This window comes from Gymnoscopelus microlampas (genome assembly GCF_963454915.1).
Source record: "Gymnoscopelus microlampas genome assembly, chromosome: 3".
NCBI classification, from domain to species: Eukaryota; Metazoa; Chordata; class Actinopteri; order Myctophiformes; family Myctophidae; genus Gymnoscopelus; species Gymnoscopelus microlampas.
Genome location: NC_139940.1, coordinates 51,426,125 through 51,498,213, shown reverse-complemented (window position 1 = coordinate 51,498,213; position 72,089 = coordinate 51,426,125).

Genomic DNA, 72,089 nt, shown 5'->3' with positions numbered 1-72,089 from the left:
TGTTAGGGTCCATTTGGTTCCATTTGTATACTGTCAGAGTTAGACTTATAAGGGTCAATTTAGAACCTCCAAAAGGAACCCAGAGAGTCCATGAATCCACTTTGAGAACCATTGGTCTAGTTAATAAAACCTTTTAGTAAAAATGTGTGATTATCAGTAGGCTACCCATAACGAGGGGATTACAAGGCTAAGTAATTATTTAACCGCTTTCAACCTGCAAGTCAGCTGTTCTGAGCATGTCATCATAGTCGGAAATTGTAATAAAATAACACAAAAAAACAACCTGTCAAGCAAAGCTAAAGCAGCAGATCTACAAGCTCACAAAATATCGGAATTGCACTGGACTTAAGTGGTTAGTTAAAAGTTGTATACAGTATTTCAACCATTGTTCTAATGTCATGTCTGAGGGATGCAAATAGAGCTTATTATCATATTACACTGCTACTGTTTTTTTTTATTAGCCATTATCACTTTATCTATTTATGTTTACTGTACTTGTACAGACATTTTGCAACATATTTGTGTGTGTATGAAGTTCATTTCATTTCTCTGTGTGTCAAACATGTTTTATGAATCCAGTTTAGAGTTAGATTTAAAGCGTTAACCACTTAAACCCCGGCATCCTTATTGTGGGGAAAACTTTCGCAGAAGATAGCAGATCGACATGCTCACAATTAGTGAGCTTGTCGATCTGCTATTTTCTGCAAAAGCTTTCCCCGCAATGACAGAACACAGAAAAGACACTGGTATAGAGCCCTGAGTGACTCCGGTCAAGTGGTTAAGTGGTTAAGCTTAGGGTTTGGGTTAAAACCCACTGACACACTACAATCATCCTAGCTATTATACAATTACTACTACTAATACTGATAATACTAATACGAATACTACTACTACTACTACTGCTACTACTAATAATAATAATACAAATAAATATAGTAATAATAATAATAATAAATCATTATTATAATAATAATAACTTGTTGCTTGCTTTTTACCTGCAGCCAGGTTAAATATCCAAAGACAACAGAGAACCAGGGGAGAGAGGCTCACAGATTCCATGTTAGCCCTGCTCGCTCGCCCATACACTCACTGGGATGTATGGGAACACACAGAGATGAGGAGAGAGTGAATGAGAGAGTGAGTGAGAGAGTGAGTGAGAGAGGGGGAGAGAGAGACACACAGAGAAAGAGAGGGAGACTATGAGAGAAACTAGACGAGTGAGAGAGAGAGAGAGAGAGAGAGAGAGAGAGAGAGAGAGAGAGAGAGAGAGAGAGAGAGAGTCACAAAGTATGACAGAGAGAGAGAGAGAGAGAGAGAGAGAGAGAGAGAGAGAGAGAGAGAGAGAGAGAGAGAGAGAGAGAAGGGGGGGATAACAAAGGGAGAGAGAGAGGGGGAATTCAAAAAGGGACAAATGAGTGGGAATGTGTCCAGCAGTGGTGACTGAACAGAGAGGGGGTGACACAACAGAGGGAGGGTAGAAAAAACAGAGGGAGAGAGAGACAGAATGGGGATATGAAGCAGAGAGAATGGCAGAAATATACTGAATGAATGGAGAGAGAGAGAGAGAGAGAGAGAGAGAGAGAGAGAGAGAGAGAGAGAGAGAGAGAGAGAGAGAGAGAGAGAGAGAGAGAGAGAGAAGATTCTGGCCAGTTGGTGAAAACATAACTTGAGTCGAAGCATACAGTAGATACTCCTATGGTCAAATATTACTCAACTACAAGTGAAAGTTGTTCAGTGAAATGTGTTGGAATACTTCTTTTAAAAAAAACGACTTGATATGGAAGTACATATTATTCAATTCAAATCAAATGACTGAGTACATTTTCTTTTTAATATCAATGCATTGCTGTATTGAAATGTAGGAATACAAAAAAAAGAAGGAAAAAAAAGTATCCTATATTAAAATTGCCTAATGGGTCAACGGTGGGTGGATCTCACAAACATAATATCAGTACTTGCAAGGCGCTCCGTTGCTCTGATCTGCGCTAAACTTGCCACAAACACTGTTCGGGGGTCTGCCCTGAGAATAGTCACATCAGGGGCCACGTGTGGGCCCCCAAGGGCCACATGCACAACGTTGCTCCAATCCACACCAAACTTGCCACAAACACATTGTGGTAGAGGTTCTGGGGGTATAGCATGGGAAACAAAACTAAATTACACATACTGTATATATAGGGCACTGTAGCCCTGTTACAACCAGCTTGGTGCCCTTGTGGTTAGAGCAGGGGCCTTCAACGTTTTCAGGCCAAGGACCCCCTAGCTGAGAGAGCGATGAAGCAGGGAGGGACCCCCTCTATATCGTGTGTTTCAGATTCAACATTTTTTGTTTCACGTGGTCTGCTCTTTTTTCCCTCTACACCTACGCCTCTTTGCTAAAAATAGCCGATCTACAAGCTCACAACGCCTCGCAGCGCGAGGCGTTGTGAGCTTGTAGATCTGCTATTTTTGGCTAAAGTTCTCCTCAGGAAAGGGATGCTAGGGTTCAAGTTTAAGGTAAAATTAAAAAAATCCTATCACACAAAGATTTAGCGGACCCCCTGCAGTAACTCTGGGTAAAAATGGGACCCGATGCCTCCCTGCTTGGAACTCAGCATCAAGGGTTGGATTAGGGTTACGCGTAAGTCCCTGCGACATACTACCGTCATGTTCAGGGGGTGTACACCTCTTCATCATGGCTGAGGCATGTATATGTACATCAAGCCGCCTCACGCGTCATTGCTCTGATCAGCACATTATAGGACTAGAAGTGAAAATAGCCTATTTACAGGCTCACAATGACGTATTGAGAGCTTGTAGATCGGCTTCATAATGTTTTTTTTTTTTTTTTTAAGTTTGGATCTTGGGGATATCTTCTTGGGGAAAGGAAACAAAATATTTAAGTATAGTGTAGTAAATTAAAGTACTTTGTTACTGCCCACAGCCGTTAAACTGTTATACGTTATTGTATTGTAACAGTTAAGTGCCATTTAAAATGTCATTGCTACAGAACTGCTCTTTAAGGGAGACCTTAATTTAGAATGACTATCTCCCAGGTTGGGTAAGTTCAAAAATATTTGCACTGACTTGTATTAATAACAATGAATAACAAATCTTGTAAATGTCCAAATGTAAATTAACTTTTTTCATCAAAAACACATGCTCCATTAAAACAATTCAGAGTAAAGTCAAGGTCTAAGCTCTGGTAGGTAGCAATCAATGTCATCCATCAGAGAAACCAAGCCTGGATCACTGTCACACACACACACACACACTGACGCTGACACCTAGTGGCAGCTCTGTAGACAGCCGAGGAATAATGCTCTGACTTACAGTAGTTAGAAAGACTTATGTATGTGCCTATTATCTAAACACTAATAGTGGTGACAGTGTGGTATGTATTGTAGCATAACAATAATAAATCATAAATATGTAGTCAGTAACGCAGGGGACAGGATGCTGTTGTTAAAAGTACATCTCCCCATCACTTCCTTTCATCTGTTCTATTGCCAACAGAAAAACAGCTGTGCCATCTGTATCATTAAATATAAGATGTGTATTTGTAAAATGGTCACACAGAGTCACTGTAGCCTAATGTCTCTTCTTGCCCAAGAGACATCTGTGATATCTTGACATATCACCTTAACCACTTAAACCCCAGCATCCAGCAACCCCAGAAAATAGCCGATCGACAAGCTCACAATTTGTCACATTGTGACACGTTGTGAGCTTGTCAAGCTGCTATTTTCTGCAAAAGCTTTACCCACAATAACAGAAAGTGAATTAGTATAGAGCCCTGAGGGACTCTGGTGAACCATATAGGGTTTAAGTTGTTAATAATAACATGCTGCAAACTGGAGTTATGGCTGTTTAAACCCCAACCAATATGAATGAAGAGGGGGCGGGACAGACGATAATCGAATACCGTTTGAACCATAAAAAAGTCCAAAGTTTTCTGCGTTGTTTAAATTTTAATTCATGTGTCTATGAAAACGTATGCCAGAGTAATGCGTCTCCAAAGTGAGGTGGGTTTGATGTTTTTCTGGATTAGATTTACATTAATTGTCTATAGGATAAAAATGGAGGGATAAAGTTAAATATTTCATATATATGAACAATTTAGTTACATAAACATTAAATCAACATGAAAAATCTCAAGATGGCCAAACATCTGGAAGTTTGAATTAAGTTTCTAGATGAAGAAGATTTCTATGAAGGAGTTATAGGGCACAAAATAAGTGCTTCAGAAAAATTGGTTATTTTTCCCAAAGTCTCCCATTACAATGAATTGAAAAAAACAAACACATTTTTAAATATATATATATTTCAAAAAGTTGAATACAAGCACACCATTCTGTGTATAGCTGAACATGTTAAAGTTTGAACAGAATTTCTAGCTCAAACTAGGTGGAAGTAGCTAGACGCCGAAAAAAAGTGTACGGAATAAAGCAAGAATATAAAGGGGACAGAACATTAGTGTGCTTGCTCTGCATTGAGCTCACAAATAGTGAGGAAGACATGAGTGTCTGAAGCGAGCCCACAATTATTATACCGCTGATACAGACAGAGACACAGAGACCCAATAACGGAAAGAAAAAAAAAAGAAAGTGTGATAAAACCTCAGAGAGAGTCCATGTAAGTCAGTTTCCCAAACAATGGGTTTATGAGTCGTGAGTAAATATCACATTTTTTGAACCTTTAAGACAAATTTGGTTCTGTTTATACACTGGTTCTGTTTATACACTGGTTCTGTTTATACACACCACTTACAGTTAAATTAACGTATTTAATTAACATGATTTTATAGAGGATTTTATAGTGTAGATTGGGGTCCCAGAGAAACAATATGGTAAAGCATTTCAAACTGGAAGTCCTTGAAATTCAAAAAGGATGAGAATCACTGATTTAAGACAGCAACATGTGTAGATAGGAACTTCCAATGTCCAAGCATACAATGCCAAATTCAAGACACTGATGCAACCATTACAACCGTGCCTGCGCAAATCAGCGTCGTTAGGAATGCTTGGCAACAGTTTGTGTTGGGTGTGACATCAGACCAGAGCTCTGGTCAGCCTATAAGATGTGAAGCTGTCTTTACACATTGAATTTGTCTGCAAACATACAAGGGCTGTGGTGTATTTATGTTCGACAGTCTGAGTGAGAGATACAGGGAAAGTATAGAAAGATAACTAGAGACGTGGAGTCTGAGGGTGAGAGAGAGAGTGAGAGAGAATGAGAGAGAATAAGGACAAATCTTCCGGCCCCAAGAGAACCTTCATCTCTGTCAACATGGATAGCAGCAGCCGTGAACATGAAGGAGTGGCTGTTAAAATCTCCATTCCTGTAGTCAGCCAGAAAGGATATGACACGGATGAACCAGGATGTTACCAGGAGATTAACTCAGCCAGGAGAAGAAAGAATACATCTGATGTATTACACAGGAAAGACAAACACATGTGTAAACAATGTGACACAAGTTTCAGTCAGTTAGGACATCTGAAGACACACCTGCGTACCCACTCTGGTGAAAAACCCTTCCACTGTAAACAGTGTAGCCAAAGTTTCAGCTATTTGAGTAATCTGAACACACACATCCGTCTCCACAGTGGAGAAAAGCCTTTCCACTGTAAACAGTGTGACACAAGTTTCAGTCGGTTAGAACATCTGAAGACACACCTGCGTACCCACTCTGGTGAAAAACCCTTCCTCTGTAAACAGTGTGTCAAGAGTTTCAGTCAGTTAAGTGCTCTGAAGACACACCTGCGTACCCATTCTGGTGAAAAACCCTTCCACTGTAAACAGTGTAGCCAAAGTTTCAGCTATTTGAGTAGTCTGAACACACACATCTGTCTCCACAGTGGAGAAAAGCTTTTCCACTGTAAACAGTGTGTCAAGAGTTTCAGGTGGTTAGGTACTCTGAAGATACACCTGCGTACCCACTCTGGTGAAAAACCCTTCCTCTGTAAACAGTGTGACAAGAGTTTTAGTGAGTTAAGTACTCTGAAGATACACCTGCGTACCCACTCTGGTGAAAAACCCTTTCTCTGTAAACAATGTTACAGGAGTTTCAGTCATTTAAATAGTCTTAAGAAACACCAGCCTGTCCACAATGGAGAAAACAACATTCTACTGTAAAATGTGTGACAAGAGTTTCAATCAGTTAGGTACTCTGAATAACCATCTGCGTGTTGTGGAGTGTCGCTGGGCAACCGCCTGTCAGGTAAGCACCTCAACAGGGAGAGTCAGTGGGGCAGAGGAGGTGCGCGGCCAAGCAGGCCACGCCCCCAGCTGGGCTGCAGACTCGATGACGCACATCGAGCCGCGTGGCTCTCTTTCCTCTCCCCCAGCCGCGGCGTCTCCTCCTGTGGAGTCGCCGCTTGGGTAGGCGTCGTCACACCACCCTGACGTCACACCACTCTGCCGGTGAAGCCGTCGCGGCTGGGGGAAAGGAAAGAGTGCCGCACGCCCTGGCGGAGACCACGCCGGAGACGGGTAAAGACTGATCTACGCCAACCCTCCCGTTATGGAGCATGCACAGGCGCTCACCGCGCTGCTAAAAAGCCTGTAAAGGCTGATTGATAAAATGACACGAGACCCTGTGGTCTCACGGGCACCTGGTGATGTGCTTACCAAATTGTCCACCGACGATGACGTAGAAGCATACCTGGAAGTATTCGAGGGCACCGCCGCAATTGAAAGATGGCCAGTAGCCGACTGGGCCTCCCTGCTCGCCACGTTCCTGACCGGTGAAGCTGAGCGTGTGTGCCGGGACCTGTCAATGGCCGCTGTCCTGTCCAGCCACGGCTACAGCCTCCCAGCCAGGGCCCAACGGAACCATAACTGGGCCTACCAAGGGGCCCAGCCTCCGCGGCAATAAGTAGCTGCTCTGTTGAGAATCACGCACAGCTGGTTGACAAGCGGGGGAGAACCCGCTGCAATCGACAGCCACCCAACCGCTCACCTCCCCGACGGAGGAACTCGGTCCCCGACAGGCCCAGTCGGGCCCACCGACCAGGAGGTGTTATGTCTGTGGGCAGCAGGACCACATCTCCTGGGCCTGCCCAGACCGAGACCGCAATGTCGCCATGCCCACAGCCTCCAGCATGGACGGGGCCCGGCCCTGTTTACACTCGGGGAGTGGTCACCGACGTCAGACCACCCTGCCGGTGAAGGAAATGCCGTCACCCTGGTGCACGCCGACCTAGCGGCCACTGTGCCGGTCACCTGTGTCCATGGCGACCTGCGCCACTACCCCGTCAGCTACGTCCACGTTCAGACGCCTCGAGGGAACGCGCTCGTACCGGCGGGAGTCGTGCCCAATCTCCCCGTGCCCCTCCTGATCGGCTCAGATTGCACCCTCTTTGCCCGCTACTGGTTGCCTGGTCTGACCCGACTCCCACTCCGAAGCCGCTGCCGCCGGGCCTCTCGGCTCAGCCCAACCGAACCCCGCCCGGCCTGCCCCGCCTTCGGACCCACCTCCGACACCTCCCCAAGCGGCGACTCCACAGGAGGAGACGCCGCGGCTGGGGTAGAGGAAAGAGAGCCACACGCCCTGGCAGAGACCACGCCGGAGACGGACGCCGACGCAGACCCGTTTGCGGAGTTTCCCCTCCCCGAGCCTGCTATTTCGACCCGGGGTTGGGGGGGGGGGGTTCGCCATGGCCCAGTGGACAGACCCGAACCTAGAAATGGCCCGGCAGCGAGTCGTGACCATAGATATGGACAGAGATGCGAGGGGGTACCAAAGTCACATGTCACTGTCTTATACTTGGCCCACACTCACCAGTTCGGGGCCCACCTAGGGGCAAAGAAAACGTATGATCGTATATTGGCTCGCTTCTATTGGATTTTTTCAAGAGCTGAGTGTCAAAAAACGTCCCCACGTCCCTCACAACGTAACCCCCTGGTACCCCTTCCTATTATCGACACCCCGTTTTCACGTCTAGCGATGGACATTGTGGGCCCACTCCCCAAATCAGCCCGGGGCCACCAGTATATCTTAGTGATTGTTGACTATGCCACACGATACCCAGAGGCCATACCGTTACACACTGCTTCGGCAAAGGCCGTTGCGGAATAGCCGACGAGGTGCACACAGACCAAGGAACATTCTTTATGTCACGAGTCATGAGTCATACATTATTATATACATGGTTGAAAGTGAAGCGAATTCGCACCTCTGTCTATCACCCCAAACTGACGGCCTGGTGGGGACAGAACATTAGTGTGCTCGCTCTGCATTGAGCTCACAAATAGTGAGGAAGACATGAGTGTCTGAAGCGAGCCCACAATTGTTATGCCGCTGACACAGAAACCCAAAAAAGGAAAGAAAGAAAAAAGAAAAAAAAAAGTGTACCTCAGTGAGAGTCCATGTAAGCCAGTGTTATCCAAACAATGGATTTATGAGTCGTGGGTAAATATCCCATTTTTTATTACCCTTTAAAGGGTTAGTTCAGATTTTTGGACTTAAAGCTGTAGGAAATACTTACTATTGTTTGTGTCCAGAATCACTGCGCCGCGGCAGCCTACTCACCCACAAAATATATGACACAAAAAATAGTACCATGTGACAGAGGGGTCGAAATTGAACGAAACCTGCACTATATGGTAGAAATAGGTCAACAATACAAATGACGCTAGTTTTTTTTAATTAATTTATTTTTTATGAGTGGCCCCCACCAAATCTACTAATCTACCGGAACTACTTAATATTCATGAGAACCGGACCAGAACTCTGACCGCAGGACTCAGGCAATCAATTAATACCTTTGTAACCACATTCATGGCAAGTATTTTTACCTATAGCTTTAAGTCCAAAAATCTGAACTAACCCTTTAAGCCAAATTTGGTTCTGTAGTTCTGTTTCACACCACTTACAGTTAAATGAACACATTTCATTAACAGGATTCTATAGATGATTTTATAGTGTAGATTGGGGTCCCAGAGAAACAATATGGTAAAGCATTTCAAACTGGGTGTCCTTGAAATTCAAAAAGGATGAGAACCACTGATTTAAGACAGCAACATGTGCAGATACTGTAGGAACGTCTAACGTCCAAGCATACAATGCCAAATTCAAGACACTGATGCAACCATTACAACCGTGCCTGCGCAAATCAGCGTCGCTAGGAATGCTTGGCAACAGTTTGTGTTGGGTGTGACATCAGACCAGAGCTCTGGTCAGCCTATAAGATGTGAAGCTGTCTGTAGACATTGAATTGGTCTGCACACTTCTGAGGAGAATAGTTTATTTGTGTGAAATCTCCAGTGACAGTCTGAGTGAGAGAGACAGGGAAAATAGAAAGGTAACTAGAGACGTAGAGTCTGAGGGTGAGAAAGAGTGAGAAAGAATAAGGACAAATCTACCGGCCTCAAGAGAACCTTCATCTCTGTCCACATCTTTCCATGGATAGCAGTAGCCGTGACCATGAAGGAGTGGAGGTTCAAATCCCCAGCCCTGTAGTCAGCCAGAAAGGAGATGACACGGATGAACCAGGATGTTACCAGGACATTAACTCAGCCAGGAGAAGAAAGGACACATCCGATGACTTACACAGGAAAGAAAAACTCATATGTAAAGAATGTGACAAGAGATTCAGTAACTTAGGTAATCTTAACAGACACTTCCGTGTCCACAGTGGAGAAAAGCCTTTCCACTGTAAACAATGTGACACGAGTTTCAGTCAGTTAGGATATCTGAAGACACACCTGCGTGTCCACACTGGAGAAAAACCCTTCCACTGTAAACAGTGTGACAAGAGTTTCAGTCAGTTAAGTAATCTGAAGACACACCTGCGTACCCACTCTGGTGAAAAACCCTTCCTCTGTAAACGGTGTGACAAGAGTTTCAGTGAGTTACTGTAGGTTCTCTGAAGACACACCTGCGTGTCCACACTGGAGAAAAGCCCTTCCTCTGTAAACAGTGTGACACGAGTTTCAGTCAGTTAAGTAATCTGAAGACACACCTGCGTACCCACTCTGGTGAAAAACCCTTCCACTGTAAACAGTGTAGCAAAAGTTTCAACCTTTTGAGTAATCTGAACAAACACATCCGTCTCCACAGTGGAGAAAAGCCTTTCCACTGTAAACAGTGTGACAAGAGTTTCAGTGAGTTAGGAAATCTAAAGACACACCTGCGTACCCACTCTGGTGAAAAACCCTTCCTCTGTAAACGGTGTGACAAGAGCTTCAGTGAGTTAGGTTCTCTGAAGAAACACCTGCGTACCCACTCTGGTGAAAAACCCTTCCTCTGTAAACAATGTAACAGGAATTTCAGTCATTTAAGTAATCTTAAGAGACACCAGCCTGTCCACAATGGAGAAAACAACATTCTACTGTAAAAAGTGTGACAAGAGTTTTGGAGCTGTGGTCCTTTCTAGTGAACCGGCCCACGTTTCCACCAGTTTTAAGCAGAACCACTGTAATCAAGGGTACATCATTAATGGAAGGCATTGAAGCCTACCGATAGTTAGCCCAACTATTCCTTTTTTTTTTTTTTTTACCTCAGGGGAAATTCAATCGTAAGTGATACAGTTATGATGATGAAGAGAGCCCACCACTGCCACTAACTTGAGTTATGGCTATTCGCACTTTGATAACCACTGGGATGATGACCATACTGTATACAGAGATAAACTAGAAAAAGTGCCAGGTCAGATTGGTTAGTGTGGGCCACAAAGTTCGGAATTCGCCAATCAGGCTGTGTGAAAAATCAGATGGATCGGACCGATCCATCGTGATAACTATAGAGATAATATGTACCGATTTGCGTGATATTTGGACAGAGTAATATAAAAAAACATGTTTTGCAAAAACTGGCGGCGCTATAATAGGGCAATGTAGTGCGAATGAGCGTGCAAAGTTTCACCGCAATTGGACACCAAAAAGGGCCACTCCTGCAAATTTTAGATGTCAATCTTAGCCAATCAGGATGGAATATGAAAGATCAAACAGATCCGTCTTGATCACATGACTATAGAGATCATGTGTACCGATTTGCGTGAAATCTGAAGGAGTAATATCCAATATCCTCCTGGTGGCGCTATAAAAGGAAGATGTGAAAAATGCAGGGCAAATGTTTTTCCTTGGCCTCTAGGTAGTGCACATACAAGGTTTTACACAGATCGGTTCAGTTATAGGTAAAAACATGGTCTGTTATAGCGCCACCGTGAGGCTAATTTGAAAAATGTCAAGTGGCATTTCTTCCTCGGCCTAGTGAGAATGTGCGTGCAAAATTTGACGAAAATTCCACGCTGTGTTCATGATTTGAGGCATCTTGTTCAAAACGGAGCACTTCTGCAAACTTTGAAGCCAATCTTAGCCAATCAGGATGAAATATGAAAAATATGAAAGACCTCTTTCGTTTAATGACTATATGCCCTTTACTCTGTACCGATTTGTGTGATGTTTGGACAAAATCTGTAGGAGTACTGTTAAAAAACGTGTTTTGCAAAAAGCCACCTCCTAGTGGCGCTATAACAGGCCCATGTGAACAATTTGGGGCAGAGGTTCTGAATTGGCATCCAGGGAGTGTGTGTGCACAGTTTCGTTGCGATCAAGCTAACAGTGCTGGAGATTAGCTGTTCACAGACGGACAGACACACACACACACATACACATACACACACACACACAGACAGGGTGCAAAACATAGTCTCGGCCATGCCTTTCGGCTTGGCGGAGACAATACAAAGAGGCTATGGATTCACGACGTGTATTAAAACATATCCGTGTGTTTTTGTTTTACCTATGTGAAATAGGTGTTTTTTACCTGTCCGTGTTGCACGAACTGCAATGAACGTATCTATTTCCATTTTCCTTTCTCTCCCTCTCTCTCCTCGGCGCTCATCTTTGGGGATGCATAGCTACGGCAACATTTTTTTTAAATCAAGAGCTTGAAAATGTGTTCATCTGCCGTTTGAGCACAAACATTTTTTTGTGGTAGGCTACCATATGGCAAATTGGCTGATAGCAATGCACACTCACCCTATATACTGTATGAATAATATGTCCCAATAACCTGTGCTGAGCCATTCAGAAAATGTCAACTTAAATTGATGAACATGAGTGTTGTGTTCAAATTGAATGGATTATGATTGCAATTGCGCGCACACTAATCCTGCACTAAATAGGTGCAGGTCAAGATCATTTGGCATTTATAATGTGGGTGCTGGGTGTGAAAAAAACATGACAACTATTGGAAATAAATAGCAATGATAATTGTGCTGCTCCTTAGCACTGTTTTGCGCAGGGTGGAAAATAGGGCCCATAGACACAGACATGGGTGAAAACATATACTCCCCCCTCCCTGGCGGAACATAATGGTAATGACAGATTTACACAGATTTACAACATTCTCAAGAGACTAGCCGTAGCCACTTTACTCTAGCCTGGCTCCACCCCCTGAATCGCTAGCCTCGCATTCAGGATCTGGTGACGCTGTGGAAGGCGGACTTTCCTTGGTTGAAAATCTGTACGCCGAATCGGGATCGGGATAATCCAGTATGAACCAATCACCAAAGAGTCCAGCTTTGGCCACGCCCCCATCTCAGAAAACGGCTGCACTGAGAGGGCTTTCAGACTGAATAATGGAGTGAAACGAAATGAAAATTCAGGCTAACTTTACTCATGAAGGTTAGCAATACACTGGCACAGGTTAGTAAAACGACACACACAGATAATCACACACCTTAAAGGACGCACTTTATGTGTTCATAATGACAGTATGGATGATGTCTGTCTATCTACTACCCAATGCAAGAATAATAAACTTCACTTCTATAGCTCTTTTCGAAACAAAGTTATGAAGTGGTTTTCAAAATAAGACACAATATCACCAGGACAAGGCAAGAGACAACATAGAAGAGATAAAATAATACAAAATGTATGATAAAATAACATAATTATATAAGTATAGGGTATGAATCAAGGTTATTATAGTTACCTAACACGAATGAAATAATGGAAATTGTTTAACTGTAATAAAACAAATGAGGCTTTACAAATAATAACTAACTGAAATTGTGTGTTTACAAAACTAACTAAAACATACTAAAATCAACAGTTTTAGTCTTTGTCAATATTTCATACATAAGCCTAGTATTTTCTGCAGATATGAAATCTTCTTTTAAATGAAGAACACACTTCAAGTGTTCACACTGGCAGTATATGGATAATGTATCTTTTTTTATTACACAATTATATTACCTTTTTGAATTTCGCCCCTGAGAAATACCCCGTAATAAGGAAAACCTAAAACTAACACTAAAATGTTTCATAAAATAAAAACTAAAATAACAAACCACTTGAAAATATTATAATAATTTTAAAACTAAACTAAATTTGATAACATAAAGTCAAAATGAAATTTAAACCAAAACTCATGAAAATTCCCACTATAATTGCTGTAGGAAAGCCCTCGTTGACACAGCAGTCCTCGTTGACATACAGATGTGCCACTTCAAAACTTCACACGTTACTGTTCTTTCCCTGAAAGTCCCCTGAAAATGCATTTTTTTCCTCCCTTTTCTGCCCTTAAAATGCACTGTTTTGCCCCTGAAAAGAAGTTGTCACTACACACCCCCGTTTTTCCCTTCAACAGACATCCATATACATGAGAACAAAAGAATGTGTGTTTAAGAAGGTGTCAGACTCATTATGAGGCTTAAGGTGATTTGACCAGTTGCTCAAATTAATTAGCATCATAAAAGCAGTGATCATCAAAATAATTCAGCATTTTAAATGCCCTTCTTTGTCCCTCTTATTGCCCTGGGAATCCCCTGAAAATGTACTGTCTTGGCGATGGCAGGACATGTGAAGTTTTGAAGTGGCACATCTGTAGAAGTCACGTTGACCCAGCAATGCTTTGATGCATCTAATTAACGACTAGTTTCAGCTGGTGTTCCTTTCCCAGTCAGTTGATGCTCACCTAATGAGCGATCATGTTCAGCTTGTGTGCTCTCACTCAGCCAGTTTTGACTTTGTTTGACATGAGGAGCAGTGCTATCTCTCTGACTGTGTGTGTGTGTTCATGACAGTAAAAGTAAGTGTCTTATTGTTTGTTTAGAATATGATGCGATACTTTATGTTCCCCACTGACCACTGACCACGGTAATGAACACACATATATATTCAACCAATGTCATTTCGTCTGACAATAAGAGTCCTCGAATGGCAAGAATGACAACAACAGCACACGGAATAAAGTAAGTTAACACAAATGACACCATAAGGCAGATGATGGTGAAGGCTCTCCTCTTCATGCTGTTGTCCCTCTCCCTGTCCCTCCCCGTTTCCCCCGGAGCACAACAGCATCAACGATATGAAAAATAGACATTCGCCCACGTAAACGTAATACGATATCTCTGAAAGACCCAGCGCCATGTATAATAGTGAAAACCCAATGATGACCACCCAGGCCAACACAGAGCAAGCCACCCTGTACCTGAGAGGTTTGTACTTGATGAAGAGCACTGGGTGGACCTCGGCCATGAACCGTTCTACACAGATACAGCTCTGGAAGAGAGGACGCCCGGTGTACAGGAAACCCTCCGCGAATAATCGTAAGAGGACAATTCTCTTGATAAGAAGGAACATACAACAAAGTGAAGAGGATTTCAAATACGCTCAGATTGAGCGTGAAGATCTCTGCGGCCACTGTACCGGCTGGTCCGGTCAATATCAGCCACAGAATGTAGCCGTTGATGGGGACTCCCAGGACCAGGTTGAATATTGTGCTGGTGATGCCGAAAATGTACATATTGTTATTGAGGGAGTCCTCGTATGATGTGTTCATTTTTACTGGCAGCTTTGACTGAGGGCTCCAAAGTCTTTTGGAGAGATGGATACATGTGCAGACAAAATACAAGACAGAGAGAGAGAGAGAGAGAGAGAGAGAGAGAGATGGTAAAACACACTTTGAATAGTAAAACACCTTTACAACATAATACTAATCAAAACAACTATGCAACATAATACTAATCAAAATACCTCTATACCATATTTCTAATCAATAAACCAGTTCAATACAAACAGCAGTACACAAATAATACTAATTAAAACACCAGCACTCACATAATACTAATCAAAACACCAACACACACACACACACACACACACACACACACACACACACACACACACACACACACACACACACACACACACACACACACACACATAATGTTAGACTTAATATTTGCAATCATACCTTGACCTGGGAAGTGCTCTTGTGCTCTGCTGTCCACACATCCAATGTACCATCTATAAATGTTCTGCACCGGCTGGACATGCAAATAGTTCCAACATCAGCTCACAATGTGGCAGATCAAACAACATGGTATCAGTCACGTACATGAAGCAGACAGTCGCCTTGTGAAGGATGAGTTGGAATATCACAGAGTGGCTTGTAATTGGAGAACAACTGGGATGAATTGTATAATTAGAAATGGAAAGAGGTGCCTCTTGAATTGATGTACGTATATAGACTTATTTGTAGTTTGTTTTATTGTTTGTTTGTTTGTTTGATTGATTGACTGATTGACTGATTGACTGATTGACTGATTGATTGATTGATTGATTGATTGATTGATTAATTCAATACTTTATTAACAGTTTGCAAACAGTACAGCAAGTAGCCTACAATTAAGCAAGCAATGCTATAAGATAACCATTGTGGTCCTATGTATTCAATTCATAATCAAGGCATACAAGAAACATACAAGTAACAACATACAATCTAAAACGTCTGGGGGGTTTATTCTCTGGTGCCAGGTTAGAAAACTCACCAGGTCCTGTTGTGAACACCCGGACAGGTGCTCTTCTTGTCTCCACCAGGCCGAAGGCGTGGCCGAGACTATGTTTTGCACCCTGTGTCCGTCCGTCCGTCCATAGTTGTGTTTTCTCCTGCACCGTTGGCCTGATCGGCCCCACATTTTTCACATCGGTTATAGTGCCACCAGGAACGTTATAACCGATAGCATTCCTGGTGATCATGTTTTAGCAAATGGCCTATTTGTTAAAACAATTATTTTAACTTTGAACAAGATGCCTCAAATCATCAACACAGCGATTCCACTCACCTCAATAATGACTGAATTCAGAACATTGCTGGAACACAATAACCTACCTGGCCTGATGGAGACCTGTGCTCCGAGGAGCACTTTTTTTTTATTTTAGGGACTGCACCATTAAGGAAAAGCATGTGTCGAAGTATAGCGTCACTCCGCACACATTCAGCAAAAAACACCAGACTAGAAGCGAATGTACTGTACATCATATCATGATGTCTGGTTACAGATTAAAACAAATATGTGATATTGAACGTACACAAATACTTCAGCTCAAAGTGAAGATCTGCAGCTCTCGTTGTCAGCCAGAGCCTTTGGTGGGGAGACGTGTAAAATACATACACCTGAAGTGATCGATGAAGGTTTTCCTTTTCTGCAGAAGTGAAGTTGATCTGGTGACTGCAACTATAGCTATGATCTGAAGAAAAACAAAAACAAAACTTTAAACATTAATGGAAATTCCATGTTCACATTTTGGAGAGATCTTGAAAGTTCTGATTATGTAACCATTTGCAACATCAGCAGTTAACCACTTAATACCCAGGGTCCATGAAAATAAACTTCTATTCCCTGAAAATAGCAGTTTGACAAGCTCACAATGCGCTAAGTTGTGACACATTGCATGCTTGTAGATTGGCTATTTTCACTAAATGTTCCAATATGACATGCCAAGAAAAGCGACGCTAGGGCTCATGTGATTAACACAACAGAGGAAAAGCAAAGTAGCAAATTAATTTGAATCTGCTCATGAGTTGTCTTAATGGTTCATAATTTATCATTGGGAGTGACAACATATAAGAGTTCCAATTTCATACCTTTGTAACTCCTAGAAAAGCTGACACAAACAAAAACAAACACAAAGAGAACACATAATCAATTAATCAATTGGAGATGCGCATAGTGTATTCTGCGATAATTGCCTAGGATGAAAATAGAGGGGGCAGAACATTAGTGCGCTCACTGAACTCTGCATTGAGTGTCTGAAGCGAGCCCACAATTATTATACCGCTGACGCAGAAGAGACACAGAGACCTAAAAAAGGAAAAGACTAGAAAATGTGCTCCTCGGAGCACAGGTCTCCGCCAGTACTGTTCCTGATTAATCCTGTCTTACCTCACTTCAAAAGATATAAATGATCTTTTGAAGTGACACACCTATTTATACAGTAGCTCTCTATTTCATCATGCGTCTCGCTAGCCAATCAAAGCACACCCTTTCAACATATTGTCACGTGTCACGTGAAGCTTGACCAATGTTAGCGTGGTGGACACACGGAAGGACGAGAACGAAAACATAGTCTCCTGACAGAGACAAAAAAGAAAGTGGGACAATAACTTACAGAGAGTCCACGTAAGCCAGTCCAAGCATACAATGACAAATTCAAGACACTGATGCAACCATTACAACCGTGCCTGAGCAAATCAGCGTCGTTAGGAATGCTTGGCAACAGTTTGTGTTGGGTGTGACATCAGACCAGAGCTCTGGTCAGCCTATAAGATGTGAAGCTGTCTTTAGACATTGAATTTGTCTGCAAACGTCCCAGGACAGTAGTGTATTTCTGTGAAATCTGATTGAGAGAGACAGGGAAGATATAGAGACGTAGAGTCTGAGGGTGAAAAAGAGCGAGAGAGAAGGACAAATCTACCGGCCCCAACAGAACCTTCATCTCTGTCCACATCTTTCCATGGATAGCAGCAGCCGTGACCATGAAGGAGTGGCGCTTCAAATCTCCAGCCCTGTAGTCAGCCAGAAAGGAGATGACACGGATGAACCAGGATGTTACCAGGACATTAACTCAGCCAGGAGAAGAAAGGACACATCCGATGACTTACACAGTAAAGACAAACTTATATGTAAACACTGTGATAAGAGTTTCCATCAATAAGTTCATCTAAAGACACACCTGCGTACCCACTCTGGAGAAAAACGTTTCTACTGTAAACAATGTGACAAGAGATTCGGTAACTTAGGTCATCTTAACAGACACTTCCGTGTCCACAGTGGAGAAAAGCCTTTCCACTGTAAACAATGTAACAGGAGTTTCAGTGAGTTAGATACTCTGAAGAAACACCTGCGTACCCACTCTGGTGAAAAATCCTTCCACTGTAAGCAGTGTAGCAAAAGTTTCAACAATGTGAGTAATCTGAACACACACATCCGTCTCCACAGTGGAAAAAAGCCTTTCCACTGTAAACAGTGTGACAAGAGTTTCAGTGTGTTAGGAAATCTAAAGATACACCTGCGTATCCACTCTGGTGAAAAACCCTTCCTCTGTAAACAGTGTGACAAGAGTTTCAGTCATTTGAGTCATCTGAAGACACACTTCCGTGTCCACAGTGGAGAAAAGCCTTTCCTCTATAAACAGTGTGACAAGAGTTTCAATCGGTTAGGTGCCTTGAATAAACATCTGCGTGTCCACACTGGGAATAAGCCTTTCCACTGTACTCAGTGCCTCTGACTCTCTCTTTGTAAAGCTGGTCGTTTCTCAGCTCCAACAGATCATCCAGAAAACTGCATGCCAAGATGTCCTGAATCTTGATCTTCCCTGTGCGGAGGGGGTCCAGGAAGAAGAACAAGAGAACACTTCCTGGTCTAAAGAAACACCATCATCTTCACACTCCACGACTCTGTCCCTTTCCCACCAAAATAACTTTGGTTCTAGCACCGGCTCTGTTCAGGATTTTTAGAACCGTGGTCCTTTCCTGTGAACCGGCCCACGTTTCCACCAGTTTGAAGCAGAACCACTGTAATCAAGGGTGCGTCATCAACGGAAGGCATTGAAGCCTTCAGCCTACCCATGTTTTCAACCCAAGCCAATAGGAACACAGAGGGGGCGGGGCTTCAGCAATTTCAGCCCGTCCCATAAGACCACCCACCAAGTTTGGAGCCTGTAGCATGCTGGGAACTGGAGTTATGGCTGTTTAAATCCCAGCCAATAGGGACACAGAGGAGAAATTTCATTCAAAATGTTCCGCTATCTTTGAACCTTCATTGGTGATTTAATATTTTTGAAAATGTTTATACTTTTAACACATCGGGTGCCAAACACGGTCTGAACCGTGTGTTTACTTAGTGGCGGTTCCGAAGCTTCGGTGCCGAACACGGTCTGAACCGTGATTTCAGTCTTTTTGTTTTTTTCGTTTTTCTCCGCGCGGGCGGGGCTAGAGCAGCTCTGGGAGCACCCATTGTAATCCTGCGAAGGAAGTGCCAGATCGCTCACCGGAAACACTTTTTTTTCCCCCATCCGGTTCCTGTCTATTTCCTACTTTGAAACGCCTATATCTCCGAATCTGTTTCCTGTGGGGAAAAACGGTCATGCGCGATGCGCGATTCCCCCCCCCCGTTGTAACCCGCGAGGGGATGTTATGGTTCCAGCCTGTAGCCAGGCTCATGGCAGAACATGAATCGATGCTTTTTTTTGCGTGGATTTGCTTGTAACGCACGCGGAAACAACAAACAGCAAAGCGCAGTCAATGGGAGAATGCTGGCACCCACGGTAAGTTGTTATGAAAAAACGCTGGCACCCGATGTGTTAAAAGTAAAAATCTTCCTCTTTATTTCCCCCCCATTGAAAATGAATGAAGGCAATCATCAAACACACCGCACTTTGGGGCGTACTCTGGCATACTTTGTCGTGGAAACATGATTTAAATTTCAAACAGCAGACATCCCACCTCTCCCGGAAGTTCCTGGAGTCTCCCGGGAATTAGTGTCCGCTCCCGGACACCCGCGAGCGACCATAAATCTCCCTTAAATGCCAACCAGGCGATCAAATGGTGGATTTGCGGGAGAACGGTTCCTATTCACTTCACTTCTCATTGCTCAGATCCGGTCTAGAGCCCGCCTACTGTCTCGGTTTGCACACATGAGGCTCACACTGACCGGATCTGCAACGCCTTTTTTTTTTTACCTCTTTGTTCTCATTCGTCGCTGAACTGTCAATCTGACAAGATGAATTAATGTCATTCGCTGTGGGAGGAGTGGGCGTCTAAAAGTGACCAACCACTGGTCTCAGATGCAGAGACGGAGAGAAACAAGGGAACCAGGAGACCTGGTACTGCCAGACCCCTAGTGGTTGAAATCTGAATGGCCGGGCTTCCCATGACGTGTGTCCCTTCTATGTCCCTTCTATGACGAAAGGGGGACAGACTTTTTTTGGCTGGGGCCGGGGGACAAAGTGACCATGCCCATGTATGGAGAAAACAGATACAAAGCCTCATGTAAGCCCGACCCCTTGGGTCTGGTAAAAAATATATATACATAGTACTCAAGGAGTTATCCGTGTCTAAAATAATGACGCTTTTCCCCGTTGCACTGTATGTAACAGTGACTTCTCAATTGCTCAGCTCACGGAGGCCTAATGACTGCTAAAGGCACGTCGAGGTATGTTAAGTTGGCAGCATTGTTGATGAAGCTCAGCTAAAACACTTATATCCTCTTTGTAGCTTTGATTGAATACTTTATCAACAGTTTGCAATTCACTAGGAAAGACCAAACATAAGACAAAAATAGGTTTAGGTTGTTTATTGAAAACCCAGGAGTATGATCGTTTATGGGCGCGTCGCATGCGTTGCATGGGACGTGCGGCATAAACGGTCATGGATGCAGAGTGCGGAATGGTCATCTAAGGGTGGAGTGTGCGGCTTAGATGGCCACGGGCACGAACAACATCTTACGCTGTTGTGGTATTGTTGTTTATGTGAGCGTCGCACGGGCAGTATGGGATGTGCGGCATAAACGGCCAATAAGCTGAGTGCGAAATGGTCATCTAAGGTCATCACTCCACGCAAGCGTGGAGTGTGCGGCTTAGGTGGCCAAGAGCACGAACAGCATGGGGGGCCAGCGTGGTCATCTAAGGTCATCACTACACGCAAGCGTGGAGTGTGCGGCTTAGATGGCCACGGGCGGGGATATGACATTCTGGAGCACGTGGTCATCTAAGGTCATCACAACACGCAAGCGTGGAGTGTGCGGCTTAGATGGTCAAGGGCCCGAGAATGGCATTAGGGTGCTGGCGTGATCATCTAAGGTCATCACTACACGCAAGCGTGTAGTGTGCGGCTTAGATGGTCAAGAGCATTGGTCATGGGAAGGCAGGCGTGATTGGTAGGAGGTTCCGGGGGGTCGTGGACCCAGATACTTTGGCTTAGGGGTCCGAGGCGTTAGCCGTGCAGAGGTAGATTAGGGACCCCGCCTGGAACCTGTAGAATAGGATAGAGGTAGAAAAAACAGAGGGAGGGAGGGAGGGTTACAAGAAACTAGCACGCCGCCATTTTTGAAAGCTGGGTTTAAATACCCCGGTAGTTGGCAGGGGAGTGGTTGTCTGCTTGGTTGGAGATAGGTGAGTGGCTGGCACTGGTTGGCATGGGCAGAGAAGTGATTGGTTGTCTTCTCCCTGGTCAACCTCCTGAACCTCAGTTGTACCAACTCCATTTCACTAGGAAAGACCAAACATAAGACAAAAATAGGTTTAGGTTGTTTATTGAAAACCCAGGAGTATGATCGTTTATGGGCGCGTCGCATGCGTTGCATGGGACGTGCGGCATAAACGGTCATGGATGCAGAGTGCGGAATGGTCATCTAAGGTCATCACTACACGCAAGCGTGGAGTGTACGGCTTAGATGGCCACGGGCACGAACAACATCTTACGCTGTTGTGGTATTGTTGTTTATGTGAGCGTCGCACGGGCAGTATGGGATGTGCGGCATAAACGGCCAATAAGCTGAGTGCGAAATGGTCATCTAAGGTCATCACTCCACGCAAGCGTGGAGTGTGCGGCTTAGGTGGCCAAGAGCACGAACAGCATGGGGGGCCAGCGTGGTCATCTAAGGTCATCACTACACGCAAGCGTGGAGTGTGCGGCTTAGATGGCCACGGGCGGGGATATGACATTCTGGAGCACGTGGTCATCTAAGGTCATCACAACACGCAAGCGTGGAGTGTGCGGCTTAGATGGTCAAGGGCCCGAGAATGGCATTAGGGTGCTGGCGTGATCATCTAAGGTCATCACTACACGCAAGCGTGTAGTGTGCGGCTTAGATGGTCAAGAGCATTGGTCATGGGAAGGCAGGCGTGATTGGGATGAGGTTCCGGGGGGTTGTGGACCCAGATACTTTGGCTTAGGGGTCCGAGGCGTTAGCCGTGCAGAGGTAGATTAGGGACCCCAAAAGTATCGGAATTGTGTTACGAGATCATGGAGAAGTGGGCGTTATGGAGGTCCACGGAGTTTGTACGGATGTAGCTGTGGTAGGCTTGAGAGGACCAACGGCCAAGTATTTGGATGGTGTGGTCCGGTACTCCCTTGCTAGATGCCGTGGATGCTGCTCCGATTCGGAAAGAATGGCCGGAGAAGCGTTCTGGGGAGTATCCGGCTTTGGTGAGGACCAGTCGGAGGTGGGAATGGAACCAGGTGCGGGTGGCTACGGAACCGGTGTTAGTGGTGAAGAGGGGGTCCGATGTAGCCGCGTGCTGGGCGCGTCGGGAGAGAGTGTAGTTGAGGAGGGGCTCGTAGGGGCTGAGGTAGGAGTTGAGTTTGTAGATGTAGATAGGGGTGGTGTTACCGAACTGGTCAGTTTTACTGTATTTGATGGTGAATATGAGGGAGGATGATGTGTGTATCGTCAGGTCGGCCAGTCGAGGATGGAGAGCCGGGTCGAACCTGGAGTTGGAGGCAGTGAACTCCGAACATCTTAAAAAGCCAAAAAAGGCCAGGAGGAACATGGCTTCGAGCGTCGTGTCTGTATGTGGATCTGAGTATCCGGAGCGTAGGATGTGGATGCAACTCGTTAGGATTTCCACGGTGAGAGGTTGGCGTTGTGGGGTAATCTTTGGTTCGTTCCTCTGGAGCCCTTTGAGAAGCAGGGTGATCTGGGGGTGTTGGATGAATGGATGTGAAGTGCCGGTTATCAGTTTGACGAAGAAGTTGATACCACACAAGTAGACTCTGATGGTTGATGTCCTGATGGCCGTTGTGTGGAGGTAACTGACATAAGAGGAGAGGGTGATGAGGTCCATGGATGGAAAATAGATGTTGAAGAGTGTGTGGAAAGATTTATAGCTGTTCCATGCTGTCCAGTAGGAGGAGAGGGTGGAAGGGGCGACACCTTGCAGAATGGTATGCCGGGATATGGTGACGAAGTGGTGGAGTGGGTGATTTAATTGAAGATCATCTCCGAATAGGGTGGAACCGGGGTTGGTGTCTGGTCTGCTAGGGGGGCCAATCCTCTGAATTTCTGAAATTGGAAACGGGAAAGAGAGTCAGCAATTGTGTTGTGGCGGCCGGGGATGTGAGCTGCACGTAAAATGAAGTTTTTGGTGACGGTGATCCAAGTTAGTCTACGGAGAAGGGCCATGATGGGGAGTGAGGAAGAACGGCCTTTATTGATTATGTGCACTGTGGTGAGGTTGTCTGAATGGATTAGGACGGAGCGGCTTGTCCATTCTGAGCCCCAGAGGGACGCCGCCACCACAATGGGGTAAAGTTCGTAGAGCGCCGAGGAGTGGACGTCGTCCGTTGATAGAGAAATCAACTCCTCTGGCCACTCGGCGGCAAACCAACGACCACCGTAGTAGCCGCCGTAGCCGCCGTACCCGACGGAAGGTGCTGCGTCCGTGAAAAGCTGTAAGTCCTCTGGTGAAGATGAGTAATCATGGTAGAAAAATGAAATGCCATTCCAATGAGAAAGGAGCTGGTGCCACAGTCTCAGCTCAGAAAGGCAAGCGGGTGTGAAAGTGACTTGGTGGTGAAGTGATGGGACTGAAGATGCCAGGAGGAGGAGGTGGGAAATGAAAGAGCGGCCTTGGGGAATGATTCGGATTGCATAGTTGAGATGCCCGAGGAGAGAGAGTAAAAGCTGCTTTGTGCACTGGGGGACGTCTAGATAGTTGGAGATGAGCAGAGATATCCGGTTGAGTTTGTCCGGGGGAAGTGATGCTTGGAAAGTAGTAGAGTTGAGGGTGATGCCAAGGAACTCAAGGGTGGTGGAGGGACCTTCCGTTTTCTCGGCCGCGAGTGGTATTCCGAGCTGCTGGAAAACAGTTTTTAGTATTGTGAGGCTCCTTGCTGGTGGTGCTGATGGGGGATCGACCGTGAAGAAGTCGTCGAGGAGGTGGACCAGGTGAGGGAGTTTGTAATTGTTAGTGAGGATCCAGCAGAGGAGTTCGGATAGATTGTCAAACAGTTTTGGACTGCTTTTGCAGCCGAACGTGAGGCGTACTGCAAAATAATAAGCTTCCTCCCAGAGGACTCCGAAGAGGTGCCATGAGTCGGGATGGAGGGGCAAAACTTTGAAAGCGGAGGTGATATCGGCTTTAGATAGCCAGGCCCCGCGGCCTGCGAGGCGGATGAGGGTTATTGCATTGTCCACGGTGTCGTACTGGAGAGAGTAAAAATCGCTGGGGATGAGACTGTTTATGCTGGGGACGGAAGTGCCATGGGGTGAGGAGAGGTCGATGATCAGTCTTTTCTTTCCGGAGTATTTGCGGGTGGCTACGCCGATGGGGCTGATGCGGCAGGTGGGGAAGGGAGGAGAAGAGAATGGACCGATGAAGCCGTTTTTAACCTCTTTTTGGAGGAGGGTTGTGACTGTCTCTGGGTCGGTGGTGGCTGAAAGGAGGTTCTTGCAGGTGTGGTTGGATGAGGGTGAGGTGATGAGTCCGGGAGAAAAAACGAAGTTGAGACCGTCAATGAAAAAACGGATGAATGGGGGATTGGGATGATTGGAGAGTTCCTTGGCTAAAGCGAGAATTGAGGTGGTTGGACAGTCAACTCCGGGATGGCTTAGCAGGTTTCTGGGGGCAGGTGGGGCGGGAGTGGGCGCCGCCGCAGAAAGTGCACACGTGGAGTAACTTGCAAGATGACAGTTCGCAGCCGCCCTCATTAAAGTTGTTGCACAACATCCTGTTTCCCAGGAAGACCAGAGGACGGCCACGTCTGTCCTTGGCCTTTGTAGCCGCGGGGTAGTTGTTGCTGTTGGATTTTGGAGGGTGACTGGGAATGCTGAACAGTGATGGAATGGCGGGGCTGGTTTGGTGTGAAGTGGAAGGGCGTGGAGTGGGACTGCTTGGAGCGGGTGCGATGTAAGTGCAGAGGGTGGTTGGATGGGCGGGGCAATTGCACAGGCTGCAAGCTGTGGCGGTTTTCCCTGCAAATATACGGCAATATAGCTCTAAATCCATGCTGCCCCAGTATGTAGATGCGTTGAGTAATTGTAATCGTGATGCTGCTCTGGCGGAGAATTGCCTGTGGTACTCGTAGAAAAGGGTTCCTCCGAACCGGGCGGAGAGGTCCATGCATAGATAAAGGTAGTCATCTAATTCCTGGCGCCGAGATGGGTAGGTGGAGCAGAGGGTATCACGAAAAATGGAGAATGCCAGAATGAATTCGGTTGGGGTGAGGATGGATGAAGTGGATGGGGTGAGGTCGCGGAGGGTTATTGTCACTCCTCCTACTTCTACGGACCGTGGGTGGAAACTGCTGGCGGATGGGCCGATGAGTGATGATAGAAGATCGACGTCCATACCTAACAGGATCTGGTTTCTGAGTGTAGAGGAGACCATGGGGGCGTTGAGGGCAACGGCTGATGGAGGCATGGGTGCTGGCGTGGCTGTAGCAAGACCAAAAGGGGGGCGGGGGGAGGGGGGAGGGGGGTTGGAAAACACTGGGTTGGGAGGACAAGACGTCACAGTGGGGTTAGGTACGGGGGCACCAAGTGCATCGTGGGGGTGGCCCCCGAAAAGTGGAAAATTCTGGAAAACACCGGTTTGGTGGGGTTGGTACGCTGAATAAAGCGGGGGGAAGTGGGGAGGAGGTGCCGCCTGCTGTAGGTAATGAGATGGATGGATAACCGAAGCAGAAGAGAGAGGAGCAGGCATGTGGGGCACGTGAGATGGGTGGGGGGGGTGGGAGGGAGGTGCAGCTTGCACCTTGGTGGTGGGAAACAGGGACAAACGACACATTAGGGAGGGGAGCAGTGGGGATGGGAGCAGACACATATGGAACGTGAGTAGAATAATTAATAAATGGATTGATACTACCCGTCCCTGTTTTGGTTGGTAAGACGCTTGTTACCACCAACGGTGTGGCTGGATGGCTTGGTAGGAAAGCCTGGCGTTGGAAGGTGGTGTCATCGGCCCGCGACGGAGCCGCTGGCCGCGTGACGTCACCACCGCGCGACGAAGTGGCCCGTCGCGCAGCGTTACCGCCTCGCGACAAGACCACCCGCCGCGCGATGTCACCGCCACGCGACGGAGCGACCTCCCGCTCGGTGGCTCTACCACTTGTTGTCGGTGGAACGGCCCGCCGCGCCGCGTTGACGCCGCGCGATGGAGCGACCAGCTGTGCCACGTCACCGCCACGCGACGAAGCAGCTGGCTGCGCGACGTCACGGCCACGCGACGGACCGGCGTTGTTGTTGTTGTTGTTACTGTTGCTGTTTTGTGCTGTGGCGCTGCTGCTCCGGTCCGGCTGTGTAGTGGTGGTTTGAAGCAGGTTAAACAGCGCCTGTTTAGAGGCAGAGCGGGATAACCTGACCCCTTTGGCTAGCAAAGCCCTCTGGATTCCGGTTTTATTCCAGTCAGAAAGCAGGAGTTGGAGGGTGGCGACGGGTTTCCCGGATCGGTGGGTGGAATTACGGGATGATTGTGACGGTTCCCGCTGATGTGGGGTGAGCCTGCGGCTGGTCCGGTTGTGAGGTGGGGTGATGCGGAACTCCCGTGGTGTTCTGGTGAGCGAAGATGCGGAGCCGGGAGGAGGGATGGCGATGGTGGATCTGACCTGGCGTCTGTTTGGTGGAGTTTCTGGAACATACTGGGCCGAGTCCGGGAAGGCGGGATCCGCGTCTTGGGGTAGATGGATCTGGTGAGTTGTTACCGGTACTAGGGCGGCCGCCTGGCCGGCCCCGATGAATAAATCCTCATCGTCGGAGGCGTTTACACTGATAATGTGTGCCATTGTAGCAAGTAGCTGGAGTATTCAACTAGTATAAATGAGAGAAAGTAGCAACTAGCTCTCACGTACGTAGAGTGTGCTTGTTTACAAGAAACTAGCACGCCGCCATTTTTGAAAGCTGGGTTTAAATACCCCGGTAGTTGGCAGGGGAGTGGTTGTCTGCTTGGTTGGAGATAGGTGAGTGGCTGGCACTGGTTGGCATGGGCAGAGAAGTGATTGGTTGTCTTCTCCTTGGTCAACCTCCTGAACCTCAGTTGTACCAACTCCATTAAAAAGCACAGCACAGCTGCTGCTGCTGCTGCTGATGTTGCCAATTTATTATCAACATCAATTTTGATGAGAGATCAAAGCTAAAAACGTGTGGCGAATGCATTCAAATAGCCTAGTGAAATTGGAAGATCTACAAGCTCATAAGGGGTGTGAGCTTGCCTTATAGACCCCTTAACAGACAACGTCACACTGCTAAGAACCAGTATGCGCGCAAGCAGTATGCGCGCAATGAAACCCATTCTGTCAGGTCTCGCTAGGACGCGCCTCACTAGCCAACACACAAGAGGGGGTTGGCCCGAAACAACAGGTTGAGAATTGATTGCGTGAAACAATCACCTGTGCATCCCGTCTAGTGCATCCCATGTTAGTAAACAAATAATTGGTCTATATATACACTAAACGTGCCTAAATAACTAATACTCCAGATTGAAAGAGTTTAAAGTGACTGTATGTGTATAAAGATCTGTTTAAGTGCTTGTAGATTTGCTAGTTTTTAAGATAACTGATTCAGTGTATAGGCCTATTGATCAAATAATAGATGGAGTGCTACATGCAAAAATAAGAATTAAATAATATTTAAAAAAGTATAATTAAAGAAAAAAACGATTTAAAACCGGGAAAAAAGTACCAAAACCCGGAACGCACATGCACGCGAGCGGCGTGCACCTCCGGCAAATGATTTTCTCCAGGGTGGGATATCTGAAACAGCACACAAAACTTACGCATACGATTACGTAATACGATTTTTTTGTTTTCTGCATTTTTCAAGATACAGTGAGTGAGGTCAACAACTCGTCCCCGCGGCCAAAATATTCCCCTTACACACATGTTTTTTGTTTTGCCAAAACATAGCAAAACTTGACTTCTTTCTGACTACTTTGTGACTACCAAAGCACTGAGACATACAGACTTTGAACTACGGCCCTCTGAGTGACAGGGTTACATGGCGGCTTTCCGACATGTCGGCTTTCCGACGTTAACGAACCCTATACCTAACCCTCACCCTAACCCTGACCGCACGCGGAAGCCACTAGTCGGAGTGGCGAGATGTCGCCATGGAAGACGGTTACCGAGTGACAGGTGTTCACTGGAAAAAGTGGTCCTAGATTCATTGGAAGCGGGAAGCCAGTGGGGTTCTTTGAATTGGCTCATATACACCTACAGTATGTGTGAGCATGAGTATGTCAAGGTTCAAGATTGTATACTTTATTGTTACATCTTGTGTAGCCTACAGGTATACATGAGAGTAAAACTTATTTTTGTTTGGCTTCCTTCCTTCGGACAATGCAGCAGCATAGATAATAGAACAACAAAATAATGATTTAATCGTAAAAAGATTTAAAGAAAAGAAAGACAGTTTAAAAAAGAGAAAACATAATAAAAGAGAGCATCATCATGTGCATCAGGGGTCGTCAACATGTCCGTACACGGACATTCATGTCCGTGGTGAGACTCGTTAATCTTTGAGCGCTCCTATAAGAGGGTTTAGGACCCATCCGTGGCGAAAGTTTTTCTTTCCGTCGTGAAAATGTGTCTTTCGCTGTGACGCCATGCTGTGGAAAACACGCCCATAGGCTAAGCTCTGCAGGACGTGCTGTGATTGGCTAGCGAGACACATGATGAAATTAACTTCAAACTTCGCAGACGCGCTGTGATTGGCTAGCGAGACCCATGATGAAATTAATAATAATGTAAAAAATGTAAGCACGTCACTTCGCAGGACGTGCTGTGATTGGCTACCGAGATGCATGATGAAATGAATAACTCATAAATATCACCGCTCACTTCACACTGGGTGTGTTTTTTTTAAATATCTTTTTTTCTACACAATATTGTAAATAAAAAACATGTATACTCTAAATACACTTGATCCAATCTTTTCTGAATGTATTTGGTTATAGTGTCATGAGTCTAACACAATGCATACAGCATGATCATTAGCCTAATAGGTTGCACCTGCAGTCCTGTAGGCTTGTGCAACACAACATGTCTGGGTTAGGTGAGGTCGTGAGGAGGAGGACAACAATCCACCAGATTGATTGCTAATAGCCGTCTTTCGTATAAAAATGGCAAAATGTGCATTCAACCCGTCGTGGGAGAAGGAATATTTCACTCTTTTGAGAGAAGATGCATCAATGGAATGTATGAGGTGTGGTCAAATAATGAAACAGTTAAAGTCAACAGTAGCGAGGGACCATTTTGAAAAATGGTGCAAAGAAGAGAGCCAGGACTGATGGCATGATCTGTTGAAAGGGAGCAGTTTATTAGCAAGGCAAAGCAGGGCAGATGTGGTCAAGTCAAGCTGACCAAGTCTTTTGTCACTTGAGAAAGGACTGACCATGAAAATGACCTGACATTGGCATTTAGACATGCAAAGGCAAAACACACCGTTCAGAGCAGGGGACACTTTCAAAGAAATTGCAAAAAAAATAGACCCGAAATCTTCTGCATTCAGCAGGCTTCACAGTAGTGTTACCACGGTACCACGGTAGGCAGACACACAGAAAAGATTGGGGATAAGAATCTGCCAGTCTAACTACTGTAAGGGAGGCACCTTTTGTTCATGTCATGTGTGATGAAAGCACAGACTGCACTGATAAGACCCAGCTATTAATTTTCCAGAGATTTGTGGACACCAAGGCCAAGGAAATTAAGACAGAGTTTTTGAGCCTGCTTGAAATCTGAGAGAGGTGTAATGCTCAAAATATATATAACTGAGGCTATAATTGACCATTTTGATAATGAGAAGTACCCAACAGAGCTAATTGGTTTTACATCGGATGGTGCCGCTGTGATGCTGGGACGTAACCAGAGAGGAGAGAAAAACGTCGCAGCAAAATTAAAGCAGGAATATGGAGATCTGTTTGTGCAACATTGCATGACGCGCAGGCACTGATGTCTAGAGATGCAGAAAAGGAAATCCCAGACTTTGTGGAAGACACAATAAAAGCAACATTGGCACATTTCAATGGCCCAGCTAGAAAAAAAATAGTTCTCTCGCATATGTGCTTTAGCCACCTGGTGACTTACAAAACGATTTGGTGGCTGAGCCTTGCAGCATGTGTAGACCGACTTGTAGAACTTAGAGCCAGCCTTGTACAATTTTTGAGCACACTGCAAATGGCAACGAGGGTTCTATTCGCTATAGAGAAGGTTGTGGTAACTTGGCTGACATGCTGGAGAACCCCAAATTCCTTCTGTATTTACTGTTCCTTGACTGGAATTATCCCCTGCTAGCCAAAATGAACGAATCCCTGCAGAAGGAGAACGCCAGTTTGTACACTGCCTATAATAATATTCAGAAGTACATGTGTGTTATTCAGAAGCCGTTCTTACAGACACAACAGAGACAACGAGGAGTCCTTTGTTGAACCAGGAGAGTTGAAAATTCCAAGCGCAAGTTTGAACGAATTTATTGAGGAATGCAAAAGTGAACGCCATCTCTCTGATTCAGAAATGGTGAACTTTAACACCACGTTAATTAATTATGCAAAGCGGTTACGAAGTGCATTCCAAACAAGATTCCCAGAGAGAGTGCTGGTCAGACAGGTGCTCTTTCTTGATCCACTCAACCCCAAGCCACTGGAGACAGATATGACAAACATTGCGCGAAGGTTCTCAAAACACACGTCTGTTCCTGAACTGCTGTCCCAGTACCAAGTATATTGTGAAGATGATGGCATAACGACTTTTTTCCTGTCTGAGAGATGCAACAGTGACATTGTCAAGTTCTGGTGTCATCTGTTTGAGGACAGTGAGGAGTACAGTGAACTGAGCAAACTGGCAATACTGATGCTCACGTTAAGCCCTGACACCTGCAGCTGCGAGAGGGGTTTCAGTCATATGAATGGAATTAAATCCCAAACACGGAATAGACTTGTACCATGCCGTATCGATGCCTGCCTCAGGATTGCTACCTGCCACAGTACACAGTGGCTGACTTCCAAGTCTCCAAGTTCTCTTCATAATAGGTGGGACACTGATTTTATCAAAACATAAATAGCCTACTTGAATTTAAAAATGTACTGCTGGCTAATGTGCATATACTGTACATATATATACCTGTGCTATATTAGACTTATTAATGTTGCTGTTCAATAGAGCACCGAAGTCTGACGTAATTTACACATCCTTTGTTTGTCTACCTGGTTTGCGGTTTTCCACCCCCATTCTGAATCCCCATAGACGTATGTAGTATGTAATATCGCGTCAAATAAGAACTGTGTTCCAAAAATAAACAAATGACCCTGGCGGTTTTACGGTTATGGATATGAAGCATCAACTGACGGTGAGAAAACGCTAATGTTACTTCCGCCGAATAAGTTACATTTTCGCCAGAAACAGACTGTATCAAATATAAGTGACTGACTATCATAAACGATACAGAACCTCCTCCCTAACAATATCGCCAGGACAGTTTGTTTATTTTTGGACCACAATTCTTATATGAGACGATTCTATGATGACCCAATGTTATTCTCCATAGCGAAATTACTTTACGAACCTGGGGATGAACGAGTGACGTCAGGACTTCTGTATGTAGACTATGTAATTCAGAACCATGAATGAACCATTCATTAAATGAATTTACAGACAAGAAGAGCAACGGGAGAAAGGGAGAGGGGAAGAGAGAGAGCGAGAGAGAGAGAGAGTGCCTCCCCTGCTGATTTCGATAAGAGAATAATTAAAATGAACATATAATACATTCAAGTGCTCTCTTTAATAAATGTATTCTGTGATTCAGAAACTGTATGCTTTGTTGTTATTTAGCCTTTCTGGGGCTACTGCATGGTTAAATAAATTAATTTTATTTCATGAAGGTCAGTCACATCAGTTTTTTTTCAAGTTGTTTTCCCTAGTCATTAAAACAAATAAAATATAATAGTTGGTCAAATATTAGCCTTCTCTATCCTCTGTGTATGGTTTCTGGTAAAATTATTGCCAATATATTTTGGACAGGGACCGAATTAACCGAATTAATGTAACAAAAACACAACACCCGGTAAAAAAAAAAGCAAATGTTTGCTTTGCGTGCGCACGCGCATGGGACACATGCCCACCCGTGGCAAAAATCAGAGTTTGAGAAAATGTCCACCATAAGCTGTCATGGTCCCCTGAATCTTGGTATATTGTATACCAACAGCATTTTTCCCAGTAGCTGCACCTAACTTTGTGTAAACAACTTCACAGTATATTCTATATCTTGGTGGACGCTCACTGACGCCATAGGTCAGCATTCGCATCATTTCTGTAAAGTACTTGTTACGACCCCCACCCTAGGGGTGGTGTGAGTGCAACATATATGACTCTTTGAAACCAGTTTGCAAAAAGAATGGATATTTATTACAAAGTTCACGGTCAAAAAGTCATTAAATGTCCAAAATGTCCTTAAAGTCTAGTCACAGGTTACCTTTTACCTTTTAACAATATCAAAAATGTGCCTTTCCTGGAAGGCTAAAGGCTATTGTAGCTCAGGCAAATAAACAAAACAAAAGGAAACAAAAACAAGTTAACTGGCCAATTGAAAAGGAAACAAAAACAAATAAAGAGACTGTTAAATCACTCAAAAAGGTTATCCAAACATTAAGTCAAAGTCAGCCTTTCCTAAGGGCTCAAACCATACTTTAACAAACCAAACAAACGAGGGGTCAGTGGTGGAGAGGACAGGGAAGGTCTCATCTCAATGAATTAGCTGCCTGCAATGCTTTTATAGCCATCACATGATGGGTGATCAAGTCCACCTGTGGAGCACACAGCCCATTAGCCAATTGCACCTCTATAGCAGAGTCTAGCCAATCACAGTGGGATTTAGAGCCTTCTCTCACTCCTCCTCACCCATGACAGACACCTCCTGCATGATAAGGAAGAAACATGCAGTCAGTCACCTCTTCCTCATACATGTCAATAATATATTACTCATACATCATAATAATACATAATCATAAGGTCACCTGACCGTAACACCTCCCCCCTCAAGAGGGAACTTCATCTCCCCCAGATGAAGTTCACTCAATAAGGACCTCCACCTGTAATGTATCTATAGAGAAAAAGACACAAAAAAACATTAACAATAAACTCTTGACAGGGCGTCTGCAAGGACATTATCCAGCCCTTTCTTGTGGCGTATCTCAATATTAAAATCCTGTACCAATAGAGACCATCTCATTAGTCTCTGGTTCGAGTTCTGCATCTGTTTCAGAAAAACCAAAGGGTTATGGTCAGTATACACAAGCACCGGCAATGGACTTGAACCTACATACACTTCAAAAAACTGCAAAGCTAAAACCAAGGCCAAAGCCTCCTTTTCCACTGTGCTGTAGTTCAACTGAGCCCCACTGAACTTCTTCGAGTAGTAGCAGACGGGATGGTCGATGCCCAGCTCGTCCTCCTGCAGCAACACAGCACCCGCACCGCTGTCACAGGCGTCTACCTCCAGCTTGAATGGACGTCTGAAGTCGGGCGCCGCCAGAACAGGCGCACTGCAGAGGAGCGCTTTACAGGACTCAAAAGAGTGTTGGCAGGCAGGTGACCAGACATAAGGCTTCTTCTCACTAGTCATACTAGTCAGTGGTACAACCACTGCTGCGAAATTTTTGCAATAAGACCTATAAAAGCTACTCATACCAATAAACCGGCGAAGTTCCCGCCTGGTTTTAGGTACTGGATAGTCAAGTATTGCTTTGATCTTTGCGTCCACTGCACGCACTTTGCCTTGTCCCACCTGCCTTCCAAGATATGTTACCGTGGCACGGGCAAACTCACATTTAGCCACATTCACTGTGAGATTAGCCCCCAGTAACTTTTCAAAAACCTCCCTTAGCGTGTGAATATGTTCAGCCCATGTATTAGAAAAAACCACAACATCATCCAAATAGACCTCGCAGTCTTTTACGCCGCTCAAAACTGTGCGCATCAACCTTTGAAAAGTCGCCGGCGCGTTACGGAGGCCAAAAGGCATCACCGTGTACTGGTACAAACCATCGGGTGTAACAAAAGCCGAAATATTAGACGCACGCTCAGTCAAAGGCACTTGCCAGTAGCCTTTGAGTAAATCCAATTTAGTAACAAATTTGGCGGCGCCGACCCGGTCGACGCAATCCTCCATGCGCGGAAGAGGATAAGAATCAGCCACTGTTACATTATTCACTTTTCTATAATCCGTGCAAAAACGCATGCTGCCATCGGATTTGGGCACTAGCAGACAAGGAGAGCTCCAGGCACTTGAGCTCGGAATAGCCAAATTATTCCCCAATAAATAATCAATTTCTTTCTTAATAGGCGAGTGCCCACTCACATCCACATCATGAGCCAGGACTGTGGTGCGGGATGGCGTATCTGAAAACAAACCCATGTTATTTTTAATTAATGCAATAATGTCTGCTTGTGCACCTTTATCCAAATGAGACAGAAATGTTGGCAAGTCTCGCAGCACATCAGAATTCTGCAAACGCGCACCAGCAGAATTCTTAACCCGCAGCCCGTCACTCTCGGGGGTATAGAGTGAGGGAGCCGCTGGCGCAACAGTGGCCACTGCCACCGGCGCCACAGACGCACGGGCCACGTATGGCTTCAGCATATTCACATGACACACTCTCGTTTTCCTTTTTCGGTCTGGTGTTTCCACCACATAATCAGTTTCACATAGTTTCTTCTGAACTACATATGGACCACAAAATTTTGATTGAAAAGCTGAACTAGGAATCGGGAGGAGAGCAAGAACCTTTTGTCCCACCGCAAATTCCCTCTGAACTGCTTTTTTATCAAAACGTTCCTTCATTTGATCCTGGCACTGCTTTAATGCAGCCGTAGCAACCTCACGAGCCTTGTGCAGGCGCTCACGGAATTTGCTCACGTAACTTAACACACCTTTTGCTGGGGTTGTTGGCTTGGCCAACACACTGTCTCTCAGCACACGCAAAGGACCTCGGACTGTGTGTCCAAAGACTAGTTCTGCTGGGCTAAATCCCAGCGACTCCTGCACTGATTCCCTCGCAGCTAGCATTAGAAAGGGCAATCCCTCATCCCACTGTCTGCCTGTTTCTAGACAAAATTTCTTCAGCATAGCTTTAAGAGTCTGATGAAAACGCTCAAGCGCGCCCTGGCTCTCTGGGTGATAGGCACTAGATTTAATGTGTTTAATAGCAAGTGATTCCATCACCTGAGAAAACACTCTGGACGTGAAATTAGATCCGTTGTCACTCTGCAAAAAACGAGCTAAACCAAAAGTCGAAAAGAAATTAGTCAGCGCTTTGATCACCGGTTTAGCTTTAATTGTGCGCAGCGGGATCGCCTCCGGATAGCGAGTGGCGACACACATCAAAGTAAGCAGAAAACGGTGGCCAGATTTCGTTTTGGGCAACGGCCCCACGCAGTCAATAATAATGTGCTCAAATGGCTCCCCCATAGCAGGGACAGGTTTTAACGGAGCCGGGGGAATCACCTGGTTAGGTTTCCCCATCACCTGGCACACATGACACGAGCGACAAAAATCAGACACGTCGGTTTTCAATCCAGGCCAAAAGAAATAGCGCAAAATGCGCTGATAAGTTTTCCGAACACCCAAGTGCCCAGAAAAACTATCATGAGACAAACTCAGAATTTGAGAACGAAATGTTTTGGGGACAACAATTTGGTACACCGTGTTCCACTCTGCCTCCACAGCAGACGATGGACACCATTTACGCACCAGAATATCACCATCCAGACCGTAGGCACAATCTGTGCCCCCCACACGGCTTGCTTCCCAGCATGAAGCCAAGGACGGGTCATTCTGCTGCGCAAACACAAATGAATCCCTCTTTACATCGAACGCAAAATCTGGCTTAATAGGCAACACGTTTTCCACCTTTTTCTTGGGGCTAGTAGCAGAAGTGCACAACGGATCATCACTACAGAAAAACGAATCACTCAGAATAATTTCATCAGCGTTTTTCCTAGCCTGCGCACGAGTCACAGCACAAACAGGAAAAACAGTCTGTGCGCCCTCGCACACAGACTCAGAAATCACCGGCTGCTCTATCACCTCAAGAGAAGGGAAAACTTTATCACCTGCCAAGTCGTTACCAAGGATCAACGCGATCCCCTCTACTGGTAAACCTTCCCGTATGCCCACCTGCACAAGGCCCGTAACCAACGGTGAGCGCAAAAACACCCTATGGAGAGGCGCACGAGAGGATGCCATCTCCACACCCAGTAGCAACGCATCAGAACCACAGGAAGAGCCTTCTGAAAAAGGCAAAACAGACTGTAACATCAGCGACTGTGCCGCACCTGTGTCACGTAAGATGGTAATGGGAATTTGTTCTTTCTCACCATCGCACAGAGACACCGTACCTTTAAATAGAAAAGGACCGAAACATTCCTCAGTCTCCGCCCGGACAGACACTGCCTCAGGCTGACACTGAGCAACATTACGCACAAACGACACTGCTTTTGACTTCCTGTATTTCTGATTTTGACCTTCTTTTTCGTTGCTCTGTGAGCGTGTTGGACACTCCCGAATTAAATGGCCTTCCTCATGACAAGCAAAACACTTGCGTGCTTCCCCACTGTTCCCAGCCCCGCCCGCACCATTACCATTGCCGTTACGCGGCGGACTGTTTGGTGACTTTGCTTTATTCCAAGGTTTCCCATTTTTCCCGTGGTTACCCCTGGACTCCCGGTGCATAGGAGAAAAGTTTGACCTGTGTGTTAACACAAACTCATCTGCACAAACGGCAGCTTTAGACACGGTGTTAACTTTCTGCTCGTTAAGGTACATGACAATGCGCTCTGGAATGCAGTTCTTAAATTCCTCCAATAGAATTAATTCCCTGAGCTGCTCAAAGTCAGCCACTTTGCTTGCTGTACACCACTTATTGAACAACACCGTTTTCACCTGAGCAAATTCGACAAATGACTGGTCAGCAGGTTTTTCAGTGGAACGAAATTTTTGGCGATATGCCTCTGGGACCAATTCATAAGTACGCAAAATGCTTTTTTTCACCGTCTCATAGTCGAGACTCTGGTCTAGGGTCAGGCTGGTACAGACCTCCTGCGCTTTACCACTTAGTTTGCACTGCAATAACAAAGCCCACATATTCTCTGGCCATTTCAATGTATTTGCTATGCGTTCAAACGCATGAAAATAGGAGTCAACCTCACCTTCTCTGAAGGGTGGCACAAGGGCAATGTGCCTGCCCACATCGAACACTGCTCTGGGGGTAGTGCTGTTGCTTTCTGGAGCTTCCAGCGGAGTAGTAACCTGGGGGGATGCAGCCGGCAACCTAGCTCTCATATGCATGAGTTCCAACTCCTTTTGTTGCTGTTGCAATTTAACCTCCTCTTTTTTTAGTTCCAACTCACTCCTTAACCTTTCCTGCTCACTTTTTAACCTTTCCTGCTCACTTTTTAAGCGTTCCTCACGCATTAACTTGCACTCTGTCTCTCTGAGACGGAGTTTCAGCTGCATGTTCTCCTCCAATTCCCCCCCAGGTGTGACATCTGGTGATGTCTGAGTGGTCGAGCCCGAGCCTTCTGCAAGAGAAATCCCCGGACCCCCAGGAGTTCCTAGTGAGCCTGAGACATTAGCGGCCTCAGTCGTCATTGCTCCACTAGTACCCTGCGTGCCACTCTCTTTGTTCTCTGGCTGTGACTCCAGAATACCCCTCCTTCTTAGTTGATCCACCACACTATTGAGGATTTGTTGCTTTTGGCCTGCTATCACCAGCAGCCTGAACTCTTTAGCAATGGCCAATAACTGTCTCTTATTACACTTTTCTAGAGAAGCCCTAGTTAAGATCCTACCAGCCGATCTCCCAGACCGTGTGAACATGAGAACCGAATTAACAGAACCAAGTTCTCCAAGTTACCAAAAAGTCCACACAAAACCTGCTTACCTCCACCTGCCGAAAACACATCCATCCGGCTAACCACTGACCCAACTGAAAACAAAAAACCCAAACAATTAACAAATCATATAGTCTCAAACATGTTTTCCAAAAACCAAACGTTCACTAACGAATGCACCTTTTTCCATTTACCATCAAACTAACCACTAATTAACTGTTTAGACGATTTTTTCACATATATGTTAATTATCACCATAAATCAACTTAAATATATGCAAATTACCAAAAGGGTGTCTAAACCGGCACGAGCCCCCAAATATGTTACGACCCCCACCCTAGGGGTGGTGTGAGTGCAACATATATGACTCTTTGAAACCAGTTTGCAAAAAGAATGGATATTTATTACAAAGTTCACGGTCAAAAAGTCATTAAATGTCCAAAATGTCCTTAAAGTCTAGTCACAGGTTACCTTTTACCTTTTAACAATATCAAAAATGTGCCTTTCCTGGAAGGCTAAAGGCTATTGTAGCTCAGGCAAATAAACAAAACAAAAGGAAACAAAAACAAGTTAACTGGCCAATTGAAAAGGAAACAAAAACAAATAAAGAGACTGTTAAATCACTCAAAAAGGTTATCCAAACATTAAGTCAAAGTCAGCCTTTCCTAAGGGCTCAAACCATACTTTAACAAACCAAACAAACGAGGGGTCAGTGGTGGAGAGGACAGGGAAGGTCTCATCTCAATGAATTAGCTGCCTGCAATGCTTTTATAGCCATCACATGATGGGTGATCAAGTCCACCTGTGGAGCACACAGCCCATTAGCCAATTGCACCTCTATAGCAGAGTCTAGCCAATCACAGTGGGATTTAGAGCCTTCTCTCACTCCTCCTCACCCATGACAGACACCTCCTGCATGATAAGGAAGAAACATGCAGTCAGTCACCTCTTCCTCATACATGTCAATAATATATTACTCATACATCATAATAATACATAATCATAAGGTCACCTGACCGTAACAGTACTCCAGTACTTGAATCAAAATATACTCCTGGTCAAACTCTTGGTCAAATATTTAAGCAAGTGAAGGTATTCAAAAATACAGACTTTTAGGTGGTAAAAAATATAAATTACAAAGTACATTTTCTTTTTAAGAATGTATTAATGTATTAAAATGTTTTAATTCCCCCCGGACCCCTGAAGAAAAATCACGAACCACGCCAATCTGTTACTATGGAGGAGGACGGACGGTACAGCAGGTATAAAGATGGCATTTTTTTTTTTTAAGGCCACGTTCAGTAAATATATTTAGTTACTACTGCAGTGAAGTTGGTTTCAGGTTGGATATTCACCTAGTTGGATATTCAAAGGTTTAAGGGACCGACTATAAATTACAGATTGCAATATTCTAAAATGCTATATCTCCTAAACAAAAGCACCTGCACAGACCAAAATATATCATTATGTTCTTAAGCCATGCCTACACGATGCACACCTTTTATTTTAAAAGGTCCTTCAAAAAAATATTTTTCATGAATTTATTAAATCTAAGATATTCAATAACATTTAGGTCAAATTACTTTCACAACCAAATCTTTGTTCATATTGTTTTTAACATTGGGATTAAAAGTGAGGACTGGAAAAAGAATTTGGCCAGTGTCAGCATCAAAACAACTTAAGAGACCATGGATACAGGTACTGTACAAAGAGTTTGTGAAAATGAACCCTTGCTGTACTCTGGCATTCAAATATGTGAAGCCACAGCCGTAAAATATCTTTGCCTACGTGCATGTGCAGTGTGTACATTTAAAACCTGTAAAGAATCCTACATGTTCAGGGTACAACAAAGACCCACAACCACACAAAAAGAAATAACCGTCAAAGCGATCCGGTAAGGAGATTTCACCCATACAAAAAAAGAACAGAAATTTCGCCATGCAAACTATACAAGAAGGGGGGAAATTGCCACATCAATTGAAAAAGGTGTGAGCAACATCCACTATCAGCTGCTTGGGGAAACTCCAAAACAAGAACTGATCGCAGGTAATATCACCAGGAGTCTTACCAAAGATGTTTTAAAGATGATCTCCTCTGAAGTGAGAAAAAGCACATGACTCCATGATGATATCCTGCTGGAGCTGACGCTAACCCAGAACATCATGAAGGAGTTACAGTAGATAGCAGTACCAACATTACTAATGGGGGTTACATCCAGCACCTGCAGGTGGACCCATTCGGAGTCCATGTGTACATTGTTGCTGGTCTGCACATTTCAGTAGAGCACCTAAGAAAAAGTGCACCAGTTACACTGTACATAGATGCTACCGGTGGGGTAGTCTCCAAAATCCCAAACCAACCCAAAAGAGTGCTGTACTATGCACTTGTACTGCCAGGAAGTGGGAAGGACAAACCATCTCTATGTTTAGAAATGGACTAAAAACCTACCTTATTAACAAAGCGTTCTCTTAAATGTTCTCTTACAATGTAATTGTTTTGGTTTCCTATGCTGTTTTATGCCATGCTTTTAAACCCCTGTAGCACTCTGAGATTCGCAAGAATGCAAAGTGCTTTATAAATGAAATGCATTATTATTATACCTCTCCCCATCTCTGAGATGTTATCCAATTCCATACCAACACTCCAACTCCATACCAACACTTTCCTTTTGGTTGATGGAGACAGTCCGGAAAATATCAAAGTGTACAGTACATCACGCAGAGTAAGGCAGGCGGAGACAGACTACAGTTGGGCTCTAATGAACAGCGTACTACCTGCCTTCAATAAGGAGAGTATTCCTTCTCATCTAATTAGAACCCATACTGCAATGGAAGAAGAAATGAGCAAGAGAGACCTTAACGCCACCACAGTGTTACACCGTTGTTCAGCTCACATCCTCAAAGCAGTCTCAAATGGATTTGAAAAAAAGACAAAAGACCAAAGCCTGAAGGAATATGCGACATATTGCTTCGCTTTGCTGCACTGCTCAACTGTACCAGCATGGCAGAGGCACTTATTCCAACATATGTGTGTACTCTTCACAGCGAAGCAAGAAAGCCCTCTGGTCACAGGAGCCAAAACCATACTAGACATGCACATAACTTCTGTCAAAGACATTGAAGTCGAGGATGTGGAAGATAACAGGAATGAGGAACACCAAGGTGAAACAACAAATTCAAAGGCCTGGCAATCTCCGTTGACTGCAGACTTTCTAGCAGCTCGTCACTAGGCACAGTCTGAGATCCAGATGGAGGTAGACACAGGTGTTGAGAACATATACTTATGTCCAGAAATTCTTGACATTCTGTTCGACAACTACACAGGGATATTTCCACTTTGGAATGGGGTACTACTTGGCAAGATATGCCAGAGACCATGACAGTATAAGGCAATCCAAATAACCCGTGAGACCAACTGCCATGTGGAGATGTGGTTTTGGATAGTAAAACACACAATCTTGCTGAAAAAAAGAAATTCCTCCGGCCTGCAAATTTCATTCACAAAATGTATGGTTCTTTGCAGGGCAGATACAAGGAACACATTGTCAAGAGCAAGCTACCTCATGATCTGCTAACAGATCTTCTTCCAACAATAAACGACTTGGACCAGGCAGAAGAGCAATGGGCGAAGAGAGACAAGAATCTGAATAAAGCAAAAAGGAGATCAAAGTACTTTGAGCCACCAGACAACATCCCCAAGGCAAAGCATAATCCCAGAAAATCGAAAGGACAGAAAAAGGACAGTCACACAGAGAGTGAGAGAGTGTGATGCCTCTGAAGAACCACGTCCTACAGAAGAAAACGTTTGTAAAGGACAGGAAAGACATAGTGAGACAGCCTGTGGCTGTGGGAGAGTGACAGACAACAATATTGTCTGTCACCAAATCTTTGTTCATATAATGAACAAAGATTTGGTTGTGGAAGTCATGTGATCAAAAAGTTATTGAATTTCATATATATTCATAATAAATCGTTTTTGAAAGAAAATGGGCAAAATAAAGGGTGTGCATCGTTTAGGCATGGCTACAGAACATTATGGTGAATTTTGGTCTGTGCGGGTGCTTTTGTTTAGGATATAGCATTTTACAAAAATTGCAATCTGTAAATTATAGATCCAACCTGAAACCAACTTCACGGGCGGTTTAGTAACTTCCCACCACACTGCATCTATTATTTCTATTCAATTCAATTTTGTTCCAGTCGTTCCCAACCCTTTTCCCTTGGAAACACACACACATATACGCACACGCACACACATGCAGGGACATACGAATGGAATGTAGTGTTTTTCAAGCAGGATAGCCAATTAAGACCTATTATAATACTTATCATATGACAAATAGTAAAAAATAGCTGATGTAGCCTGTGAGCTTGTAGATATTATATATTTGCTATTTTGTTAAAATGTTACCAATATAGACTGACATTTAAAAAATATATAGGCTAATGCCAAAACAAATGCAAGTTGTGATTTTGTGTGACATTTTTCAAATTTCGGACTACCTCCAAACAGAGAAGGTGTCAAGGCAGACAGTGAGTGAACCCAGATGCAGAACACAAACAAAGGAGACGTAATTTAAGTAAAATAAAGTGTATTTTATTCAAAAGAACCAAGGTACAGGCTCCAATAACTTGAAAAAGTTTTCACCACAAAGGAGATTAAGCAGGGGGTCCAAAGTAGCATGGAGCAATGGCAGTCCTTGTAGATCTGCGGTCTTCTGTCCAGGTTGGAGCTGCGTGGGAGGCTGTCAGGCTGACTGTGGAAGAGATCAGGAGTTACTAATAGTCAAGAAAGAATCTGGTCTTAAAGCTAACGAGCAGCAGAACTGACCTAGTACTAGCTAGACCAGTGTGTGCACTCGCTGGATAATATCACTGTGCACTGCCTGCTTTCACAGCCAGGTATAAGTAGCCAGCCAGGTAATTGCAGGATGGAAGACAGCCACGTAATTGCCAGGATACACCTCCCCACAAGCAGAGTGCAGCTCCAACCTAATGGACAAACAAGCAGACGTTAAAGAGACAGTACAGACCTCCAAGCTGCCATGACAGAAGGCCTAACTCATTCTATTCTATTCTATTCTATTCTATTCTATTCTATTCTATTCTATTCATTTGTTCCCAATGTACAATGATGACTTTTGGCCAGTGGTGGAAAGTAACTAAGTAGGCTACATTTACTCAAGTAGGCTACAGTAGCCTACACTTAAGTACAATGTTGAGGTATTTTTTACCGTACGGAGTATTTCCAATTGTCTGTACTTTTACTTCTACTCCACTATATCTCAGATGCAAATACTATACTTTTATTCCGCTACAATTATTTTAAAACTAGTTACTATATAAGTTGTATATTTTGATTATTATTACATAACATACATTACCCACTTCCCCTATAGGATTTCGGCCATTTGAAAATAGACGATCTACAAGCTCACAATGCCTCACATTGCAATCTACTATTTTCAAAAGATTGTTATAGGCCTACATTTTATACTTTTGAAAACTTGTGAAATGGGACATTCTGCATAATGAGCAATTTCTACTTTTGGTAGGCTACTTAACATTTTTATACCAATACTTTTGTACTTTTACTCAAGTACATTTTGAATTCCAGACTTTTATTTGTAGCAGAGTATTTCTACATTGCAGTATTGATACTATTACTTAAGTAAAAAATGTGATTACTTTTTCCACTACTGCTTTTGGCCACTCGAGGGTGCCGTGTCCCTTCATGTGGAATGTAAAGGGTCTAAATCTGCCCTTCGTGGACAGATTAGAACACTGGGATTATATTATTTGGCTCTCAGTGTAAAGTGGTTCAACTTTAGTTGATTTACTGATATGTCATTTATCCTCAACGAGATTAGTTTCATGATCATAATCTCAGGTCAACATATTAACACTTTTTAGGCGTCCTAGCCGTAGGAGCATAAATTAGGCTTCAAGTTCAAACTAGGCTACTGCAGTTTTGTCATCCCATTACACAGCTAGCCTACAAGTAGTAGTAGGCTACTGTGTTAGTTCCCCAAATTACCATGTTAACTATATAGGCTATAGTCATTTATATTTGAATGCCTAGTCAGTGGTGCAAAGTAACTAAGTGCATTAACTCAAGTATTGCACTTAAGTACAATTTTGAGGTAGGCAATTTATGCTTTACTGGATTGTCCAAAGTTTCAATACTTTTACTTCTACTCCACTGCATCTCAGAGGCAAATATTATACTTTTACTCCACAACAATTATTTGAAAACTTTAATAACTACTTACTTTGTAGATTTTGATTATTATTACAAAACATAGGCTGCATTAACCACTTTAGCCCTGGCCTATACACATTTCGGCCATTTGAAAATAGCTGCTCTACAAGCTCACAATGCATCACGATGCAACGCATTGTGAGCTTGTAGATCTGTTATTTTCAAAAGATTTTGATACATTTTATATATTTGAAAACTTCTGAAATGTAATAATGAGTATACTTTTACTTTTGTACTTTAAGTATATTTTGATGCCAATACTTTTGTTCTTTTACTCAAATAAATTTTGAATTCCGGACTTTTACTTGTAACAGAGTATTTCTGCACTATTGATACTTTTACTTAAGTGAAACATTTGAGTACTTTTTTCCACCACTGCACTGTACTTAGGTACATGTTTGGAGTATCTGTACTTTACTTGAGCGACGTGTTGCGAGCTTGTAGATCCGCTATTTTCACTATTATTGATATATTTTGTAATTTACACTATACTTAAGTTTTTTTTTTTTTTAAAGCAAGTACTCCAGTACTCTAACTCAATTTGACTGAGCAACTTTTACTTGGAGTAAAATTGGATTAATATTTGACAAGGGGTATCTATACTTTGGCTCAAGTACTGGGGGGTTGAGTACTTTGTCCACCACTGGGTAAAGTACTGTCCACCAACCACAGAGTCTAGGGTAGGGGTGGGCAAGATTTATTTTCCAGGGGGGCATACTGACTTGGATAAAGTGAGTGAAGGGCCACACAATTGAATTTAAACGTGAAACACATGGTGCTGAATTATGTTAAAACTGCATGAATCTGGTAGACATGCCAGTACTTTACCATAATAAGGTTATTGTCTTCACAACAATAATTTTCAGGTGTTTTTTTATTACAGATGTACTGTACTGTATCACTCTGGTGTACTCTGGCCTTACAATATAAAGATTACTTGCATAAAACAATCCACGTCAATGCGGTATCAACTTTTAAAATGAGCCTATACATTTATACAGTATCTTATCTTGTCTGATATATACCGTTCCATAGGTCACTGATAAAACACATTGCGATGCAACGCTTTGTGAGCTTGTAGATCGGCTATTTTCAAATAGCCTATGTATAAAATAGGGCTGAGATGTTTTATAATATAGTAATTTATATCTGCAAAGTAACTAAAGTTCTCAAATAATTAGTGAAGACAGTACAAGTAGAATATTTGCCTCTGAGATGTATTGCAAATTGGAAAAACTCTAGTAAAGTAAAAAGTAACTCAAAATTGTACTTAAGTAACTTTCCACCACTGAGTGCGAGTTTGTATTTCGGCTATTTTCGGTGAAGAGATGTCAGCTCTGTACTTGGTCTGAACTTTTCTTTTTCTCTCTGCAGTGTAGAGAGAAAAAGAAAAGTGCAGACCAAGTAGGCTACAGAGCTGACTCAGGTCAAGTATAGAGAGTTTGTGGTCAAATCCGGTGCTGGATATTATCTGTCAATCTAATCATCCGATTACAAGCAGTGTTGCAAGGTTTTGAGAGAGAAACAAGTAACCAGGTCTATGAAAACAAGCCCAAAAGAAGCATCTAGCACTTTAGTTTAAACCTATATACAAATTGTCTATTTGAAAATAGCTGATCTACAAGCTCACAATGCAATTAGTTGTGAGGTTGTAGATCTGCTATAAAAAATAAAAAGATTGAAGAAAATGTAAAAAAAAAAAAAAAAAAACATTTTAACAACACAATGTAAAACACCATGACAGAGAGATTATTCTGACACTATACCATTGAACAATATCACTCTGGCAATCCACAGATCGAGAGGATCTCCTGCTTGCATCATTTATTTGGCAACTTTTCGAGCAACCAGGCTCCTCCTCAGGTCTGAGCATTATTTTGACAGAGTAATATGGTATTATATTACTGTTTTGGCAGAATAATACCTTACTTTACTCGTTACGGGAAAAAGTAATAATATTACAGTAATATATTATTTTTAATTTGTTACTGCCCAACACTGCTTATTAAGTGGTCAATGGAAATTAAGGAACGGCACGTGCATCTTTTAAACCATGGTTTAACTTTATTTCCATACATACAATTGTTTCATTGGTATGACATTTTGGCAGTGCAATCAGAGAGAAAAAAACATAGCAGCAAATGTTTGAACTTCAAAGGACTAAATGCATTTTTATAACAGTTTAGCCTACCTACAACAGTATCACACATCTAGTCACAACTACTGTATTTCAAATGATTTTGTCAATTAGGAAAGAAAACTGATGTACTCCAAAAAACAACAACAAGAGCACACTTATCTTGATCAAGTTTGTCAATCAATATAATTGAAAAAGTGAAAAATGCATTCACAGTGTAAATACAGCCTATACTGCACAGTATATTTGGTTGTAAAACACCATATTTCTCCCACAGTGTAGCCATACCGGAGTGAAATTTATCATTAAAAGTAAAAAAAAATGTTGTGCTCAAGACAAAGTGCGAGTCACCAGGATGCTCACAGTAAAAACAATTTAAAGGTGTGCATTAAAAAAACAAGACTGATGTGTTTCAATCCTTTTTTATGAGGGGTTGATAGGAAAACCAAATGTCTCATTGCGTGGCCATAGTTCTGAGTGCAAACCTGATTGTTTCCCAGTGTTCCTCACAATGTCTTGAAGGTGATCAGATAGTCAGGATAAGCGCCTGCATCGCAAAACACCACGTAGATGAGAGGATTCAGTGGGTCGTCCACTGCACAGTCATGCTGGCCTGCGGCCAGGTTACCGGGGTCGAGAGGTGATGGCTCCAACATGCCACTGGTCCCTTGGCAGGGTTTCCCGACCAGTACTCGAGCACGGTAGATGTACTTGATGCCATCGGCATCAGGTTTGGAGTAGGTGTCTTGTAGTGAATACCAGGATTCTTTGGCAAAATATGTCCCTTTACCATAAGCAGTGCCTGAGTAAAACAGAATCAAGAGGAAACTAATTTGGATGATGAAAATAGGCCCGTGACATCTGTGTGTGTGTGTGTGTGTGTGTGTGTGTGTGTGTGTGTGTGTGTGTGTGTGTGTGTGTGTGTGTGTGTGTGTGTGTGTGTGTGTGTTTGTCAGTAAGACTTATTGTGAGCTACTAATATCAAGTCTAATATCAAGAGATAATAGAAATTCTCATAACTACAGCACCAACTAGAAAACTAGCTGTTACAGCTACATCTTATGTGTGTAAGAACATATGTAAATATAAAATATTATTATAAGCCAGCTAGGGGCTAATTTAACATTTTTCTGGAGTTCATGTTAATGAGCATTTGTGCCGTCAGGGCCGATCCACTGTCCACCCCTACCTACCATTTACACCACAGAAGCTCCTGTTGAAGCCACTGACGTTGATCTTAATGCAGATGGCTGAGGTTGTGCCGTGGTAGAGGTTCATCTCATTACTGTTGGTGGGATACCTCTTATCCAGCAGCTGTTTCCTGATCGCGTACCGCTGCCACTGGTCTATATTCTGGATCCTCTGGATCTGTGGGCATTGCCAGAGTGATATTGTTCAATTTTATCAGTGTCATAATGACTATTGTGTTTTTTTTTTTCAATTTTGTTATAAACAATGGAATTCAGGTTGAAAATCGGCAGACACACTGACCACATCCATATACCAACCAAACTAGATTATATCGTCGGTGTCCAGGACGAACCAGCTAACTCCATTTTCATCTTTTTTTTTTTTTCATAAAGCAACGCTATTGAACACCCTTTAGGTCTGTGTAAAAAATCAAAACATTTGAACCAATGAAAAGTATTAAAAAGCGCCTCTGACGAAAACTCCCAACTCCATTGGATCCTCAAACTGTCCGTCAAAAACAAACAACTCCCCCCTCTCCTCTACAGCGCTGCCTTTTGAGTAGACTAGAGCGCACTGCGCAATGAACGAGGAGGAGGAACACGTAAACAAACTCCCCGTAGTCTGTTAAAACTATGCAGTGTACCCGTTTATCAAACTTAACACTGACGCTAATGTTATGAAAACAAGTAATTATATTTCTAACATCTATGAAGTGTTTAATGAGGAGAGCAATGTGACAAGAAGAAAGGCGTTCATAGCATTTCTGTCGCGCTAGTAACTACCTCTTTGCAGAAGTTATTGTAATATTTAAAGTCCTGTTTATTATCGTAGGCCTATATAATACGTGGCATGAAGCATCAGGGCATTAATTCACACGTTGTGATGCATTGTGAGCTTGGAGATCCATTAGCTTTTGAGAATTTGTACCCTTTTGAAACCTCCCTCAGCAGCGAGTGGAGCTATTGTTGTTTGGACACCTAACTCCACTTCAGCTTGATTTCTGCTCGTCTGAAACTACTAACTCCACTTGCGCTGGGTGAAGTGTTGATTTACCCGCGATTTGGGTACAGTGTTGATAATATAATGACACATGCAAGTATCTGACAATATATAAAGTCACTATACCAACTTTGATGAGGCAGTATTGCTTTGTTTTAAAAATATAAGGTTTTCTTCATTTCCTGAAAAAAGTATAATTTTTTTTTTCGTTTCCTGAACAATGAGCGTTTTGGAGTTAGCAGTTTCGCGCTGGACAGCAGAGATATATATTACCTTGACAACTTGAATGGTCGGCTTGATACCAGCTTGTCGATTTGATGTTTCAACGAATTCTGTCTCAACTTTCTTGTACTCTCCTGAGGTTGGAGCAACGTCAACTATGTCCATCTGCTTGTCCTTGTCCATCTGGGTCCAGGTTGGTGAAGACTGTATGACAACTGAGAGAGCGGGACGTCCTATAATACTTTAGACAAAAGTCCTTAGTTATCATTCATTTCCTGTCTCATTGTTTCGCACTTAACACAACAACAACATATCACATGTCACTAACAACACAAGCCACAACACAAGCCACAACACAAGCCACAACGTGTGCAATTAATTTACGGGTGGCGTAGGCTACTTTTAATTGCTCACCACACTTTTACCTCCTCGGAGCATAATTAATTGCGGCCAGCACAAACTGACAAAATTACGGGGACACCCTTTCGTTCCCTTTAGCGTGGGCACCGCCGAGCGAAACCTACCGAGGCTCAAAGACGTTGCCAGGTTGTGCGAGAGAGATAAGCAATCCAGTCTGTGAACTTTCCTCCGGACGGCGCATTTGCCTCCATTCCTCCTCGCTTACAATTAATGGACATGGCAACATTTACTCTCTCTCTCTCTCAATACAAACTGATGGTCACTGGACCATGCTAGAGAGAGAGAGAGAGAGAGAGAGAGCGGGGGAGAGAGAGAGGGGGAGAGAGAGAGAGAGAGAGAGAGAGAGAGACACACACACATACAGACAGACAGACACACACACACACACACACACACACACACACACGGAGAGAGAGACACAGACATGGAGAAAAAAAATACTCGGGTGCACGCTATGTCAACTAGCCCACAACAAGCGTGTGTGCGACACCTCTGACATGACACGAAGGAGCTGTGTGTGTGTGTGTGTGTGTGTGTGTGTGTGTGTGTGTGTGTGTGTGTGTGTGCGTGTGCGTGTGTGTGGGGGGGATATGGAAAGAGAGAGAGGGAGGGACAGAAACTTTAGTTACACTTATAGAGTCACGCATTGCTTTACCTCAGTTACTTCTTCTGATCGTTGTACTTGAATGTTGACATGAAATAATAATCCTGTGTAGTGTTTCTTTAGCGCAAGCGTGGAAAAATCAAAATACAGCGTGTAGTGACGCTGCTGGTAAATACACGCTGAAAGGCTAGGATCAAGATCCCAAGGATTCAACAGTGATGTCACTGCTATGCGATACGGAAGTAGTTCTGTATCCCACGATTTTGTAACCCCAAAATAAGCGGGCCCTCACTAGAGCCCTGTGCACGGCTAGGGGGCGGGCGCCCGGACCTCTAGTTTTAGTACAATGAGAAAATTCTGCCTCAGCTACATGTTATATACTGTCTGAAAGCCACTACAATTAAAAGTAACAATACATAAATATGAAATGAGTAGTTCACCCGAAAAAGTACTTATTTTTTATCAATTACACACCCCATGAAGCATTGAATTCATGGAGAGTCATTTTCTGGGTGAACTACTCCTTTAACTAAATATAGACCATTTATGTATGTTTGATAAATATAAATAAAACTTAGTAACAATTATAATTAACTATTAATTATGATTATAATAATGAATAATAAATAAACACATTTCTACAAGTGGTTAAGAGACAGTCTACTCCACACTGCTGCAATTATCCTCTGTAGTGTTCTAAAAGGGTTTCGTCCTATTGTGAATCTTTGATCTGAACTGGCCTTTAGGCTTCATGCTTACCAGGTGTCATTGGAGTCACCTTCTTGAATTTCTTCATGACCTCCTCAAAGTCCTGAATCATCTTGGCTTGGAATATCACAATATGAACGGTTTTAAGAGTTGTTGTGGTTTTGGTGCTTTTTATGTGATCTTCAACTGCTGCCAGCATAGTATTTCCAACCTGCAAGGCGCCCAGATTCCCAGCTCCTGTAAAAAGAGCGTATCTTTTTTTTAAACTCAGAAATACCTTTTAACCATCCTTGCACACAGACTGGATTCTATTTTTATTGGTATCTAAAGTGGAAATCCGTAACGTTTTAGTGAATAAAATGTTATTTCAAGCAATCTGTATGGTAGCACTGTTTTCTAAACTTACTAATACAGTATACAATCAATCAATCAATCAATCAATACATATATGCTAAAGTTTCAATATAACCTCTACACACATGCATTTGATGCTAACGTCCTAAATATCATGTATATATCTGCTTTCATAATACGCTGATCTGCATATTGCAGCATATATTTCTCCTATTTAACCTGTTTTCTATCTTCCCTTTGCTCTCACTCTCTATACTTTCTCTTGTCGCAGAATACTACAAAATGAGCACACGTTAAAAAAATGTAGTGCTCTTCTGAAGTATTTACTGGTTGACAATAGGTATTGCATGAAGCTCAAAGCTCAATATCGCCCCTGCCCAAACCGGCTTTCCATCTTAGCTCAGCAGTAGAAATTGTGGCATGCACTTGCGCAGGAGACCCAGTAATCACAAACACACACAATTAAAATGAATTGCAGCTTCATGAAGAAATCATAAAGGCTGCACATTTGTGTATTGTACATTGTGGTTCATACAGCTGTGGAATAAGTAACACAGGTGTACCCTACCTGTACCGAGTGCTGGAAAGGAGACAGACTGAAGTTTGTGGTCTTCACACATCTGTAAGACCTTCTGCATGGAGCTGGTGATTTCTGTGTCATTGCTTTGTCCCACCATGTGAATGATGTGCTTGGTGAAGAGTTTGCCAGCTTTGGTGATGACAACACCATCGCTGGGTTGGGTTCCTTATGGGATCAGAACAGAAATACTCATGCATTAATAAACTCCTTAATATCATCAGCCCTTGAAGAAGATTATCAGTGCATACATGTGGATTAGAAGTTGACAGCCTGAGGTAGAAGAATTTTAATTAAAAATGTCCATGGGAAGAATTTGGTAAATGTTTTGTCATTTTTATGTCGCTAGAGGGAAGGCCGTGGGGGTCACCATAATCAATAGAGTTTATCCTGCAATGTGCCTGTTAGATTAAAAGATATTTAAGAAATGTTGAGATATGTTGTTTGGGCAAAGATGGTGGACAGACGGACTGACAATGACTTTCTTAGAGCCTTGCTGTCGCACTGTCGCGCACGCACGCACGTACGCATGCACACACACACACACACACACACACACACACACACACACACACACACACACACACACACTTATGAATAGGGCTAGTAGTTAAACTTGTTAACCTGTTGTGGAATGTTTTTTCCACAACAGAAATTGTATTGCGATGAATCCTGGAATGTGAAACATCTTACCTAGGGTGTTGCATTCATCAACTACGCTCTGTCCAGCAGCTTTCAGAATGGCTCCTGAAACACCTACACACAGAAACATAGAATGTTACAATGTCTAACATCTTCACAAACATTTTCTCACTGATCTCTGGCATACATCACCCTCTATGAGAATGTAGTTGTATACAACGTAGGTTCAGGAGTGGAGACCTCCCTCCGCTTATCACGGCAACTCCCCGCTCACTATCACCTTATCACCTACACATGCCTTCTCTTATCAGCCGGCCAATCCCGTCACAATCACCACAGCATTAATACACAAGTGAGCTGTCACTCACTCGTTCCTACTACTTATGTGGTCTCGAACCTAAGGTATTCCACGCAAAGTTGCTCTATTCAATCATCACTTGAAATCGCATCACGCCCCCCCTCCCGCTCAAGACCCACTCGTCCCCGATTTTTCCACCTTCCCCCCATCGTGCAGCATGCTGCCGCGCTCAGCCAGACCACCCGCCCCCCCCCCCCCGCCTAGCTCCGTCCCCACCATTCAGGTTCCACCCCCCCCCACCCGCCCACCACCACTCAGGCCACGCCTTCAACCGACCCAGCCCAAGTGTTATCGTTACTTTTTTCCCTGTTCACTAACATCCCACAAGCATCTTCTCCATCCCTCTTCCCCGCATCCCAAACTCCCAACCTGCTCAACCCTTGTCACCCAGCTCCCTCCTACACACTGGCCACAGTCACCCGCAGCAGCCCCTCCCGAGGCCACCGTCAACCGACCATCCCTCCCCCCCCAGCTCCGTCCCCCACCAAATAAATAAATTATAAAACCATAGTGGTATGATGTGATGGCACTGTCTCCAAGCTTCATCATAAAGATGTATTACTGTACCTGAACTGAGATTGAGGGAGGTGTTGGTGCTGCTGACGACAGCATCCGTCATCTCCTGAGTGATGTCACCACTAAACACCTTGACCTTCACTGGTCCCACCATGGCTTCAATGTTGGTGGCTGGGATTGAAGCCTGGCTGCTGGTGTCATCTTCCTCTTCTTCGTCAGAAGAAGAAGAGGCCACCATGTTGTAGAATTTGATTGAAGCCTGGCTGATGCTGTCATCTTCCTCTTCTTTTCTTCGTTAGAAGAAGAAGAGGAAGATGACAGCATCAGCCAGGCAGACGAAGAAGAAGGGGGGGCCCACCGCGGGGGGTCACATTTTAGAAGTAGAACACCATAAACATACCAATGGATTGCCAGGTTGGAGAAACAAACAACCTGGTCACTGTTGCCAGATTGTGCGGCAAAAACAAGTAACCAGGTTCATGAAAAAACAAAAGCCAGCCGAAGGGGTCCGCGATGTGTTTCGACCCCCATGTATCTTTTTTTTTTTTTTTCTGTATCCCACAATTTTGTAACCCCAAAATAAGCGGGCCCTCACTAGAGCCCTGTGCACGGCTAGGGGGCGGGCGCCCGGACCTCTAGTTTTAGTACAATGAGAAAATTCTGCCTCAGTTTGATAAAGATAAATAACACTTAGTAACAATTATAACTAGACGCGTCGCAATTCCGGGGAAATTGCAGAGTGTGGTTGCGCCGACGCCGCTCGCGGGTCGCGGCCGCCGGGACTAGAGGAATACGCCGGGAGGAATAACGTCGGAGGCTGCGCCAATTACATTGTGTCGTCACTCCTGAGATCGCTTGCGTTTCATTTTGAGAGGATTGATCCCCCCAAAAATCATGTTTTTGCATCGAACGGTTACATTTTGCGCATTTGTGGCGCCCCCTCAAAGTGGAAATGCTTTTGGGGATTTGTTGAGTAAACCACCCTCGACATGTGATTCAAATCTGGGATCGATTGGACGTTTCGTTCGTGATTTTTGGCATTCTTTGTAAAACGGGCCCCTCCCGCTAACTTTGGAAGCCAATTACGGACGAACGGTAAAGACTATTAATATGCCGTTTGGATATATTCATCGCATGGGTCCATAGATCATGTGTACCGAGTGAGATTTGGACCCAATTTGAAGGAAAAGGAGCAAAAAGTGTGTTTTGGAGAAAATTCAAAATGGCGGAAAATCTATCCTGACGCAAATGGGCGTGGCCTATATGGGAAGATGCGTCGTGACCCAAGGAATCCAGGGAAAAAGAAATTTTGATTTTACGACCTACGGTTCAAGAGTTATAGGCCAAAAGGTAAAGGGGGCTGTTATAGCGCCACCATGTGGCCGACTGGTGTGATTATTTTCTTAATAATTTTTCAAAAAACTATTAACCTCCCCTCCAAGTTTTGTAACTGTAGCCCTTACGGTTTCCGAGAAAAAAATACTTGAATGGGATTTTTTGCAATTCCCATTAAAGTGGATGGGGAAATTTAATGCACTAATAAATCTATTTCAAAAGATCTATCCTGACGCAAATGGGCGTGGCCTATATGGGGAGATGCGTCGTGACCCAAGGAATCCAGGTGAAAAGAAATTTTGATTTTAGGACCTACGGTTCAAGAGTTACGGGCCAAAACGTAAAGGGGGCTGTTATAGCGCCACCATGAGGCCGAATGGTGTGATATTTGTTTAAATAATTTGGGACTTAATTATGAATTTTCCCTCCAAATCTGATAACTCTAGCTCTTAAGGTTTCTGAGAAAAAAATACTTGAATTTGAGTTTTTTCACTTTTACATTAAAGTGGATGGGGACATTTAATGCACTAATAAATTAATATCAATTAAACTATTCAACCAATCTCTTAGCCCTATACACGCGCACGATTCCCGATTTAGACGGTCATTTTGACATATGGCACGACATTGGGGAATAAAAACTGTGGGAGGAGATGCGCTCTAAAGTATTGTTTATCTATAAATAAAGAAATAAAGAAATAAAGTGTATAGAGTACTATAGTCTGGTTGCCCTGTTGGGCAACCACACTAATTAACTATTAATTATGATTATAATCATGAATAATAAATAAACACATTTCTACAAGTGGTTAAGAGACAGTCTACTCCACACTGCTGCAATTATCCTCTGTAGGGTTCTAAAAGGGTTTTGTCCTATTGTGAATCTTTGATCTGAACTGGCCTTTAGGCTTCATGCTTACCAGGTGTCATTGGAGTCACCTCCTTGAATTTCTTCATGACCTCCTCAAAGTCCTGAATCATCTTGGCTTGGAATATCACAATATGAACGGTTTTAAGAGTTGTTGTGGTTTTGGTGCTTTTTATGTGATCTTCAACTGCTGCCAGCATAGCATTTCCAACCTGCAAGGCGCCAAGATTCCCAGCTCCTGTAAAAAGAGCGTATCTTTTTTTTAAACTCAGAAATACCTTTTAACCATCCTTGCACACAGACTGGATTCTATTTTTATTGGTATCTGAAGTGGAAATCCGTAACGTTTTAGTGAATAAAATGTTATTTCAAGCAATCTGTATGGTAGCACTGTTTTCTAAACTTACTAATACAGTATACAATCAATCAATCAATCAATACATATGATGCTAAAGTTTCAATATAACCTCTACACACATGCATATGATGCTAACGTCCTAAATATCATGTATATATCTGCTTTCATAATACGCTGATCTGCATATTGCAGCATATAGAGCTATTACCCTTTGCTCTCACTCTCTATACTTTCTCTTGTCGCAGAATACTACAAAATGAGCGCACGTTAAAACAATGTAGTGCTCTTCTAAAGTATTTACTGGTTAACAATAGGTATTGCATGAAGCTCAAAGCTCAATATCGCCCCTGCCCAAACCGGCTTTCCATCTTAGCTCAGCAGTAGAAATTGTGGCATGCACTTGCGCAGGAGACCCAGTAATCACAAACACACACAATTAAAATGAATTGCAGCTTCATGAAGAAATCATATAGGCTGTACATTTGTGTATTGTAGATTGTGGTTCATACAGCTGTGGGATAAGTAACACAGGTGTACCCTACCTGTACCGAGTGCTGGAAAGGAGACAGACTGAAGTTTGTGGTCTTCACACATCTGTAAGACCTTCTGCATGGAGCTGGTGATTTCTGTGTCATTGCTTTGTCCCACCATGTGAATGATGTGCTTGGTGAAGAGTTTGCCAGCTTTGGTGATGACAACACCATCGCTGGGTTGGGTTCCTTATGGGATCAGAACAGAAATACTCATGTATTAATAAACTCCTTAATATCATCAGCCCTTGAAGAAGATTATCAGTGCATACATGTGGATTAGAAGTTGACAGCCTGAGGTAGAAGAATTTTAATAAAAAATATCCATGGGAAGAATTTGGTAAATGTTTTGTCATTTTTATGTCGCTAGAGGGAAGGCCGTGGGGGTCACCATAATCAATAGAGTTTATCCTGCAATGTGCCTGTTAGATTAAAAGATATTTAAGAAATGTTGAGATATGTTGTTTGGGCAAAGATGGTGGACAGACGGACTGACAATGCCTTTCTTAGAGCCTTGCTGTCGCACTGTCGCACACGCACGCACGCACGTACGCATGCACACATACACACACACACACACACACACACACACACACACACACACACACACACACACACACACACACACACACACACACACACACACACACACACACACACTTCTGAATAGGGCTAGTAGTTAAACGTGTTAACCTGTTGTGGAATGTTTTTTCCACAACAGAAATTGTATTGCGATGAATCCTGGAATGTGAAACATCTTACCTAGGGTGTTGCATTCATCAACTACGCTCTGTCCAGCAGCTTTCAGAATGGCTCCTGAAACACCTACACACAGAAACATAGAATGTTACAAAGTCTAACATCTTCACAAACATTTCCTCACTGATCTCTGGCATACATCACCCTCTATGAGAATGTAGTTGTATACAACGTAGGTTCAGGAGTGGAGACCTCCCTCCGCTTATCACGGCAACTCCCCGCTCACTATCACCTTATCACCTACACATGCCTTCTCTTATCAGCCGGCCAATCCCGTCACAATCACCACAGCATTAATACACAAGTGAGCTGTCACTCACTCGTTCCTACTACTTATGTGGTCTCGAACCTAATAATAATAATAATAATAAACTTTATTTGTATAGCACCTTTCATGACATGAAATGCAGCGCAAAGTGCTTTACAGAGCAAGAATACAGTTACAGTTACAACCAATTTAACAATAAAGCAAACAAAAAATAAAATAAAATAAAAGCAAAAGCATAAAACATTAAAATAGGCAATACAGTGAGGACTTAAAAATCAACCAAAGAGTCAGCTAAAAGCAAGAGTGAAGAAATAGGTCTTGAGCTGTGCTTTAAAGCTATCGACAGAGGCTGCCTGTTTTAGGTGTAATGGGAGTTTATTCCACACTGTTGGTCCGTAAAAGCAGAATGCTGCTTCACCGTATTTTTTATATGTCATTTTAGGCACCTCGAGTAGGTCAGCACTTGAAGACCTGAGGGTCCGGTTTGGATCATGTCTCTCTAGGCAGTCATAGAGGTAGGAAGGTGCCAGACCATTTAGAGCTTTATAAACTATTAAAAGAATTTTAAAATCAATCCTAAAAACAACCGGGAGCCAGTGTAGTGAAGCTAGTACTGGAGTGATATGTTCTCTCATTCTAGTTTTAGTTAAAATTCTGGCTGCCGCATTTTGAACAAGTTGTAATCTGTCAGTTGTTTTCTTAGGCAGGCCAGAGTAGAGTGCATTGCAGTAATCAAGCCGAGAGAAAACAAAAGCGTGGATCAGCGTTTTTGCGTCGTCTAACGACAGATAGTCTCTAATTCGCGCAATATTTCTAAGATGAAAGAAAGCAATCTTGGTGACATGATTAATGTGTGCATTAAAATTCAATTCAGAGTCGATAATAACCCCCAGGTTCTTTACTGTGGTGTTACTTTCTACAGCCAGGTTACCAAGTCTACTTATTATTAATTCTCTCTGCTCACTGGAGCCAATTATGAGAATTTCTGTTTTATCCTCATTTAGCTTAAGAAAGTTCTCACTCATCCAGCATTTTATACTGGACAGACAGGTCAACAATGGGTCTAGAGCGCAGGGGTCGTCTGGAGCTACCGAAAGATACAGCTGGGTATCATCAGCATAGAAATGGAAGTTCACTCCGTGATCGGCGATGAGTTCTCCCAGTGGTAGTATATACAGGGAGAACAATAAGGGACCCAGAATTGAGCCCTGTGGAATACCAGAACAGATGTCATGTTTGTCTGAGTCAAAATTAGCTAGGCTGACAAAATAGCTTCTGCCTGTTAGGTAAGAGTAAAACCAAGACAAGGCTGTGCCTGACAAACCAATCCAGTACTCCATGCGTTGTAGTAGAATTTTGTGATCAATCGTGTCAAAAGCAGCGGTTAAGTCAAGGAGTAGGAGAACAGATATATTTTTGTTGTCAGCGGACACCCTAAGATCATTAATTACTTTTACAAGTGCTGTTTCTGTGCTATGACCTTTCCTGAAGCCAGATTGGAATTTGTTATGAACCTTATTGTTCTGTAGGAACACATCCAGTTGATGAAAGATAGTTTTTTCTAAGACCTTTCCCAGAAATGGCAGATTAGAGATTGGTCTATAATTACCCAGCACCAATGGATCAAGGTTGTGTTTCTTGAGTAACGGCCTGACTACAGCCGTTTTCAGTGAGTCTGGAAAGACGCCTGAAAGTAGAGAGCTGTTTACAATTCTTAGGATATCTCCAATCACGCTGTCTAAAACCTCTTTGAGAAACGGGGTGGGTATTGCATCCAGTGAACAAGATGATGATGTCATCTGTGATATAGTTTTACGGAGTTCCTCTTCATTAATTGTGCAGAAAGATAATAGACTTCCTCTGGAGTGATCTACGTTTTTGCACCATGCACCATTTGCAGCATTTGCAGTGCTAGCAGCAGCATTCATAATACCAGCTCGAATGCTAAAAATTTTGTTTGCAAAAAAGGACGCAAACTCATCACACTTAGCTTTAGAAGCAGGGAGCGACTCCTTGTAAGCCTGGGGGGGGTTTAAGAGATGTTCAATGGTAGAGAATAAGACTCTGGCATTTTGCTTGTTGTCATTGATAATGCCTGAAAAATATGCTTGCCTTGCCAAGCGCAGTGCTTTGTTATAGGCCACTGTTGACTTCTTAAAAATCTCTAGGTGGACAGTGAGTTTGTTTTTTCTCCAAATTCGCTCAGCTCTACGACATTCTTTCTTGAGTGAGCGCATGTGCTCGTTGATCCAGGGTGTTACTCTAGAATTAAGTTTCTTTTTAGTTTTCATAGGAGCCACTATGTCGAGAGCTGACTCTAATTTGAGATTAAAATGTTGAACCATATCATTCACTGAGGGAGCATCAAGTAGGGTGGGCACCTGCACACACGCCAGATGACGAGGAAACTCGTTTGCTGCAGATGAGCTAAAAAAACGTTTTTTTATAGTATATTCTGTATTGTTTTTCCTTAGATCAAAGACAGTTATATTAAAACACAATAAATAGTGGTCTGTTAGTTCGGGCTTATCAATAATACTGTCAACAGTGATATTCAAACCTTTAGTGATCACCAAGTCCAGGGTGTGGCCATGTTTATGTGTTGGTCCAACAACATGTTGAATAAAGTCAAAATTGTGCAGTAACTGTAGGAAACCCATAGCCACAACATCTGAAACAATGTCAACATACAAATTAGCATCTCCAGTAATCAGAGTTCTGTCATAATTAGTGGAACAGATAGATAAAAGTTCTGATATTTCTGTTAGAAATAAGGCTTTGCTGCACTTTGGAGGTCGATACATACTAATCATAAGCACAGACGATTGACTCTCCAATATGGTGGCCTGGTATTCAAATGATTTAAAACTGCCAAGGTTTGTCAGAGGTTTGAATTTTAAAGTGTCAGAAAAGATATTCGCCAGACCACCTCCTTTTTTTCCCTCACGTCCTGAGTGAATGAAACTGTACTTTGGTGGGCATGCTGCAGATAAGAGCACCGCTCCATCAGAACCAAGCCAGGTTTCTGTTAGAAAGATAATATCTAGTTTCTCTTTACAGATGATATCATTTACAGAGGAAGACTTGTGATTAAGTGACCTGATGTTAAGTAGGGCCAAGTTTAGCTTAAGGCATTCAACTATTTGGTTGTTTCCTCTACATGGAATGCCTGTTAAATTTGCTGTATTTGCAGAGCGTTTAAAGTCACTCCTTGTCCTGGGAACTCTATTTGAGATAACAGTGGAAATATTGTAAACCTTGTTTTCTACAAGGCTAACTAAAATAGCCTTGGGCCCAGACATGATTTTGGCTATGCATAATGGACCCTGCCTATCTCAGCAATCAAATGTATTCTCTAGACGTAGGGAAGCCGACAGGACGTTCTTGTTCTTGCAATGGCTCCGTCGAGGGGCGATGGGTGGGGGGCAGGGCACGGTTGGTGCTTGGCGTTTGATTTGGGGGGTGAGTCTAGTCCCCGCTCTAATCAAGTCGTTCATGCTACTGGTGAAATCCAGAAGAGGTATTGGGGACAGGGAAAAAGATGATGATGAGGAGGAGGAAGGTGATGACGTTGGATAATCTTCCTCATTGAGAGACTCCTCTTTGTCTCCTTCCTCTTCCAGCATGACCGTGGCTGCAGAGTCGACGTCAGGGGCCGTGGCAATCTCCTCCTGTGGATTTAGGCTGTTATCAGCGGTTGTTTTCAGCACGCTGTCCTTTGTTTTTGTTTCCGAGTCTTCACTATCAGAGAGTTCATTTGTTATGGATGTTCCTCCACCATCAGCAGCGGTGGGGGGTGGTGTGACAGCGTATTCGTCCACACAGAGCCATTCACCTTGGCATTCTTCAACGGCAGCAGCATTATCTGTTGTTATGGAAGCTTGTGCTCTGGCAGAGGTTGACGAAGACAGGGGAACATTGTATTCCACGCAAAGTTGCTCTATTCAATCATCACTTGAAATCGCCTCCCGCTCAAGACCCACTCGTCCCCGATTTTTCCACCTTCCCCCCATCGTGCAGCATGCTGCCGCGCTCAGCCAGACCACCCGCTCCCCCCCCCCCCCCCCCCCCCGCCTAGCTCCGTCCCCACCATTCAGGTTCCACCCCCCCCCACCCCACCCGCCCACCACCACTCAGGCCACGCCTCCAACCGACCCAGCCCAAGTGTTATCGTTACTTTTTTCCCTGTTCACTAACATCCCACAAGCATCTTCTCCATCCCTCTTCCCCGCATCCCAAACTCCCAACCTGCTCAACCCTTGTCACACAGCTCCCTCCTACACACTGGCCACAGTCACCCGCAGCAGCCCCTCCCGAGGCCACCGTCAACCGACCATCCCTAGTCCCAGTCAACCTCCGCCAGCACATCCTAAATGGTGCGTATGTTGACCTAGCCGAGCTCATCCAGCCATCAATCTCAGACCCCTCCGCAACAGAGAGATCACTACACCTTTCGGCTTTTGCATTTTCCCTTTTCAGAGATGTCTTCCTCATCCCCCGACCGCCGGGCCGAACTGGACCAATATCTTACCCTGGTCCTCGAACTAGCAATTGGGTTCGGTGGTACGGGGTTCTACAATTACCACATACTATTTTCCACCCAAGCTGCTGCCCGCCTCCAGCAATTCAATCAAGCCACCTACTGGGGGGCCCAGGACCAAGAGCTCTACTGCAGAGTGTTCACGTCCAGGGCCTCTCAGTCATGTGAGCTATGCAGTGCCCCGTCCCACCCCACCTCCGCCTGCACCACAGCCGTCTCCACGGCCGTTCCAAGGCTCCACCAATTTTCCTCCTGAATCCCATTGTGAGGGGATCAATAAATGAGTGTAGCCAAAAATACCCATTGTGTCTCAAAGGGATTTAGGTTGAACATCTGCAAATTTTAAGTAAACTGCAACTTAATGCAAACCTAACGAGTAGAATATTTCTTAGAACCTATGACATGTATGATATCATTTTTATTTGAATCCATCATTTTTGACTATGATCAAATGATTTCATGTGTAAAATAAATTATAAAACCATAGTGGTATAATGTGATGGCACTGTCTCCAAGCTTCATCATAAAGATGTATTACTGTACCTGAACTGAGATCGAGGGAGGTGTTGGTGCTGCTGACGACAGCATCCGTCATCTCCTGAGTGATGTCACCACTAAACACCTTGACCTTCACTGGTCCCACCATGGCTTCAATGTTGGTGGCTGGGATTGAAGGCTGGCTGCTGGTGTCATCTTCCTTTTCTTCTTCGTCAGAAGAAGAAGAAGAGGCCACCATGTTGGTGGCTGGGATTGAAGCCTGGCTGCTAGTGTCATCTTCCTTTTCTTCTTCGTCAGAAGAAGAAGAAGAGGCCACCATGTTGGTGGCTGGGATTGAAGCCTGGCTGCTGGTGTAATCTTCCTCTTCTTCTTCTGACGAAGAAGAAGACGAAGAAGAAGGGGGGGGCAACCGCGGGGGGGGCAACCGCGGGGGGGGGCAACCGCGGGGGGGGGACATCTTCCTCTTCTTCTACTGACGAATACAGGCTGCTGAAGTCATATGTCTCTACTTCTACTATAGTGGTGTAGCTGAGGGGTAGCAAGCGACGCACTGCGGGTGGGGGGCACTGTTCTACTGACAAAGTCTCAATGCTGGTGTCATCTTCCTCTTCTTCTACTGACAAAGTCTCGCTGCTGGTGTCATCTTCCTCTTCTTCTTCTGACGTAGTGCACCTGCTACCATCACCATCATCGTCCTCATCATCCATTGTCTGTTGCTGATCGTGTGGGAAAGTCACATGTCACTACTCAGTTTCTTAACCACTTATAGGGATATTTCACTTTCAAACATCATTTTACAGTTTTCAAATCGCTTCATTCAACATTTAGATATTTGATATTCATTCTATTATTAATTATACATTTTTACAAACCCATTGTAACTTCAAACTCCATTTTAACCATGTTAGATTCATCAAAAACACCCATCTTGGTTCTAGTGACTGATATTGTCCTTCTAATGCGTGAGGGGCCGTGTTTTCTTTTTTACTGACATCAGTCACCAGAACCAAGGACGGGTGTTTTCATCCAACATGGTTAAAATGGAGTTCAAGTTACAATTGATTTCTATAGGAAGGGGGCATGTCTGATAAAATGAATATCAAATGTCTAACTGCTGAATTAAGCAACTTAAATACTGTGTGGGGTGAAACACAAAAGCCAGAGTAGACGTTAAAATGACCCCAAACATGTTTGAAAATGAAATATCCCTTTAACCTATTAAACCTGCTATACTCAATAAAATAATACTTAATTGACCAGGGTTAACTCTGTACTTGGTGCACTCTTTTCCCCCCCTCTACACCAAATCTCATTGCTGAAAACAGACGATTTACAAGCTCACCACTGGTCGCGTTGCAACGCCTTGTAAGCTTGTAGATCCGCTATTTTTGGCAAATATTGCGGTGGTTTAAGTGAAAAGAGATTCAAAAATGATAATCAACATCATGATCATCAATTATGTCTTGTCAAGACACTATACTTTATATCCCTTGCACCAATTTCTCATATATGTATACACTCCTCCTTGATTTTAGGTGACTCGAACTATATCATTATAAGTAGTAGTGGTATCATAATAATAACAATACTTATTTAGTGTATAGAAAATGTTTAGTTGTGTTGTATACACCGCTCACTATTGGGTCCGCTTTTGTTGCACAAATTCAAAAATTTCTCATATTTTCTGCATTTGTTGAAAGCCCCTTTGGATCAGCAGGATCAAGTACTGTTTATGTACATACAGGTGTGTGAACTTACTCTCTGACTGATGTGTTTACATCTCAGGTTGCCACCGCTTGTTAGCACCACACCATCAGCTTTCTGGGCACCTGAGAAAACAAAATGTCATCAGAGATGGAGATTGCGATCACTGAATTTCTATGCTTTCGATGTTCATATTTTTGTGTTACTGTATGTAAAGGAACATGTCATATAATATTATTAATAATAATAATAATAATAATTACTAAGCGGAACTTTGAAACAGTTGCTCTACCATGTTTGTTGCATTCATCCACAACAGATGTCCCTGCTGCTTTCAGGATGGCTCCGGACACACCTGTCCAACAAAATGTGAAACAGTCCATCAATACAGACTCTTACTTCAGATGGACTGAAGCAACAAAGGATTGTTTCTTCAGGAACAAAGGTTGGGTGACCAGAAAAGCCAAGTGTTGTTAGAGGCAAGAGCACTTTCAGCACACATTTCAAAAGAGGTAATTTATGATCACCAGTGTTCAGATTTAGATCCTGGTTGGTAGAGTTCACTATGATGTCCACGGCATCCTTGGTGATGTCTCCTTTCTTCAGAGTCACGGTGACTCCACCTATCACTAGTTTGAACAAGACAACAGACAGGTTCGCTCTTCGTTAGTATACTCAACAGGCCTTCTATAATAATGATATTAATAACGTTATCGAAATTACCTTTGATGTTTGGGTCTTTTATAGGTGGTAGTGGTGGAGATGAAGCACTGTGTGGAGGCAGAATTGCTGATGATGTTTTGGGGATATGTGTTTGATCGAATCCCTGTTTGATAAGACAAGAGGATTATACGACTAATTTGAGGAGCAGGGGGTGACCGTGCTTTTGCGGCTGCGGCCCCAGGCTCTAGAACATGTTGCCCCTCCCCATTAGATCTGCCTAGTCGATTGGGGCTTTTAAATCCTTACTTACAACTCACTTGATTGATGAAGCTGAGGAGCTCTGCACTCACAGGAACGACTGTGTTTGTTGTGATATTTGTTTGGAGAGACATTTCTGCCGTCAAAGTCTTCTGCAGGCGAACTAAGAATGACAAAGGTAAACAAAACGTATGTTAAAATTAAGAATAAATCTATCATAAATGTGGGCGACAAAATGTACAGTGAAGGATCCTGTAAAACTGATGTTATTATTGCTGCTATTATACTATCAAAGACTTTCGTGGGGAAGTTCAGATTTATGAATAATTACAATCTTATGTACAGTAGTTGCTGTTGAACAGTAATCAAGTGACATAGTGTAGATTTAAAGAGGCACATAAACTAGGCCATGATTCTGCCTTGTCAGAAGAAATTTTGCATGAAATCTTTCGTTGCATTGATACAAAATCAAGCACTTCATTTCATTTTAGAGTGAGACCTATCGGCCATTATTTGACTTTTTTTTTTACAATATCAGTATTATCAATATGTTGGGCATGTCATTATAGGATCATTAAACCCTTCGGCTTACGCCTCGGGATTTAATCATCCTGTCTGGGGTTATTTCTCAACAACAACCGGCGTGCCGTGAATTATCCTGCTTATTTAATCTACTTCAACCTTTATTTAAGCAGAGCAAAATGACAAAATGAATAAGATGTGAGACAGTGTTGGTCAGTGTGGAGACATTAAGCATGGTTATCGTTATTAGATACATAGATGATAGATTTATAAATATACATTTGGAGAAAGAACAGTGTTAAACAGACTTTTACCAGTTTGCTTATGCTTTTTCCTGTCGAGACATCCTGCCAGCAAGATCACTGTAATCACAATGACTGCCACCGCAATCCATCCTGCAGCTAGTCTTCTCCCCTTTACTGTGTGAATAATTACATTGATAGTATTAATCATAGTCAACCGCATGACACAACAGTATACAATGGAACATTACACAATTAAATCAGGCAAATCAACGGCAAAGTGGTGTTAAAATGTATCAATCCACTGTCCTATGGCCCGAAGCTCACAGGTTTGATTCCTGTCTTGTCTCCATTAACAGCCATGTGCCCGGCATGGGTCACTCTGCATAAATGTACCTGTATTAATACCATAATAAATGAACATGTATTAATAAATGAATAAAGGCGGAAGACTAGAATGTATTATGAAACAAAAACCTGACATTGTAAGTTGTATGTTATTTACAACATGTTGGTAAGATAGCTACATAGCTTAGGGCCGAGGTCCAATGTGAATAGTTTTGGTAAATGTTTCATTAGTTAGAATGAGTATAATGAGTAAACATTAGTTCTATTGATAAAATAATGCAGAACCATTTTGATAATAAGGTATACTTTGTAACTGCACTACAACTATAGTAACCAGGAGGACTGGCAAGATGTAAATGACTTATACCAGGGGTCTTCACTAGGGGGTCCTCAGAGTTACAACAGGGGGGCCACCAAATGTTTGTGTGATAGGGTGATTTAGCTTTTTGTACGTTAACCTCTTGAAACCTAGCATCCCTATTCTGAGGGGAACATTTGCCAAAAATAGCCGATCTACAAGATCACAAAGCCGTGCGAGGCTTTGGTCTAGAGGGGGAAAAGAGCAGACCAAGTACAGAGCCAAAGATGAAGTTTACTAAGTATTGAGGGTTTAAGTGGTTAAATGTCTAAAAATACACATTAACATGATCCAACATATTCATAGAAAAGATAATGTGTAAACAAACAAACAAACGTTAATTTACAGTACACAACACTGATGATAGTACTGTCAAACAACTATGAAGCTATCTATGAAATACAAGAACAAGTTTAATCTGCAACACAATATGTAGTGGGGGGTCCCTGCTTCATCTCTCTCTCGGCTAAGGGGTCCTTGGCCTGAAAAACATTGAAGACCTGATCTATACTGCATAACCCAGACCCAATGCTCCTGTTAAATACTCAATACAAAAACGTGCAATAAACATCATCATCATAACATGGAATGACAGCCCAATCAGAACACAAATACCTCATCTAAACACTGAATGAATGAATATTCTTATGCTTAAAGAGAATATTCAGATCCGGACTGATCGGAAGGAATCTGGTTGGACAAGATGGTTTAACCTTTAGATAATCAGATCAACAGGAAAATACCAGCATATAGCACTTATTCTGATCGTTTCTCCCTGGTTGGAATTACTTAATTATTTCTGTGCATTCTTGATTCTTGCATCTTTGCATGTTTGTTAACAGTGTAAAGTATATGACTAATACATCACAGGCCATAGCGTGATCGATAGAGATGTCTTAACAGGTTTTGTCAACTCAGCCTGCACTCCTGCAAACTTTGGAAGCCAATCTTAGCCAATCAGGATGGAATATGAGATATCTGAAAGACCCGTTTGGTTTAAAGGTAGGGTAAGTGATATTTTTGGGTTAAAACAAAAAGTATTTAGTTAAAAGGTTGAAACACTATATTCTGATAGTAATCATTGCTATAGAGTGTTTTACCCAGGGGGCAAAGGGGGGTGTGCTGCATTTGCCCTGCCATCAAAGGTTGGCCACCAGAAATAATATCTATGACCCAGTAGGATCACAACCTATATGGACAACCCGGTCAATTTTTTGCTGGAAATCCAATATGGCCGCCTCAATGTTGGCCCCTATCAGAAAATAGCTTTGGCGATAACTTTTGAACCAGATGGGCTAGAAATGCAAACTTGGTTGCAAACTTGGTTTCAGAGCATGAGAAACTCAATGGAATACTTATCTTTATGATTAGGTGTGTCTGGACCTTTACTTTGCATATTTCCAAGATGGACGCCACCCGAAAATGAGTTTTACTATGACTTGTACAGTGACAGCTAACTGTTATGGCAAAAAGTCTGCTTTTTAAGCAATATGAACACATTTGGTCAGTTTGAGCTTTCATTTCTATGTTGTCAATATGGCTGCAGTCATAAATAATGTATGGTATTACATTTTTGCTCAGATTCTATCTATAGTTGTGGGGATGATTGCAGAGAAAAATCTGAGAAAAAGCCCACAATGTATAATATGTATCATTTTAATAAACTAACTACAATATAAACAGACACATGCACACTCCAAGACTTGCCAAAAACTTCAACTTTAGGGCTATACAAATTAACATAGTGGTATGCATTCAAGTAACATAACAAAATATAGACTACTCGGTGACAAACAGAGTAAAAGCGGAGTTGAGGTTGCCTACAAAAGGTTCATTTTGACCTCTATGGTGCTGTCTTGCCTGCTTCTAAAGCCAATGATACTATGGTACACAATGCTATTCACTGTCACTGTTGTCACGTGTTGCACTGATCCTGCTGCATCGTGTCTCCAGTCCCTTGCAACGGCATCCTAAGTAGCATGGAATTGCCTTCTTTGCACAGGAACAGTTTTTCTGGCCGCCTTTGATACAGCTGCATGTAGATGCAAGGGGGACTGCATTGCTAGCACTGAGAGACCATCCATACTCTGCGAAAGAGGGAATATTCGGCTTGGCGATGTGTGCACATTTATCTATTATGGTTGCTAGAGCAGCTCTTCTCAGGTGCAGGTCAAAGGCATTCTCTGTCGGGGGCAGCAGCTTTAAGAGGGTTGATCTATTATTGAGGAACTTGTACACTCTAAGCTTACTCAGGTCAAAATCCTCCGGGTGGTCCGCTTTGGATGTATATACAGCAATTGTGAGGTCTCGTGCCTGATTGATGACGTCATCTGAGAAGGAATCAGAAGAGTTTTCACCAAACTCCTAAAGTGCAGGGAGATCCAGACACATGCTGGCCTTGAACCATGCCTTCTTCCCAGTGAAGAAGGGATAGCTGGTGGTATCTCTGCCACTTAAACTATGGATAAAGGGCACGGCACGACACTGTGCGAGCCCCAGTGCTGATACCATTTGATGGATAGGAAGGTATGAATTTTGCTCCGTTCTCACCCACAGCTCTGGAAGGCATCTGAGATGGGTTGCTTCATAGTAAAGGCACATGATGATGATGTCTGTGTCATTGGCATGGATGACAACTCTATCAACTTTGTCATTCTGGACACTGTACAGGGTGTGGAGTATTATTCTTGTATCAGCCTCCTGTTGTGTGGATTCTAGTGCAGGGACATCTTCAATAGACCCCTCCTTGATCACCACACTCATTGTCTCTTCTTTAAACCCCCCACCCAGGTAAAGATGTGTTGGACCAAGGGCCGACTTAAGTTTCTCATTTTCACACCATTCGTCACAGAGGAAACTCAATAGGTTTGCCTTGTTAGCTGACACAGCAAAAAAATCCCGAGGATCTGGAGCTGTGCAATGCATACTGACTTCATATTCTTTGGAAGGTTTTGGTCGAGCATATCTGTGTTCTTGCTCAGCTGTCTTAAGACTAGGTCCACTGTACCGGTCACAACAGAAGTGAATGATCTCTGTGCCAGCAGGCACATCATTCAACAGCAGACGTTGGTATCGTTCAGCGATTGTTCCAAATGCTTCACCTTTCAGGAACGACCAATGGCGTATGGCATACATGGGACCAATAACTACTGCTGATTTTCTGTCCTCTGTAGGCAGGTCAGGGATGCATGCAACTTTGGTCTCCTCTTTCAGGACCTTCACAAGGCTTGCCTTGGTACCTGTTCTCATCCTGCCATCTTCCTGAAAGAGGGAAGGGGGGAAGTCACTGCACTCCTGGTTGCCTATAAAGTCAACAAGGTTGAGTTCTCCACCACTGGCTATGATTTGGCTCATGCGCAGGAGGGCAGTAATTTCATTGCTCTTGCCAGGTGCTGAGGTTTTCCCCTTCGATTTTTTGGATTTTGTGTTTTGAGTGTGGAAAGTGTTAAGCTTCATTATGCTTGTCTTCTTCTGATCACTGGACAGTGATTCACACAGTGCCTTCAGACCCAGTTCTTTCACACTCATCAAGTCGTCCTTGACTGTGGAATCAGCACACTGTCCTGTTGATATGTTGATCATGGATGATGTTCTCACTGTAAATGGGTTAGTCTCCACTGCTGCCATGACCTTGACTACCATCTCTGCATCCCGGGTTACACGACTCTGACCAGACTCATGGTGTGGGTTGGAGGAGTGGAGGTGGAGCATAGACTTGAGCTCTGCAGAGACAGCTGCAGTGAGTGGTTTTGTGTAGACCCATTTTGTCCGGGCAGCAGGGCTGAGTGTAATGCCATCCAGACCGCTTGCTTCCTTGGCATCAGCATTATAGGTCTGCTCCAGTAGCATGTCAAGAGCAACACTGTTGTGGCTGCCATCTGCTCGTCTGCCAACAAATACACCTGCCATCAGTGCTTCATGTACCTCTGAGGCTGTTTCTGATAGTTTCTTCATCTCAGCCAAAAACAGAGGTAAAGATTGCTGCCCGTACTTGTAGTGGCCTGCTGCAGTGAGGTAGGGTATCATTCTTGCTGATTCACAGAGATGTCCTGTCCAGTCACCTTCCCGATCGTAGTAGATAAACCTTTGGAGAATATCTGACATCTCCAGGAAGGTTGCCCAGAGGACTGCAGTTGGTTGGAAATTCCATGCTACTTAGGATGCCGTTGCCAGGGACTGGAGACACGATGCAGCAGGATCAGTGCAACACGTGACAACAGTGACAGTGAATAGCATTGTACCATAGTATCAATGGCTCTAGAAGCAGGCAAGACAGCACCATAGAGGTCAAAATGAACCTTTTGTAGGCAACCTCAACTCCGCTTTTACTCTGTTTGTCACTAAGTAGTCTATATTTTGTTATGTTACTTGAATGCATACCACTATGTTAATTTGTATAGCCCTAAAGTTGAAGTTTTTGGCAAGTCTTGGAGTGTGCATGTGTCTGTTTATATTGTAGTTAGTTTATTAAAATGATACATAAGATAAATTGTGGGCTTTTTCTCAGATTTTCCTCTGCAATCATCCCCACAACTATAGATAGAATCTGAGCAAAAATGTAATACCATACATTATTTATGACTGCAGCCATATTGACAACATAGAAATGAAAGCTCAAACTGACCAAATGTGTTCATATTGCTTAAAAAGCAGACTTTTTGCCATAACAGTTAGCTGTCACTGTAAAAGTCATAGTAAAACTCATTTTTGGGTGGCGTCCATCTTGGAAATATACAAAGTAAAGGTCCAGACACACCTAATCATAAAGATAAGATATGCCATTGAGTTTCTCATGCTCTGAAACCATGAAATAGACACCAAGTTCGCATTTCTAGCCCATCTGGTTCAAAAGTTATCGCCAAAGCTATTTTCTGATAGGGGCCAATATTGAGGCGGCCATATTGGATTTCCAGCAAAAAATTGACCGGGTTGTCCATATAGGTTGTGATCCTAGAGGGTCATAGATATTATTTCTGGTGGCCAACCTTTGATGGCAGGGCAAATGCAGGTTTCCAAAAAAAGGGGGGGTTTGCCCCCTGGGTATTTGTTCAGTAACAGGAGTCTCCATGTCTCTCCAGCTCTTTAATAAACAGAAAATAAATTTTTCGGTAGGTGTCAAAATCTCAGCCAATCAGGAGAAAGTAACAATTTTTAAGCTTAATTTGTATAGTGTTCTAGTTCCAATTTTGTCTGCTCATTTCTTAGTGTCATCACTTCCAATTTCACTTGTTTAATCTGTATCCTGATTGAGTTCTCTGTCCTGGTTGGATAAAATTGGAAATGAAACTGAAACATTTTCTGTTTAATAAAGAGGTGGAGAGACAAGGAGACTCCTAATACTGAACAAACACTCTATAGCAATGAGTACTATCAGAATATAGAGCTATTTAATACTTATTTTAACCAAAGCAAATCACTTACCCTACCTTTAATGACAATAGAGATACTGCGTAGCCTATCGATTTGCGTGATGTTTGGACAAAATCTGTTTTTTGTCGCTTTTTGTAAAAAAAAAAAGTTTTGCAAAAAGCGGCCTCCTGGTGGCGCTACCACAGGCCCATGTGAACAAATAGGGGCAGAGGTTCTGCTCTGGCATCCAGGGAGTGTGTGTGCACAGTTTCGCTGCGATCATGGCAAGGGTGCCGGAGATTAGCTGATCACAGACGGAGGGGGCGACAGACACACGAACACACAGACGGACGGACAGGGTGCAAAACATACAACCAGCGTAAACAAGGATCACTATTATTTTACGTC